Source organism: Vulpes lagopus, chromosome 8 (genome assembly GCF_018345385.1).
Source record: "Vulpes lagopus strain Blue_001 chromosome 8, ASM1834538v1, whole genome shotgun sequence".
NCBI lineage: Eukaryota > Metazoa > Chordata > Mammalia > Carnivora > Canidae > Vulpes > Vulpes lagopus.
Genome location: NC_054831.1, coordinates 109,367,280 through 109,437,830, shown reverse-complemented (window position 1 = coordinate 109,437,830; position 70,551 = coordinate 109,367,280). Strand labels below are relative to the sequence as shown.

The 70,551-nt window shown below is 51.8% G+C and overlaps 1 protein-coding gene across 1 annotated transcript; it reads left to right on the top strand.

Annotated features, from left to right (window-relative positions):
• Positions 1 to 22,954: 22,954 nt before the first annotated feature.
• On the top strand, positions 22,955 to 69,898 carry SLC6A2 (solute carrier family 6 member 2). The gene is made up of 14 exons (XM_041764902.1): positions 22,955 to 23,228; positions 33,881 to 34,012; positions 35,921 to 36,158; positions 47,804 to 47,942; positions 55,603 to 55,737; positions 57,582 to 57,685; positions 58,898 to 59,022; positions 59,803 to 59,915; positions 61,134 to 61,262; positions 61,765 to 61,864; positions 63,209 to 63,309; positions 63,734 to 63,901; positions 65,277 to 65,348; positions 65,938 to 69,898. Exons 1-14 carry the CDS (start codon positions 22,955 to 22,957, stop codon positions 65,959 to 65,961), a joined length of 1,854 nt encoding a protein of 617 aa, XP_041620836.1. The 3' UTR covers positions 65,962 to 69,898.
• The last annotated feature ends 653 nt before the right edge of the window (positions 69,899 to 70,551 follow it).

Sequence of the window (70,551 nt, the reverse complement as noted above, 5' to 3'; positions counted from 1 at the left end):
CAGCAAAGGCTAGAAGTGAGGAAGATTCTGGTATTTGTTGCCAGGTGGGGACACCTTTGATGCTCAGCATCACGGCCACTCCTCTGATTTCAGCCTCAGCAGCAATGGAGCACATTCTTGGGGGCCCAGACTTACCTTTTGCAGGCAGCACATTACCTCAAGAGGGCACAGGGCACCTTTCTGCTTTCTGCCCATGATCTTCTGGGATGCCTGGCAGGGAGCCCTCCTGACCTGATCTGTGGGCAGGGGGAGTTGATGCTGTTGGCCCCCAACCAAGGCGGGTGGTGGATGGTGGGAGCTGTTTGGTACATGTCCTGCCTTCCATCCCTCAGAGGACAATGTTGGGGGCCCCTCTGTGCAAAGAGCTTCTGGAAGGAACTAGCAGAATTGAACCCCTCTGCTCACAGCAAAACCCTGATAAACCCCCCCCCCCTTATATTGGCCTTTCTTGTTTCCCTGGGTCACTCATCCTCTTCCCTCACTCCTGCTTCCTCAGGTCACCTCCCAGATATAACCTACTGTGTCCAAATCTGCGTCACAGGCTAGGAAAGCAAACTACGATAGCAGTTAAGACTTCATCTTCTGGAACTATGAAAAACCCATGTTTCTTGTGAGGTGAGAGCCCTAGCCTTTCTGGGAAACCCCAAGATGGGCATACCCCTCCCTTTGGCCCCCACCCAGCCTCTTCACTCCCCAGGGCTATTGCCCTGCCTCTACGCTCTCCGCCCAAGAGTGGACACCACCATCCCCTGGTTCCTCAAAGCACAGTTCACACCAAGGCGCTGTGCTCTACAAAACATGTTGAGATCTTGAGGCTTTGAGGAGGGAATTCGATAGCAGAAAACAAATATTTGAAACTGGTGTCCAGAGCCTCACCATACAGGAGGCTCTTCCGCACTTACTGACCACCTTTCTCGGCACAGGCGCTGTGGTGGGCTGGCTTCGCTTCCTCAGAGGGGAGCCCTGCAGCACCCCCTATTTCTCCCCAGGAGCCCAGAGGGAGGAGGAGCACTCCTCCTCCCAGTGGAGACCCAGGGTTTTGGATGGGAGCAGTGGGCTCCTTCAGGGGTGCATCCCCTCTTTACCCCTCACAGCCTGGGTCTGACGATCCCATGAGTCCCAATTCCCCCAAACATGGCTCTTCCCCCTTAGATAAGATCAGGGAATGCCACACCCTGCTGAGTTCAGTTCTTTCTAGAGCCTCTCCTCCAGCACAAGGGAGAGACCAGAAGTTGATGTGTGTGTTGGGCAAGGGGCTGCTGGACAGGAAACCCTCTGATCTTGTAATCTGTTGTGAAAAAATACCTAAAACCCAAAGATACAGCACCTTCACTTCTTCCACATTTAGGGGAAAAACAGTCAATCTACCAGGGCAAGATCTTGTCGAGAGACACCAATTCTGTGAACACCTCTCAAAGGTGAGCCTCTGTGTCTACGATTCTTCACTGGTTCATCCTAAGAACAGTTGGTGGGGGCTCAGTTTCCATCTGTAAGATGAAGAACCAAAGTGCTCCCTCCTAGAGCAAAGGGTGGGTCTGGCCCAAGGACTAATGCTACCCTCCTCACCTCAGCTCACAGAAACTGTTGCTTGCCCCCAAAATGGTAGAGGCCACACTTCCATACACACCTTCCTCTTCTGGCAGCACAAAGAAACCGCCGGGAGATTTGAGTATGTCATCTGTCCCCAGTCTATGTCTCACTTACAAAAGTGGAGAAGCTGCCTGTTGCCAACTGCTCCCAAGTTTTGGCCTGGATGCCCCAGGGTTCACTCTGGGACCCCCAGTTCAGAGGCCCCAGATCCTGGGCTGGATCTCACGACCCATGCTAGGCCACCCCAGACAGGGTTTTTAGGAATCAGAGTATGCTGAGTTAGGTCAGCCCAGTCTTCCTTCATGACCTCGGAATACCAGGCCCGCACTTGAGATGGGCCATATTCCTCCCAGAGGGGCATCACGCTGGAGGCTTGTTCTGGTTCTGTAGCCTGACCTACTTTTTCTCATTTGTTTCTCCAGTTTCTACTTGCATGATATTAAAAGACACCATGGATGTGAATACACACTAAAACTCTCAAGTCCTTTAAGGGGTAACAATAACTGATTCGGATAGATAGTATTTTCTTATCTTTCACTAGTGTGGGTCTGAGATCACAAGGAGCTGATAAGTTCTGTTGAGTGCTCAGTCTGTGCTTTTTCTTGCTTCCATGTGGGAGAAGTGCAAGAGTGAATGAACCCACCTCTTGGTCAAAGGGGGCTCAGAGAATAAATGGTCTGCATGGCCCCTGCACTCAGAGAAAATCTGGAATCGCATTCAAAGCCGATCACGCAGGTGGATATGTGTTTAGCAGACAGAGGGGTGGGAAGGGGCCTTATGGAGAGGGCATGATATGTGCAGAGACCAGGAGGGCCAAAGGCACTTGACCTGGTCAGGAAACAACATGCACATAGTAGGAGTCCAAATGGAGAACCAAGGATCGCTAGGGAGGTGGGTGTGCACGGACAGTCCCGGGTACTCTTGCAGAGGACAGTGGCAAGTCTTTCTCAGAAAGCACTACCACCATGGTGCCATGCTGGGGCCAGAGAGGTGGAAATGCCAGGGAAGGGGCTGCAGACTCTCCAATAGCACAGAGGTGGGCAGAAATGTAGGGTCAACGAGAAGTAGGGAGTCTGGAGTCAACTGGAAAGCTCATGCCTTCCTTAAAACTCAGAGTGGCCAGACAGAGCTCCCTGTAACAGGTGACTCCTTCTATCACTGACCCTGACATCTGGCCCATCAATGGCACAGCTGCTTTAGTGATCCTTGGGCACCTTCATAAGCTGTCACAAATGGTTATAGCCTGTCCCCAGTTGGAGACGACAGGCAGGTCTCTCGGGGCCGGTGGAGTGGTATGAATGTTTGTGTTTCACTGGGATGTGATCAATACAAACTGGATCAACGAGACCTGAGAAAGTCAATGACTGGGTTGGTGGGGGGGGGGGGGGGGGGGGGGGGGAGGGTTGGAGAAATGTGTCCCCATGGCCTCTTAGGTCATTAGGCTTGATGTCCCTGGCAGCTGCTGAATTCCAAAGACAACTCCAGAAGTTGTGATTTGGAATCAAGTTTCTTAATACTTAAAGGCAGCAGGGCTGGATGCTTGGCCCAGAGAAGAGAGAACTCAAGGTTGGAGTGGGGGTTGTTGGGGTAGGGGAGAAAGACTTGCATCCCCGTCCTCCAATATCTGCAGCATTGTTGTATAGAAGGAACGAGCCACCTTTCTTCGTGTGGCTCCAAGGGCTAGACCCAGGGCCAGCAGCTTGACCAAAGGACTCCCTAACAACTCCCACCTTCTCTGAAGGTGGAACTGGTTGCCTTTGCAAGAAGGAAGCACTCTGTCCTAGGAGGCATACAAGCATATGTTAAATGGCCACTGCTCAGGGATGATATAGTGGAGAGGAAATGCTACTTTTGGATGAACTCTGGCACCGCCTCCATCCTAGAAATCTTGTGATTTATCTTGTGATGTTCAACTGACCTGCTTTATTTGGAGATCTTGGTGTTGTTTTAGAAAATTTGCAGCAACTTCAGAATACTCTTTCTACTCTCAAAATGGGACTTGGGGCCATCAGCTCATGAAATACAATGAGTAGAAGGAGACCTGCAGAACCACAGCCCTTCAAAGAAGAAGGTAGCAGGGAGTCGTTGACAACATTTGTGGCCCCCGAAGGGCCAAAGTGCAAGCTGGGCTTCTGAGAAGCAGGAAAGAGAAAGGGCAGATAGGGCACAGAGTCTGGAACTAATGTCAAATGGCTGAGTCACCAAGCTAATTTCAATGTCAGAAGGTTAACAACAACAACAACAACAAAAATTAAAAATAAAAAGAAAAGCAGACAATGGATAAAGAATGAAAGCTTTGCAAAGACCCCAACAGGAGAAGTGGGGAAAATGTAACGACACATTGATATGTGGGTCCTCTGTGGCAGCAAGCCCATCCTGCCCCTGGCCTGCCCTGCCCTTTGAGTCTTGCCTGGTCACTGGCAGCTCCCCCACCCCAGGACACAATTAGATGGGCAGACAGCTGACCATTTGCTCAAAATTGTCTACTTTGCTCCTGGTTATGATATCCTTAAGTTTACCACTCGTCTGTCCTTTCAGTAAGGACACAGATGTCAGACAGGAGTGAACACTGACAATCATTTTACCCATTATACAGATGGAAAAGCTGAGACCTGAAGAGTAGACCCTGTGCCAAGTGCACAGGAGGATTGAATCCATTCATTTTCCTTCCTGAATTCACAGAGAAAGAAGTTCTGCTAAAGGTCGAGCTTGGGGGCACCTGGGGGCTCAGTGGTTGAGCGTCTGTCTGCCTTCCGCTTAGGATGTGATCTCAGGGTCCTGGGATCGAGTCCCGCATTGGGCTCCTCACAGGGAGCCTGCTTCTCCCTCTGCCTGTGTCTCTGCCTCTCTGTCTCTGTCTCTCATGAATAAATAAACAAAATCTTTAAAAAATAAAAAAAAAATAAAGGTCGAGCTTGTGTTTCTGCTTTAAGGGACAATCTCTCTGGGACTCCCTACAAGAGTCTCTCCAATGCAGTAACAGGCTTTTGAGGAACAGAGGTCCCTCCTTTCCCACAAACTGACACTTTTTCGTTGACAGGGTTTGAGGTTTAGAGATACGCTAGGAGCAGCCAAAGTCTGCGCTCTGCCCTGTTCACAGAACCATCCAAAGAGCGAACCACCCTTGGGTGCCCGAGGGGCCTGCCGCCTTCGAAGCTGATCCAGTTTGTCCCTCTTTGAAGGGCAGAGAAGGGACCCCAAGATGGTTTCCCAGCAGGGCAAGGTGGACAGTTTTCCGGGCCAGGGCAGTCATGTCTCTAAAGAACTAGCGAGAGCACATCCACTTACTCTCCAAGTGACTCTGCGTTTTCTCAGAATCAGAAAATGTCCCCAGACCGTGCTTTCCCGCCGGTCCTCCTCCTCCTGCCTGGGAGGGCCTCAGCCGTTCTTCCTCACAGACCCTCATCCCTCCTGGTGACTCCAGAACCTCCGGACACTCTGCACACACCGGCCAGACAGACTCTTTAAATACATCCTCCCTCGTGTCCTCCTCCACGCAGCCTTCCCGATGGCTTCCTCAGGACGCGCCATCCTCCCCACAGTGGCCAACAGGTGCCTTAAAATCAGGCCATTTCCTGCCTGCTCCCCCCTTCTCCCGCCGTCTCCTTCCCTCCTGCCCTTCCTGCTGTTCGGCCCTTTCCACCTGCATGAGCTTTCTCTGCCTCAGTTTCTTCTCTCTGCTCTCTGGAGGGCTGAGGCCATCTCATCCTCCAGTCTCTCAAGTTGGGAGGCCCCAGAGAGGCTTCCGTGAGTGCTGCCCAGCCCAGAGCGCCCCCTCCCAGGCTTTCTGAGTTACCCCACAACCTGGTGTGGCTCCTCAAGCATTTCTCAATATCTCTTGCTGTCTTATTCAGGTGCTTGTTTATTTGTTTCAGACTTTACCCTCTCCTTGAGTTTAAGCAGGGGCCTCACTGTCTTGTTTACCACTATGGTCCTGTGTAAAGCACCGTCCTTGACACACAGCAGTTCCTCAGGAAGGGAGGAGGGAGGAAGGGGGGAAGGGAGGTGGGGAGAAGAAAAATAGAAAGGATGGCAGGAAGGAGGAACTCCCCTGTATCTACGTACTCTAATCTGGAGGGTGACACAGAGGAAACCATCTACAATACAAAAAAGCAACCTACGGGATGGGAGAAGGTATTTACAAATGACCTCTCTGGTAAGGGGTAGTATCTAACATATGTAAGGAATGGATACAACTCAACACCAAAAACGTAAATAATCCAATATAAAAAGGGCAGAAGACATGAACAGACATTTTCCCAAAGAAGACATCCAGATGGCCAACAGACACATAAAAAGATGCTCAACATCACTTATCATCAGGGAAATGCAAATCAAAACCACAATGAGATATCACTTCACACCTGTCAGAATGGCTAAAGCCGACAACACAAGTAATACCAGGTATTGGCAAGGATGCGGGGAAAGGGGAACCCTGGTGCACTGCTGGTAGGAATGCAAACTGGTGCAGCTGTTATGGAAGAAAATATGAAGGTTCCTCTGTAAATTAAAAAATAGAATTACCATATGATCCAGCAATCCCACTACTGAGTACTTACACAATGATTATGAAACACTAATTTGGAAGATACAGGCACCCGTATGTTTATAGCAGCATTATGTACAATAGCCAAGATATGAAGGCAGCCCAAGTGGCCAGCAACTGACGAATGGATAAAGAAAGGTGGTACGTATATACAGTGGAATATAACTTAGCCATCAAAAAGAATGAAATCTTGCCATTTGCAACATGAATAGAGCTGGAGAGTGTTCTGCTAAGTGAAATTAGTCCAGAGAAAGACAAACACCAGATGATTTCACTCATAAGTGGAATTCAAGAAACAAACAAAGAAAAAGGACACCAGAAAAAAACCCAAAGAAACCCAGACTCTTAACAACAGAGAACAAACTGATGGTTACCAGGGGGGAGTTGAGGGGGGGCAGGTGAAACAGGTGATGGGGATTGAGTCCATTTATCATGATGAACACTGAGTAACGTATGGAAGTGTTAAATCACTATATTCTATACCTGCAACTAATATAACACTGTATATTAATTGGAATTAAAAAAAAAAAAGAGTTAACAGTGGGCTTGAAGGCATTCCATGCAGCAATATTTAGGGGGAAGTTGAGAGTCCCCAAGCCTCATGCTCCAAGCAGCCCACGAGGTTGCCTAGGGGTAGGACAGGCAGGAGCCGGGGGAGGCCAGCGTAGCTGACCAGAGACAGATGGAAGAGGCAAGAAGTCCCTGCCCTCACAGGTTAGCAGGGAGACTCCTGATGACAGCATCTGCCATTTTATGAACACAGGACTAATGTCGTCCCCCGCTAATGACCTAGAATCAAGGGAAGTGTGGTGCAGTGCAAACGCTTAGGCCAGAGAGGGGAGCCGCTTCTCTTCTGCAGCCGCTGAGCTCCCTGGAGATAAGCCTCGGGTCTCCGGCAGGTGGACAAATGCCGCGCCCACTGGAGAGCTGGCCCCGGGCGGCCGCTGCACACGCAGCTGTGCCGTGCTCAGTGACAGCCTGGGAGGGTAGCGGGAGCTTGTGCGGGCTGTTGGGTGGACCTGACCTCTGGTGGTCCGGGGGCAGGACTCTTGTGGGTGGACACAAGCTTCCCCAAAGCAGCCGGCCAGCCACCCACAGAGAAATGTCCTCTAACCAAGAGTGATGACACTGGCCAGCCTGCCTCAAGGGATGGGGGCGGCACAAGCACCCACCCCGGGGGGCTGGGAGGGCTCCTGTGTTAGGTAGGGGATGGTGAGGACGGTGCTCAGGGGTCCCTGCCAAACCTCAGATTCTAGGACGCTCAGACTGGGTCCATTTGCTGCTAATGCCCCAGCAGACTCTCAAAATCATCAGGAGGGTGTTCAGCTTGTCAGGAAAAAGTCAATTCCCTGGGGCTTTTACTTATAACTTTGTTTGCAGATAGCGAGCCTTTTCCGTCCAGCTCCTCATCCCGATCCTTTCTGCCGGTAACAATCACATTATTTAATTTAGACGAGTGAAGTTACCTTAGATCAATTATACTTATTTTTCCTGTGTAATTTCTAAAGCTTAATCTCTCCATTCAGGCCCAGCCTGGGGGACAGGTTGTCTAGCAGAGTCCTAAACAATTTCAGCCCTTAATTCAATTGTACTTTTACCGCAGCCCCAGCAGCGAGCATAATTCTTTTATCCCTAAAATGTCTCATTAGCAATAATCTAATAGCACATATTAAAATATAGGTCACCGAGGTGGGCTGCCAAGTGGAAGACTTGTCATAACTTTGAAGGCTGGACAGCTGACTTGTCCCCACAACACCATACCACCCCCATCCCAGGCTTCATGTTCAAACAATTCATTGAAAACAGTTTACTTTCTGCAGTTCAAAGTTAAGCACTAACCTTGGCTCGGAAATAGAGTCGCTATCTGTTGCTGCGGGGCTGGGTGGAGGGAGATGTTTCTTGCCAACCTGACATTGTGGAAAAGATCCCTGGCCTCCAGCATTTGGGGTGCAGGCCTTTGTCCCAGCTGAACTTGCAGAGTGACCCCGGCTCTCACCCCTCTGGCCTCAGTTTTCACACCTGTAAAAGGGGAAGATAGTGGAGTCAGATTCGACGTTTTCTAAATTCTGTCACCCAAGGTCCAGCTTGTCCTAGGATGCCCTTGGTGTTTTCTCCTTGAAATCAACTCACTTTTCTTAATTAAATACATTTATTTTTAAAAGGAAGCTCAAGTATCAACATGGAAACATCTCAAGAACATTTGCCAAGCAGAATGATGCCATTTGTATAAACTTGAAACATGCACAAAATGATACTTTCTATTGTTTAACGGGCAAAAGGAGCCTATGCTATTAGAGGTCAAGGGAGTGGTTACCTTTGGGGGAGGATGGAGGATATAAACTACGGAGAGGGGGACAAGGGGGACTTCTGGGGTGCTGGTCTGAGTGTCGACTTTATGGATGTAAGAAGTGCACTTGTGATTAGTGCACTTTCCTGTGTGTATTAAGCTTCACAGGCACATACACAAAGACTTGAGCCTTGACCATCACTAATGGCCTACTGTTGATGGAAGCGTTACCAATAACACACAACAGTTGGTTAACACATATTTGGTATGCTATATGAATTATGTACTGTATGCTTTCAATAAAGTAAGCTAGAGAAAAGAAAGTGTTATTAAGAAAATCCTAAGGGGCGCCTAGGTGGCTCAGTTGGTTAAGCATCTGCCTGCAGCTCAGGTCATGATCCCAGGGTCCTGGGATTGAGCCCTGCATTGGGCTTCCTGCTCTGTGGGGAGCCTGCTTCTCCCTCTCCCCGCTGCTCATGCTCTCTCTCAAATAAACAAATAAAATCTTTTTTGAAAGAAAGAAAGAAAGAAAGAAAGAAAGAAAGAAAGAAAGAAAGAGAAAGAAAGAAAACAAACCCTAAGGAAGAAAAATATATTCACAAAACTGTATTGTAAAAAATCAGCATGTAAGTGAACCTGAAATAAAAACCTGCATTGTTTGAGTGTCAGCTGTCAATATGTAATAATTTTAGGGATACACATTTATAATTTTAGGGATATATATTTATATATTTCCTTATGTATAGGAGATACATATATATTTTTGTATATATATGTATATACATTTCTCCCATATATATTTTTGTATCTGTCTGTCTGTCTACCTAGTGAAAGCATAGATTCACACTTGAGAACAATCAATGCTATGTAAGGACAGTGGTTGGCCAGGCAGGAGGGAGGAGAGAGTTATACCTGGGAAGGAGTACACACGGACTTCAATCACATCGCTAATGTTTTTGTTTCTGAAGCTAGCCAGCTGTTTGTTCTACAATGTCTGTCTTCCTACAAAAGCCTGAGATATTTCATTTTTTCAAAAATCTTAAAGTTAAAAGTCATAAATAATGAGAGAAACTTTCTATCACCATCATATGTGGAAAACCAAAATCATTGTCATAACTAGATGGTAAATGTAAAAATAAACTGAGAAGAAAGGCCATCCTTCGATTGCACTGGACACTGTTTGGGCTGGAAGATGGTCCCCAAGCCCAGCTTCCCTCTGGTGAGATGGGGATCAGCCGTGAGACCAGGTTGGAACTTGCTTTTCAGCAGTCAAGGATAAAGGGACAGGGAAATGTGGCCAGCCTCTCCCCCAATCTGATTCTAGGTCCCCCTAGAGCAGGACTGATGTGGCCCTCGACCATGGACCCTCTCAGTGACTGGCTGGGCCACTCTGCTTCAGGAGAGTGTGGTGAGGCCCCTCTAAGCTCTGGCTGCCCCAGCCTCAGGGTGATCTGGGGCGTCAGAGGAGGTCCTGTTAGGAGTGGGGTAGAGGACAGGGAGAAAAAAAAAAAGGAGGGAGTATTACTAACAAAATGAATAGCAATGATTGGTGAAATTTGGAAAACCTTGGGGAGAAGCATCGTGCCCTTGCACGGCCCCTTCCCCAGCCCCAGGACTGCCCGGAAAACTGTCAGGCAGACAGTCCCCACACTGGGATTTGTTGCCACAACCCAGGTAGCACTCAGTCAGGCCTCTGGGGGCAGCCTTGGCCTCCCAACGCAGCCCCTGAGAGCCTCCCGTGCCCCCGGGCCCGGGCTCTGAAGCCCTGCAGCAGGTGTCCTGGGCTCCGAGGCCCTGCTCTTGGGCCACACGCAATAGAAGTACGGTCTCCCCTTCTCTCTGACGGCCTGTCCTCTGAGGCCAGCAGGTCGGCCCCGCATGAGTCACTCCCCACGCACGCATAGCGGGTGCTGGGGCAGGGCTGGGGCAGCACCAGGGCGATCGGAGCTCAGCCCACACCTCTCCGTGGGCAGCACGCGACTGTCCCTTGGAACAAGCAGGAGTGACCCGATGCTGACCTCTCTTGGGCTCCATCAGCACCCAGATCCGGCCCGTCTGAACGTTCCTGGCCTGGCTCCGCATCTCAGCTTCCCCATCCCACGTCTCCTGCCCTCAGGTGTGCCCAGTCTGATAAACGCCCCACAGAGAGGCTGTGGGCTGTTTGGCTGTGGGAAGAGGAGCCCTGGACCATGTGTCAGGAGTCAGGGTCCAGGTTCTTGTTCTGTCACTAACCTGTGTGACTTGGGAGGCAGGGGCGGGGTGCAGGAGGCATCGAGGGGAGGGTTCTTGGAGCTGCAGGAGGAGGGGAAGTGAGCAGGACGCAGCACTAAGTGGAGGAGGCTTGGACAGATGGGAAGGACGGCGATGGGGGGCGGAGAAGGAAAACAGGAGAGAGGGTGGTGTTGGGGCAGGTCCCAGAGGCAGTGGGTGCGGTGGGTGTCGGGGAGCGGGGTGGGAGGAAAGACTGGAGAAGACAGTGGCTGCCAGCAGACCAGGCTGTGGTTCAGGCTGCATCAGCCACAGCCTCCAGGTCCCCAGCCACAGAGGGGACAGGACCCTGCTGAGATGGGGAGCTAGTGTGGCGGTGGGGGGACAGTCAGGAGGTGGGGAGGATGAGGAAGGTAGGGACCAGAGATGGAGATGCTGAGCCACTAGAAAGAACAGTGAGTAAGAGTGTGTGCCCTGGAGCCAGCCCAGATCTGGGTTCAAACTCCCCTTTTCTGTCCCATCCTATCCATGCAACCATGAACAAGACATTTAACAATTGCCGGCATCAAGTCTTTAAACTGTAGAATGGGTGGGGGGGCGGGCGTGGTAGGGGAACCTGGGTGGCTCAGTGGTTGAGCATCTGCCTTTGGCTCAGGTCCTGATCCTGGGTCCTGGGATCAGGTCCCACATCGGGGCCCCCACAACAAGCCTAATTCTCCCTCTGCCTGCATCTCTGCCTCTCTCTGTGTGCCTCTCATGAATAAATAAATAAAATCTTAAAATAATAATAATAATGGTGAGTGTTATATGAAATAATACTTGGTACTTACAACCAATAAACGCTCAATGAAGGAAGGACTGCCAAAAATGTTGCAAGGACCCATGGGTATTTAGTACGTGCCAGACACTGCAGAGGCACTTCATCATCATGAGGCTTTCACGCCTTGCAACTACTCTGTGAGATAAATACTACGATAAGCCCCACTGTATATAGAAGAGAAAACGGGCACACGTCAGCCCAAGGTGATACAGCCAGTAGGCGACAGAGCCAGGATCTGAAGCCCCCACTCAGTTAGTGTGGAAGTTAGTGTCACTGTGCTGGCTTATCATATCAGGGAAGCCAGGGCTCAGCAGTCTTCTAAAAACTAGAAGGTGGGGCACCTGGGTGGCTCAGTCGGTCAGGCTCAGGTCATGATCTCAGCGTCCTGGGATCAAGCCCCACATCGGGCTGAACAGGGAGTCTGCTTGTTCTTCTGTCCCTCTCCCACTTGTGCTCTCTCTCTCTTTCTCAAATAAGTAAATAAAAATGTTGGGGGGGGGGGAAGAAACTAGAAGGAGACCGTGATGGTGTTTGCCATGAAGAGGGGAGAGAGAAAAATCACTACCCTGAGCCTCACTCCCTAGTTTCCCTGCCCTTGCCCCTAGACCACCTGCCCTTGCCATAAGACCACCTGCCCCTGCCCTAAGACCACCTTCTCTTGCCCCAAGACCACCCACTCTTGTCCTAAGACCACCTGCCCTTGCCCTAAGACCACCTACCCTGGCGTTAAGACCACCAACCCTGGCGTTAAGACCACCTGCCCTGGCATTAAGACCACCTTCTCTTGCCCCAAGACCACCTGCTCTTGCCTTAAGACTTACCTACCCCTGCCATAAGACCACCTGCCCTTGCCCTAAGACCACTCAGCTTTCACCTTGGGGGTAGAAGGTATAGAAGGAGGAGGAAGCTATGCCTTGGGCAGGGGGTGCTCTTTGTGAGGTCTACAGAGTGTGGACTACTGCTTGCCTCGCCATCACTGACCACCTTCACATTCCCACCTCTGTCCCCTCGCCCATCCCACCCACCTGCTCTGGGGACTTTATGGCCTCTCCTGGTACTTCCAGGTCTGTCGCCCTGAAGATGAGCATGAAGCAGCTTTTCTCCCATCCATGCCCTAGAGGGCACCCGTTCACGCCTCCCGGGAACGGACAGCTCAGCTAGGAAGTGGCTGTGTGCTTTTTGCTAAGTGCAGCCAGAGCAAAAGGAAGAAGTACCAGTGTGAGAGAAAGAAGGCACTCTGGTCAGCAAAGCAGGTGTAAATTGCTCTGGCCACGCTCAACCTGGCACTGCGGTCATGAAACGCGACACTGACACTGGAATTCTTTTATTTTTTTAAAAGATTTTATTTATTTATTCATGAGAGACGCAGAGAGAGGCAGAGACACAACACAGGCAGAGGGAGAAGCAGGCTCTCTACAGGGAGCCTGATGAGGAACTCGAACCCAGGACCCCAGGATCACACCCTGAGCTGAAGGCAGACGCTCAACCACTGAGCCACTCAGGTTCCCTGAATTCTTTTTTTTTTTTTTTAACAGGAATTAAACATGTTATAAACATGCAGATTCCAGGTCCCCACTGCAGATCCACTGAATCCAAATTTCTGGGATAGGAGCAGTTTGCTAGACTAGTGTGATCTGCAATCTGGAAAAGTGGCAAAGAAGACAAAACCTCTAGGAAGCAGCAGTGACCTCTGGGGACATGGCTGCAGCTGGCATCACAGAGTCCTGATAAATGAGTATCTTCCACTAGTGTAATCAAAGTCCTCATCATCAGTTAGTTTATCAAACAGGCATGTTACCCTGCATGGAGCCTGCTTCTCCCTCTGCCTGTGTCTCTGCCTCTCTCTTTCTGTGTCTCTCATGAATGAATGAATGAATGAATGAATGAATGAATGAACAAATATAAATAAAAATAAAAAATTTCCCATTCCCCACTCATAATTATTATACCAACTTATATCTGCTATGCCACCCCAGTCCCAAAATGCGAAGTCCAATAACCCTACCTTAAAAATCTGCATATCATAAAAAAAAAAAAAAAAGGGATCCCTGGGTGGCGCAGCGGTTTGGCGCCTGCCTTCGGCCCAGGGCGCGATCCTGGAGACCTGGGATCGAATCCCACATCGGGCTCCCGGTGCATGGAGCCTGCTTCTTCCTCCGCCTGTGTCTCTGCCTCTCTCTCTCTGTGACTATCATAAAAAAAAAAAAAAAAATCTGCAGAACAGGGGATCCCTGGGCGGCTCAGTGGTTTAGCGCCTGCCTTTGGCCCAGGGCGTGATCCTGGAGTCCCAGGATCGAGTCCCATGTTGGGCTCCCGGCATGGAGCCTGCTTCTCCCTCCTCCTGTGTCTCTGCCTCTCTCTCTCTCTCTCTCTTTCTATGTCTATCATAAATAAATAAATAAATCTTTAAAAAAAAATCTGGAGAACATATCTACCTCTCACAGACAGAGAAATGCAACTTTTTGAAATACAGCAAGAAGTACCATGTTATGTGGGGCCAGGCACAGTTCTAAGTGCTTTGTGTGTGTTTATTCTTTTAATCTTCTTGACAGTTCTGTGCATGGGCACTGTTGCCATCACCATCTTATCCATTTTACAGATAAAGAGACTGAGACACACAGAGAAGCAGGGGAACTTGGCCAAGACTTCATAGACAGGAAGTGGTGGAATCAGCATTATAGCTCACGCAGTGTGGCTCCTAAATCCTTGCTTTTAGCCAGTTCCCTGTTCTACATCTCCACACTGCAGAAAAAGCTGAACCTGGTCCATTTCCTAGGAATGGCTATCAGAGGGTCAGAGGATGAGAGGGAGGGAGGTGGGAGGTAGCTGTAACAATGGATCCATATGCATTACTGGAAAAGACGGCATGGGGACCGGCAAGCAGTAATGTTAAGAGATTGTGGGATGGGTTTCATGTGGGAATCTGCAAATCCCCCAAAAATCTGTTTAAAATGCTGTGTATACGGTCGCCTGGGTGGCTCAGCAGTTGAGCGTCTGATTTGGCTCAGGATGTGATCCCGGGATCTGGGATGGAGTCCTGCATCAGGCTTCTCACAGGGAGCCTGCTTCTCCCTCTGCTTGTCTCTGCCTCTCTCATGAATATATAAATAAAATATTTTAAAAAATAAAAAATAAAATGCTGTGTACATTAAAGATGGGATACAGGGAGATATGTGCTGTGTTCCTGGACGGAAAGGGACAGAAAGACTGAATACAGTAGAAATGTCAGATGTCCCCAAACTGATCTATCTATACATTCGGTGTAATCACAGTTGAAATTCCAATGGGATTTTTCCAAGGAACCCAGTAAGCTGATTCTGAAGTTTGTAAGGAAGAGCAATGCCAAGATGCTCCTTTTTTTTTTTTTTTAAGATTTTATTTATTTATTTATTTATTTGAGAGAGAAAGAGAGAGAACAGGTAGGGGAGAAGGAGAAGCAGACTCTCTCACTGAGCAGGGAGCCTGATGCAGGGCTCGATCCCAGGACCCTGGCACCATGACCCGAGCCAAAGGCAGACACCTCACCCACTAAGCCACCCAAGCATCCTGTCAAGACATTCCTGAAGAAAAAGAGCTGGAGAAACTTGCCCCACCAGATAGAAAAACACATTATAAAGGAACGCTGTTTGTTTTCCCAGCTTTATTGAGGTATAATAGACAAATAAAATTGTATACATTTAAAGTATACAATGTGTTTATTTGATATACATATACATCATGATGTGGCTACCATAATTAGATTAATTAACATTTCCATCACCTCACATAGTCACCTTTTTGTGTATGTATAGGGAGAGCAAGTTAGATCTACTCTCTTAGCAAATTTCAAATACATAATATGCTGTTGCTACTATAGTCACCATGCTGCACTTGAGATCCCCAGAACTTATTCATCCTATAACTGAAAGTCAGTACCTAGAAAGTAATGTTAGTTAAGCCATTGAAAGGCAGTATGAAGGGAAAAATTGTCAAATTTTAAATTGTAATTAAGGAAAATATCAGGTAGGGAAGGATTTCTTCAACGAAACACAAATACATAAACCAAAAGAAAAGTTAAAGTAAGGGGATATTAAATCACATTAAAATTAATAACCTTTATTCATCAACATCACCATATAGAGAAAAAAGACATAATACAACCAAGAAAAGATGTTTGCAATGTACCTAACAAATATTCATGCTCAGAATATTAAGAACTTCTGTGCATCAAGAAGAAAAGACAAACAAATCAATAGAAAATTATACAAACAAAAAATTGCACAAGCGACGTGCTACCATTTTAATAGGAGAAAAAGAAACACAACTGGCCAATACGCATGTAAAAAGATGTTCCACATCATTAGACATGCACGTTAAAGTCACATTTAAAAGAGTCGCAAAAATTTAAATAACACCAAGGGTTGGGGAAGACGTGAAGAAAATGGAAGTGAAGAAATAACTCTGCTAGGGAGTTTTCATTGGTACAAGCATCTTAGAAAGTAGTTTGACATTCCTTGAAAAAGCTGAACAAACTAGCAATTTGCAAAGGATAGAAACTCTAGAAACTCTTCTATACGTGCATAGGAGTTGTCTGTACAAAAGTTTATAGGCAGAGTTGTTCAAATGTAAAATAACTGGAAATAATCCAAATGTCATTCAATAATGGAATGAATACATGAATTCCTTATCACACATACAATAGAAGGAACATAGGCAGCAATGAAAATGAGCCTGGGTGGTTTGAGCGTCTGCCTTTGGCTCAGGTTGTGATTCCCCGGGCCCCGGGACGGAGTTCTGCATCTGCCTATGTCTCTGCTTCTCTCTGTGTCTCTCATGAATAAATAAATTAATTAAATCTTAAAAAAAAAAAAGAAAGAAAATGAGTGAACTCCACCATCATGGGTGTGTCTCAAAAATATTACAAAGAAGTTATAAAAATATCTGTAGTGTGATTCCTTTTATGTCAAGTTCAAAGAAGGACAAAATTTAATCATGTATTGTTAGGGAAATATTTGCAGGTGGTAAAGGAAGACAAAGAAATGATTAGCTGCTGAACACAGTGTGGTGGGCAGCAGTGGTGGGGAGCAGTGAAGGGGTATGCTGGGGGACGGGTACTCAGGGCTGGGAGGGTCCTGGGACTAGAAATGCTCTGTTTCTTTTTTTTTAAGTATGTATGTATTTATTTATTTATGGAGAGGCAGAGACATAGGCAGAGGGAGAAGCAGGCTCCCTGCAGAGAGCCTGATGCGGGACTGGATCCCGGGATCCTGGGATCACACCCTGAGCCAAAGGCTGACCCTGAACCACTGAGCCACCCAGGCGTCCCGAAATGCTCTATTTCTTATCCCATGGAGAAGGGTTCTTATATGTTCATGTCATTAATATTATTTACACTGTAAAACTGTTCATACTTGTTTTATATACTTCTGAAGTGTGATACAGTTCAACTAAATTAGAAGTGCTGTCATGTATGTGCATATTTCTGGGAGATTCCACGTTTCATCAGATTATCTAAGGAGAGCCTAGTCTTCTAACAGAGGGCAGCTGGGCATGAAGGTTTCTGGGGCTTCCTCCTGCTCTGATATTCCCCGGAAGGGCAGAGTCCGTGTGCAAACCTGACAATGGCTCATCCTGGTCAGCCAATCACAAGTCCCCTCTGGCCTGGAGATAGACGCAGACTAAGTGTGACCATAACTCACCTGTCACCGTAACTCATGTGACCACCGTAAGGCCAAAGGATGAGTAAGGGGGCTCCTGCAGAGGAGAAAGGGCCATTCTTTCCTCCCCAGAGGCTGAATCCCTTTGCCTTGGACCTCTCCTTCGCTGTCTCCCTCCCCAGCTCCTCTCCTGACCTGCCCTCTGTCTTTTCCCTGCAATCCCCATGTTGTCATTGGACTTGCCCATGATCCCAACACCTGAAACCAGCAGAGTAAGAGTCAGGACCTGGGTGCTGACTCCCCAGCCCAGCGAGCAGTCTTTCTGCTACACCACCTGATGATCCTGTTCTCTTCTGGCCCAGCCCCTCTGTCCTTGTCTGATTCCCATGCATCCCCACCCCCGGGAGCCATGGGGTTTGGCTTGGGTTTGCACTGGCAAGTCCACAAAAGGATGCGTTTACTCATTTGTCCATATCACCCATGGAAGTACCTTGGTTTTATTCTGAATGAGACAGGAACATGAGCGATAGAGAGGGACAGGATCTGAAGTGGTTTCCAGAAGGTCTGGCAGCTGTGTAGAGCTTAACCTTCAGAGGCAAGGGGAGAATAGGGGAGTCCACTCAGAGGCTGTGGAGTAATCCGGGCTCCGATGGGGGCAGACCAGTCCCCGTGGAGGCTGAGCAGAGGTGAGGCAGCTTGGACCCACAGAGCTTGTAGTCTCATTGGATGTGGAAGTATGAAAAAGAGGAGTCAAGGCCAACTCCAAGGTTTTTTGGGTTGCGAAGCTAGAAGAAAGAAGATGCCATCACCTGGAATGAGGGAGAAGCTTGTTTGTGGGGATCAGGAAGGGGAGCATAAGAATTCTCTCATGGACACAGTAGTTCCAGATGCCTTTTATCACCCGTGTAGAGACGTGCAAGCTGTAGTTAGAACCAGGCAGAGGATGTAAACACATATGTCAATGACAGATGGATGTGCTTTAATGCCAGTGCCTGGATGTGGCCCATTGGTGTAGGAGCTCAGCAGAGAAGAGTCTAAGGCCTGAGCCCCTCTGGGTAATTTGGAAGCTCAAGGACCAAGGTGGCTCCTGTGGGACAGGTTCTGGAGGAGACAGATTTCAGCCTATGGGAGTCTTTTATTGATATTATTTGTAAATGCAGTCAGTATAAGTTGTATCAGGGACTGAAGGCCCCAAGGCAGTTCAGCTGCAAGGATGTAGGTCTAACGCTGTGGTTCAAAAAAAGAAAAAAAAAGAGAGAGAGAGAGAGAGAGGAAAGAAGGAAGGAAGGGAAGGAGGGAGGGAGGGAAGAAGGGAGAAAAGGAAGGAGGGAAGGAAGGCAATCTACAGGCAAACCTCTCCTCTTCTCTGGCCTTAGTCCCTCCATCACTGCAGTGAAGGTACGTATCCTCAAGACACCCCCAGGACCCAGCCCCTTGGATTCCAAATGTCCTCCAGCCTATCCTTTGTGTGTCAGGGTCTTGGCGTCTGCCGGGAGATGTCCCCAGAGCTGGACTGACAGCACTAGCCATCACCTTGTGCCCATGGCCTGTGTCACCAAGTGCCATGGTAAGTGGAAGTGACGCCTCCCCAGAGATCAGGTTAGCTCTGATAATGCTCCAGCCGTCTGCCCACCCGCTTGCCCTCAGGCCACCTGGAAGGGCAGTATGCAGGGTACAGAGAGAAGCCACATGGCCCCATGGCTCTTGGAGTGATGGGCAGGGAGTCTGGGCCAGAAATGGAGAGAAACGCCTTCCCCTTCAGCCCAGCCTCAGCCTGGCGTTCCCACTGCTGTTCCCCAGAAGTCTCGGAAACACCAGGCAAACTCTCAGGGCTTGCTGATTGGCCCTCTGAGGGCATGCATGAGTGGGGGGATGCCTCCCTCCATCCCTGTAGCAGGCACTCCTGTGCCCCTCCCACCCTGTTCCTGCCAATGCACCCCACCAGCAGCTCCCTACTGCCAGTACCTGGGACTCTGCTAGAAGAAGCCTTTTCCTGGCGACTAGAGCATGCTCAGCCCACACACCAGGCAGGCTGGAAATGCTGGCAAGTTAACACCCTGGGCACAGACTAAATGGATAAATATTCCAACTTCCTTGCCCAGGAGTGGGACAACAGAGGCATGCTCTGCGCGGTCTCCCAGAGGTCCCCGGCAGAACTGAACACCAGCTGCCCACAGCTGCAACTGCTCCTTCATGTCGGCTCTGTGGGTTCCCTTTCTTGTCTGCCCTCCCGGCTCTCTACAAGCGCTTTCAGGAACTGTCTCCTAAATAAAGTGCTCAAATTCAAATCTTTGTTTCAGATTCTGCTTCTGGAGGAATCCAATGTAAACAACCCCAACCAAAGATACCAAACCCAACCAGTGGTGGAGATCTCTTCTAGTTCTGTTTTGTACACACTTCTAGAGCATGAGCTATGTGGCAGGATATATTGGGCACCGTCCTTGTCCCTAGTAGGGAAATCACACTGATAACTGTACTAGACAAATATATAAAGCAGGATAAAGAAAGTGGTGGGGAGGCGGTAATCAGGGAGGGCCTTACAGTGGAGGTGACATCTGAGGTTTTGAAGGATGAATAGGAGTTCTCCAGGTAGACAAGAGGAAGATGGGAATAGCATAGTTAACAATCCAGAGGTGTAAAAAGGCGCAAGGTATAAGAGATTTGATCAAACAGACAGAGAATCTTGTCTGTACTGTTAAAGGTATTTAGATATTATCTTGAAAAGATAGGAGGATTTTAAGAAATTGTGGGTTATCTTTTTTCTGATTGCATAAGCATCAAATGCTCATTGTAGACAAGTTGGAAGATAAATAGAAGTATAAAGAAGAAAATAAAATTACCTTAAATCCAGGGTTAATTAAATCTCACTGGTGTGTTGTCTCTTGGGGGAGGAGAGGAGGAGGCAGAAGAGTGAGGTGATCAGACTCAAGTTTTAGAAAGAGCTCTGGCGGCTGGTGAACATCACGCGGCTGGAAAGATACTGGACGTGAAGTGGCCGGCTGGGAGGATCCTCCACGGGGATGCTGGGTGGGGGGAGGGAGAGGCTGGGCTTCCTAGGGTGCTCAGAGGTGGGAGTCTCTGGACCAGCTGGGTGGGGCATGGGGTAAAAGAGAGGAGGGAAACATGATCACTAGAGAAACTCCGAGGGTCTCTACCCATCAATGGGTGGAGGTGACAGGGACTGGGAGCCAGGAGACCTGGGTTCTCATTGCAACTTTGTCATTTCCACTCTGTGGGACCTCAGGCAGGTCCCTTGAATCCTCAGAGCCACACTTCCCTGACCTGAAAATGGAAAGACTATTTCATTCCTACTTTCCTCACGGGCTTGTCAAGCTAGTCCATGGGTCAAAGGGGACTGCCAACCTTGATGGATGAGAACCTGTGGCTTCAGGCTCTCCTGAAACTTTGGCTCAATCCTTTCCCTGACCTTCTGCCTCTACTCATCAGCCCCCAGGAGGCCAGGGCAGACTCACCATCCACTAATTTTCCCTCCCTCTCTACATCCTTCACAGAGGATATGTCTACTCTTCCCTCTGGCAAAAAGGCTCTTGACACCCCCATGCACCACCATGAATGCATTCAGTTTCCATACTAATTGGTGCCCTAGTATGTTCCAGGTGTTAGGAATACAGTGGTGTACAGGACAGTCAAGATCCCTGCCCTCCTGGCGCTCATATGCTACCCAAGGGGAAACATATCATAAACAGATAAATTTGTATACTGATGTAATGAAGGGGGTAAAATAGGATGATGTGATACAGAGAGTGGGGTGTATTTTAGACTTGAGTGGTCCGGAAGGGACCACTGAACTAAGATCTAAACAATTCAGGCAGAGGAAGTGCAAGTGTAAAGGTCCTGGGGTGGATTTGGGCTTGGACTGTTTAAAGAACCGGAAGGTCAGTATGCCTGGGTTTGTCAAAACTCCTGCCCACCTCCCTTAAGTGTTGTCACCTCTGTGATGCCTTCTTGGATTATCCCCCCCCCCAGTCACACACACACACACACACACACACACACACACACACACACATCCTTTACTTGCTGATTCAGCTCCAGCCAGTGTCCATACCCCTGCAGTTACAACCAATCCTCGCCACACTGGGTTGTGAAGGACTCTCCGCACACTAGACTGGCAGCTCTTTGAGGCAGGCACTATCTCGAGGGCTCCGCTAGCCAGCACTGTTCGGGCATGTAGCGGGTGATCATTTGACAAATGAAGAAACTGGCCAGTAGGGAAGTGAATACCAGGTAAAAGAGCTCACTCCTTTACTTGTTTAAATGCTGCCTTCTCCAGCTCCCTGAAGAGCTGCCTCGTCCCTCCCGCTACCCCACTCCTCATGCCCTTACCATGCTCCACTTTCCCCTTTGCACACATCACCTTCCCACATACCGCAGGCCGTGTTTATTTATCATGCTACCTGTCCCACCCACCTCGTCACACACACACAGAATGTAAACCCCACCCATCAGAGATTTGGGGTTAAGTTGTGCAGGAATGTACCCCAAGAGTCTAGGCCAGTGCCTGGCACATAGCAGGCATATGTAGGCACAGATGCGGACGAGGTAAGCGAAGGTGTGGATCACGGATCCGTTTCTCGGCCTCGCGGAACAGGAGGCACCCCTGCAGATGCCTGCTAGCCTGCCTCTAACGGAGGAGGTCAGGGCTGGGGGGCGACCCCTCCGCCCGCGCCGGCCGCCCGCCCGCGCGCGGTCTGCGCACCCGTAGGCTCTGGACAGAACATTCGCACTTGGTGGCTGGAGAAACTCCAGCGGGGCAGTCCAAGCGGCCCGAGGCGGATGGCAGAGCGGGTGCTGGCTCGGGTCATCTGCTCTCCCTGCTCTCCCCGGTCCCTCGCCGACGCCGCTCTGACCCCGGTTCCGCGGTGGGAAGTCGGAGCCGGGTGCCCCCCGGGAGCTGCGCCTGGCGCGCCGCTGCGGGCTGGAAAGGGAGCGGGCGCCGGGTCCCCGCGTCGCCCCGAGCCCGCGCGCGCCCCCGCCCCTGCCCAGCCGCGGCCGCGCTGTCAGTCCCCATTAGCGCTAACAGGCTCCAGACGGAGCGGGCCCGGCGCGGGCTTAATGCAATCGGCGCGTTACCTGGGGCGCAGGCTACATTACCAGCCCGGCCCCCGCCCGGCGCGGCCAGAAGCAGCCAGCCCGCGCCCCGCCGGCCGCCCCGCGCCTCCCGCGTCCTCGGGCCGCGCCCGAGCGCCACGCGGCGGAGCCCAGCCCCGGCCCGCGCCCCGCGCCCCGCGCCCCGCGCCCCGCCGCGGCCAGGCGGGCACCGGGATCGCGGCGAGGCCCGACACGTGAGTGCGCCCTGCGCGCCGCGGCCCAGGTGCGCCGGGGAGGCCCCGGCCGAGGGCGCGGAGCCAGAGCCGCCGCGAGTTTGAAGTGCAGAGGGGTGAGTGTCCGGGAGGCTCCCGGGGCCGCGGACGCGGCACAGATCGGAGCTGGGGGCGGGGGACAGGGAGCGGCGGCCGGCACCGTCTTGGTCACCGCCCTGGGCAGCGTCTCAGCCTCCGCGCGTCCCGGCCCCGCCATCTGGGGGCGAGAGGGAGCGGGCGCAGGAGCGACGCGCGGCGGGTCCCAGGCCAGACCCACGGGGCGCGGCGCGGCCGTCTCCGCCTCCCGGTTCAGTCTCCGCGCCGCGCGCCGCTACGACTGTTCCCAAATTCTTCCGACAGACGCGCTCGGGTTTGGCGATCCCCGCGCCCGCCCGTGCGCCCGGCCGCTGTGTGCGCGCGCTCCGGGGTGTCGGGAGGCGCGGGCAGGGCGGGATGGCCCAGTGACCGCGGCTCTTCCCTCCACCCGAGCAGGACCTCGGCGTGCTCCCAGGACCGCTGCCGTTCCCCTCGCCAACCGCACCCATGCTTCTGGCGCGGATGAAGCCGCAGGTGCAGCCCGAGAACAGCGGGGCGGCCCCGGGGCCGGAGCCGCCCGGGCAAGGGCGCAAAGCCGTGGAGCTGTTGGTGGTGAAAGAGCGCAACGGCGTCCAGTGTCTCCTGGCGTCCGGAGCCGGCGACGCGCAGCCCCGGGAGACCTGGGGCAAGAAGATCGACTTCCTGCTGTCGGTGATCGGCTTCGCGGTGGACCTGGCCAACGTGTGGCGCTTCCCCTACCTCTGCTACAAGAACGGCGGCGGTGAGCCCCCCCCCCCATGCGCCGGGGTTTGACTGGGGAGGCCACCTGCCCGCGGCGGCGGGACAGGGGCTGGGATGGAGGAGCGGGGACGCGCCGCGGGAGAAGCGAGGCACGTGAGCGAGTCTGGAGCGCAGGAAGGGTCTGGACAGGGCTCAGGGCAGAAAAGGATTGGAGTTCCCGATGGAAAGGGGGAAATGGAGGCTGGTCCCGGGGCAGTGATAGGCGCACGGGTAGAAGGACAGAATCTGAGACCCTGAAATGGGCGAGAAACCCTCATCTTTTGATGGTTTGCAGGAAGAGGTGGAGATCTGGAGAGCTCTGGAAGGGGCACCAGAAGTGCTCGGGATGTGACAGTCAGACACAAAAGTGACCCTAACTCCAGCACCCTGAGCCTTGGGGCAGGGACCTCTGGGCCAAAATGGGAGAGAGGATGTGGGTTCCCTGACGGACTTGGGAGGCCCTGCACTCTTGGGGACAAAGACTCTGGAACAGACACACACCAAGAGTGGCTAGTGCCAGAGGGAACTCCACTCTCGGCTTGGTGGAGGCACCAGAGTGCCCAGCCTAGGTAGGATGTCGTCATTAGGTACCAGAAGCTGGTCCGATCCTTGAAGCAGGAGGCCTGGGGGTTTGGGATGAAGGCTTTACCTCCTGGGGTCGTGGCCACGAGATGCCAGGTAGAGTGGGAGAGGGGCCTGGAGGAAACTCCAGGGGAAGTAGCCAGGCTCTTTCCCCTTTCCTGAGCAGGGTGACAGATGACCTACCTGCCTGGGGTGTGAGTCTAGAGACCAACCACAGCCCAGTGAAAGGGTCAGAGCCCTGGAAAAAGTGGCTTGAGGGCGGGATACAAGGTGCTAAGCCCCTAGCTCCTTCTTGAGTTCCTTGGCTCCTGGGCGCCCAAACCACTCCAGTCCGGGGCCCTTGCGGGAATGAGTTCAGGGGTGCCCTGCAGAGCCTGGAAAAATGATGCGGAGGAAGAAGCTGGCAGAGGGGGCCCCAGCTCTGGAAACTTATCTCTATTCACTGGATCATCCTGCCTGGCAGTGGCTCTAGCTTGTGACTCCAGGTGGTCAGAGGCAGGCATGGTAAGGATTTGGAAACAAATAAAGGGAATAGCTTGTGACCAGTGCCATAGGCTCTGGGACCCAGGTGTTTGCTTCAGAATTTGCCCTGGACACTTGCTTTGGTTGAGAAACGGGAAGCATGATCCCAAGGTGACACTCTTCCGTGTGTGGTTGGCCCCAGGGAGGGAGGAAAGGCAGATTCCATGTATTTTTAGCAAATGGGTAAATGATGAATGAAAGACACACTGAGGCCCTAAGTTGCGCCACCCAGCATGTCCCCAGTTACTATCTGAGACGGTGTGTCCCTAGACGGCAGGAGGCCGTATCATTAATCAGCAGTAGTTATCGGGTTCCTCCCAGGGTGAGGCACAGTGCTAGGCTCTGCAGGGGCCACGTAGATATATTCATCACCAGGTCTGCCTGCAAGGAGCTTTAGTCACCCAAAGTGTCCCACCACCACACACCATTTTCACGGTTTTAAGTATTCGTTGAAACTAAAAGCATCCCAGATAGCCAATTGGACACATCAGCTAGCTGGATGTTTTGCAGCTAACACTGGGTGCTCCCTCGGCCATTGCCACCAACTGTGAGCACCTGCTGCATGCGTGCAAGGTGATACTCCAGATGCTGGGGACACAGACACAGCCGATTTGTCACAGGCTCCAGTTTGTAGGCAGACTTGGCGGGAAGCTTCTCTCCTTGGAACCTGGCACATCGCCCCACCCAAGTTGTTCGGTCACTTATCTCTTTGTGTATCGGTCACCCAAATAGACCGGGGCACATCGAGAGCATAGACTGTGGCTTGCTCCTCCCTCTATTTCGAACGCCCCAAATAAGGTATAGGTCCTAGGAATGTGGTAGCAGGTACCCAACAGACTTCCACTGAAGTAAATGAATGAAATGATCCAAGCCCTCAAAGCCTTATGCCCACCCAGAGACAGCGGGCACCCCGGCAGTAACTGACCAAGAGAGGGTGCTGCTGCTGGGCGGGGGGTAGTCTAGAGGTTCGAGGCCTTGGCTGTGCAGTCCCTGGTTCCAGCTCCTGCCAGTGGGACTTGGGGCGGCCTCATATGCCCCAGTGTCCTCATCCATCAAGTGGAAAGAATGATTTTCATCTCTGAGTGTGAGGATGGGATGTTATACGAGGCTCGTGGAGAGCTGGGCATGGAGCAGGGCTCCTAGTAAAGGTAGCGGCTACTCTTTCTGAGCAACATTTTGATGATGTGGGAAATGGATGTGAGAGGTGACCAGTGCTCTAAAGGCCTGAGGAGGGGCTGTGTGGGCAAGATGGGGAGGGGGACTGTGCTTGGAGCTCAGCCCCTTGGGGTGGGAGGGGCATGGACAAGCCTGGAGAAGGTAGGAGGCATTCTTGTCGTTGGAGAATGCACAGGGGATCATCTCAGAGACGAGGGGTGTGGGCTGGCCGGAGGGCAAGCCAAGTGGAGATAAGGGTAGAGAGGCAAGTCGGGGCCCAGCCCAGGAGACCTTGAATGCCAGGCTAAGGGGTGGGGAAGTTGTACCAGTGAATTTCCATTTCTGGCTCCCCTGTCCATGGTTGACACAACCTCCCCCTCCATCTCCTACTGGCAGGTGGCTCCTTCTGTAAACTACTCCTCGGCCCCCTGGGGGAGCTCAGCTGGCCGCTTCAGAGCTTTATCTCTGCTGAGCCCTCTGGGCTGCTCCTTCGGAGATCAATTCTTAACCTTGATTCTAAAGTCAGTCCCTGACATGGGCCAGCAGGTTGCACAGGTGGGTATCCTATAATCGTGGAAGCAGCCAGAAGACCCCAGTTTGAATCCCAGCTCCATTTCTCTGGGCATGGCCCAGCCTCTCTGTAAGCCCAAGCTTCCCACTACAGCTGAAGATGAGCTTAGAAGACCCCCAAGAGCTGTCCTTCTCTGATGGCCTGGCTCAGCACCGCACCCAGGCCGGGCCTCACCCGCCCTGTTACTTACTAGCCTGTGTACTCCTCTGGTTCCAGTTTGAACATAGTAACCTCCCAGCCTGGCTGTGCACACTGGCTCAGACTGGAGGATGTTTGGAGATGATAGAGGTGCCAATAGTCTAGGCCCCCGGCTAATACTTTCTGAATAAATTCCTGAGAACAATCAGCCTGTCTGAACATCTTCCCATAGGCCAGCTGCTGGGACGACGCACAAGTGCAGGAGGCTGCTGACAGGGAAGGCCAGTCTTGGAAATTCCAGGGCTTTGTTCAGAACCTTTTCCAACAGAGAGACACTGCCAGGCCGTGGGGCTATTTTCAGAGTGCTAGAATCTCCCTTGCACCTGTGATCTTGGGCCTGGCCTGTGCTGGTCCCCAGGGAGGCATGGGCAGCTCTGCTGGATCCCTATGTCTGCCTCCCTGAGAGGGAAGGGGTCTTGGCAACGGCTACTTCTGAGATGAGTCCTGTGCTGTCAGGCACGTGGTCCCTGGGTTCAGAGAGACCCGGGTTGAATCTAAACCTGACACTTCCTGGAAATGTAGCCTTGGACTCACCCCCTCTGGGCCTCAGTTTTCTTGTGCAGAGAAGTAGAAAGAGTATACCTTCTGGCAGGGTGATGACATAGATGACATAAACGAAGGCCTCAAAATAGTGTCTGGTGTGTAGAAAGGGCTCAGTAAACGGACCTGTTCCTATTGTTGTTAACGTTTGATGATTTTTAACTACAGGCTAGAACCAGGAGTACAGTGGGGTCCTGAGTCTGGAGGTAACAGAACTGATTCTAGGAGGAAATTAAGGAAGGAGGGTAAGACTGGACAGCAGGCACACCTGGGGCCCGGAGAATCAAGAATCAAGAGAGCTGAGCTTTGCTCTGTGTTCTGACGGTCTAAGCTTGTCCCACTGTGCTTTGCTCGCCTGGAAAATGGGAACTAACATTCCTGCACAGGGTCCTATGAGATGGGGCTCTGGTTCCGAATAGGGCTCTTCTCCTTTCCCTAGTAAGCTGAGGGTCTTGGTACCCACAGCCCACGGGGGTGGGAGCCCTCTTGGCCAAAATATCTGGGCCTCTGGAGGCTGGATGTGAAATGGTGGCTGGTAGAGAGGTCAGAGGCTTGTGAACTCAGTGCCCTCACACCCAGCTGGGCCATGGGAGGCCGTCTACAACCCTGAGTGTGCCAAGCCTGGCTCCTATTGTTCAGCTCAGTTGCAGGGGAGCCAGCCAGCTGGCGTGGCCCTCCACTGATGAGTTTGCAGGAATGAGGTGCTCGTCAGGGGCTAGAGCTGAGACTTTAATCTGGGGTCATCAGCGTGATGTGGCTCATTGCTCTAAGCTGGCCAGGAAGATCTAAAGAAGCTGGTTTCCAGCAAGATGGGTTGCCATGGGGATAAATGTTCCACCCTTTCCTGTGGTCCCAGACCCAACTGCCTAAGTCAGGATTAGGTCACAGTGCAAGTGAAGGAAGGCCCTGGGGCTTTCCTTAGCTGCATCCTTCATGTGAGTCACTGCTGGGAGCCACTGATTTCATGAGAAAGCACTTGCAACATGCCCACCATATGCCAGGAACACAGAGATGAGCAAAAGGCAATCCCCCTCCCTCAGGGAGCTCATGGTCCATGGTAGATATCCTAAAAATCAATGTCATCTTCAATTCTGTTATTGGAAGTGTTATATCCCGAATGAGGGAGACAAGGTTCTTTTGGTTTTTGGTGGGTAGTACTTCCCTCTACAGTGTATTTCTGAGCATCCGGAACACCCTCTTAGTTCATTCTAATGAGGCCGGGACCGAGATGGGAAACCAGAACCTTCGAGGAGCTATAGGGAGAGCCCCAGCTTCATTCATAAAAATCAGGTCAGATGCTATGAAGTTGACAGCAGAGGGAGAGTGGTCAGATGAAGAGGAGTAGCCTCAACGCTAGTTTCCCTGAATTTCACCCCCATTGCCCTCCTTAAAGGAGCCAGGGGGGTTGATCAGGAAGGGGGCATGTTTCCTCACTGGGCATGTTCTCCGGTCTCAGAGCCAAAGTCAGCTCCCAGGTCAGCTGGAAGCTCCTAACCTGAATGTGTAGATCACTTTGTGTGAAACTTCCTCCTGGAGCAGCGGGAGCTTCTGCAAAGGTGTGTGTCCATGCTCCTGGCTAATCTCAGGGAGAGGCAGGAGTCAAGGGCTGCAAGACTCCACTTGGGCTGAGGTTAGAGGGATCCTCAGGCCAGGGAACAGGAGCCCATGGGGGTCCTTGAGGCCCCCAAGGAGAAGAGAAGTCTTGGGAAGGAGAAAACACAAGTTGTCACTACATGGTTCCAATACCCTACCCTAGAGAGAGTCTGGGTTGACAAACTTGAATGATCTGGGCTTGGTTTATTACAAGAACTGGAGTGTTTGCCTGAAGAAATGGCCGCGTGAAGCCAGCTGTTTAGCTGGCAAAGGCTCAGAAGGGGATGCTATGCCTGACCCCCGGGGTGCAAAGCATTGCTTTGGACAAGACTGATCAGTTTTGTTCTACAGGGCTCTAAGGCCAGAAGGAAGGCAGAAAGTGGAGGCTGCCGGGGAAGGGATTGAGGGAAGGGGAGAAGGGGAAAAAGCAGTGTTGGTTAGATGGAGAGGTCGGCTGCCAAGTTCAGCAGGGCCTCAGCTGACCATGGGGACCTCTGAAACTGGGATGGCCCCACACACTTGTCCCAGGTTGAGGTGAGGAGGCCGAGACTATGTCCCGTAGTCAACAGATCAGTGGATACCAGCTGCCTGGGGAAGGGGCTGTGGCCTTGGGTGAGGTGGCTCTCTTCACCAGAGGCACTTGCCAAGGGCCTGTGACAGCTGAGGACAGAGCAGTGCCAGCTGCGGGGAAGCAGGTCTGTCATTCCTGAGGGGCTCTGGACAGCACTGTGGGAGCCCTTTCCAGTCATGGGCTGCCCAGAAGCCCCTCAGTTATCACAGCACACCAGGATGCAGAGGCTGTCACCCGTACTTCCCCACACTGACCAATTCTCCAGGCCCCAGACAGGTGTCCTACAGTTCAGTCCTGACACCTGTGACCTGGATTTGGCAGGCCCCACAGGTTAAGGGCTCAGTTTCCGAAGATTGCCCCCCACCTCAGATGCTCGTCACAGGTCTCCAGCTGTCACCTGTGTTTCTAACCAACTGGCTATAAACCAGGGGTTTCTATGATCCCCTCGTCAGGTTCGGAAATTGGCTATAGCAGCTCCAAGAACTCAGGGAAATGCTTACTTACATTTTCCAGTCTGTCATGAAGGGGACGATGAAGGATCTGATGGGCAGCCAGATGAGGAGGTCATGGGGCGAGGTCTGGAGGAGTCCCATGTCGGGGGGTCTCTGCCCTTGTGGTCTGTGCCATCCTCTTGGAACGTGGATGTGTTCACCAACCTAGAAGTGTTCCAAATTCTGTAGTTCAGAGATCTTTCTGGAAGCTTCGTCACGTGGGTGTACTCGATATTAGCTTCATCTCTAGCCCCTCTTTCTTTCCCGGAGGTGGGAGGCTGGGCCTGAAAGTTCCAAGCTTCTAATCAAGGCCTGACCTTTCTGGTAACCAGCCCCCACCCAGGAGCTCGCTAAGAATTGCCTCATTAGAACAAAAGACACTCCTAGCACCTAGAAAATCCCAGGAGCTCTGTGTAGGACACTCCTATCACTCTCACTTGGAAAATTATAAGGATTTTTAAGAGCTCCGGGGCAGGAACCCAGAGCAGAGACCAGATATCTATATATCATATTAATGTCACTGGGTGGGTCTGCTCTGGGTTGTGCTTTAGAGGGCCTGTTTCTGCCCTCCTGCCCTTCTCACCAAGGCCAGGGCCAAGAGGGCCTGGCCACCCAGAACACTGCCTCCCCCACACCACTCCAGGCACCGGGGCCCTGGAATTCCCTGTGCGAACACCACAACCCCCTTCTGGGTCTGCATGGGCCGCTCACCTCATTTCTTCTGCCATATGGATTGTGCTGCAGGTATGCAGGCCCTGGATCCAGGGGAGGCCAGGGGCCCGTTGTCTGCAGGGGTGTGGAGACATGCGGGTGCGAGACTCCACGCGTGTGTGCAAAAGGCCTTGCATGCCGCTGGGCAGCCCTGTGGTGGAGAGGAAGTACACAGGGCAAGTGGGGCTCCCCCTATGCTACCACATTGTGGTGCAAAGCTATAGGAGAGGAGGGTTCCAGAATTGAAGCTTGTAACAGAACCGTCATGAAGGTTTAGTTGTCGAGGTAAGAAGATAGGGCACATGTGATTTAAAAGGTATGGCTCAGTTATTGAAAAAGGTGGCCACATATGGCATACTCTTGCCCCGTACTCTTGCCCCGGCCCCACGCTTGCACCTGCTGGGAGCAGCGCTGTCTCCAAAGGAAGCTTACCCTCTCTGGCACCCTTACATCTGCTCTGCCTTTGGAATGTTCGGAGAAGGGGCACAAATCTGGCTACCCTTGGCACTGGCCAAGATTTTCATGGAAATCTGGTGCAAGCTGTAGGCAGTGACCATCCATAGCTGAGCTACAAGCACCAAGGAAACAGCTCTGTGGGTTTTCCCTTGTTGGTATATCAGGGTGTGGCCACAAGGCACAGTTTGAGGAATCTGAGCCTCAGCAGACTGGGAAGCGGGTTCCACTAAGCCTCAGGGGACCCTCTTTGCCTTCTTGCAGCCTGCTCCTGATCATACTCTCTCCACCTCACCCCAAATACCCAGCAGGCCCAGGTTCCCACTGCCACTAGCCAAGTCCCCTCTAGGCATTCACTCCCCTTTCCTGAGCTCCACATCTGCCCCAGTGCATCCCACTCAGAACTTAGTGAGCACTGGGCTTCCCTTCCTGAGGACTTGGCTTTTGCACAGAAGACTCCAGAACCCCTCGGTGACCAGTAGGGTCACTCCGTAGTAATGGGATTGTCAGACAGAGTGCACCAGGCTAGAGGTGATGGGACGGATGCTTTCCTTACAAAATTCATCCAAAGGCCATTTATCAGAGCCCCTTTCACAGCTGGTAGTTCTTTTCCTCGTGTGTTTGTGAGTGTCAGGGTGCAGAAGGACCATGAGTGTGCACAAGTGTGCATCTGTGTACATGCATATGTGCTGAAGGCTCAGCAGGTATGCCCTGGAGGCATTTCTCCAGGTCTGCACACCAGCACCTGCACAACCAGAGCATTCTAGAATCAAGACGGGATCCTAGGCTGTGGCCCCTGAGGTTCTCAGCTCTCAGACCCGTGCAAGGTTGTCATGCATGAAGATACAGCTGGGCCATGGGAATGTGGTGACTACAGGCCTTGCAGGGCATTAGCTTCCAGAAAGTTTGCAATCAGGCCTCAGTTTCTAGGACCTGCTGCTGGCCTGTTTCTAAGAGAGGCCTCCTCAGCTGACCTCGGTTGGCTGCCCTCGACATCCCTTACCGGCCCTTCAGCTCTACCCCAGCTTCCTCCAGATCGTTCTGCAAGGGGACTTGGGCCAACCGTCTGCCTCAACCCTTCTTTGGCTCCATCTCCTGGGGGCCATAGCAAGTGCCACAGAGAGGGACTCAAAGAGATCCAGGTGTGACTCCCAGCTGCATACTTCCCAGTCTGGACAAGCTACTTGACCAAATCAGTGGTAATCATCTCTCAGGGACAGTTTTAGATGCATAGTTAGCATGTGGCTTGGCACATAACAGGTGCTTACTGATGTCACCATCACCGGCGACCTCCATCAGCATCACTAGCCTCAGCGCCGTCACCCCCGGGATGCTGTCCTACCGTGGACAGACGTGGGTTCAGGTGCCAGATCAGCCCTCTCTGTGTGTGAGAGGGACAGGGCTGGAGTTTGAAAGCAGGAGATGAGGAGGGGAAGAGCGAGGTGGGTGCGTGGGCATTGCCAAGTAGTCCAGCGTGGAGCAGCGGATGGAGTATCGGACCAGTGTAGGACCAACAGACTAGATGGCTAAGCTGGCTCCAGATCCCCAGTTTCCAAATATCCTCCCCTCTAAGACCCCGTTCAACTCATGTCCTTCATTGAGGCTAGAATATTCTGGAATTTGCAAAATATGTTGGGAATGGCTCTGGAGCTCTGGAGGCAGGCAGACCTAGGCCCGAACCCCAGTCCATTACTGGCTAGCAAGTGCTACCTCAGATGTTTCTGGATAAGGTAGCTGAGATCGTAGATGTCCAGTGCCCAGTGCCTACTTGATACATAGTAGGTACTCACTTTCTGGGACTTTCCTGTGCCCACCATCTGTTGCTACAGAAGGGGGAGGGTTTCTGAGCACCGAGGCCAACACTTCATGCTTTGTCCTTAAGAGCCCTCGGCTTCCTGAGGAGAAGCCCTGGGAGGGAAGACTGGAACTGACAGTCTGAGTAGCCGGGTGCCATGTGACTCTGCTGTAATTCTCTATAAAATCGAGATGGTCATCATCTCTGCATCTTAGAGCTGGTGTGAAGATGGAATGAGACCTTGCCTGGAAAGTGCCTGGAACAAAGCACAGGATGCTGCACTCCTCATGCTACCATCATGAAATATTTCCCAGTTTTCTGCACTTTGCTGGTGTGGGCGGGCCAGAGAGTGTTTGGTTTCCAAGGTTACGGCATCTCAGCCAAAGGCCAGAGGCCAGAGGAGTGTGGATCTGGCCTGGCCACCTCCAGCTGCGTCAGGAAAAGGAGCTGGCATTTTGCTTGGGTCACACTTGTAGCCGGGGCTGACATGGCACGTATCCCGGTGAGTCACCTTGCGGCTTCAGAGCCCGGTAAGCTCACCCGGGCTGCCGGGCAGAAGGAGACTCATCTCTGAGACTCACCCATGTCTCATCCCACCAGGAACTCTCTCGGGGATGAGTCGCTGCCCGTTGCCAGGGGCCTCCTCTAGGGCCCCTTGACTTCCCTGGTCAGAGACTTGTTCCCGGGTTTACTTACCTTCGGCTGCCTGTAGCAGGGCAGGGAGCCTGACATGTTGGAAGACCTGAATGCGAATCTTGCTTCTGTCACTTAACAGCAGCACAAGAGTTCAACTCTCTTCTCTGCCCTCATTTTCCTCCAGGTGGCGAGGGCATGTGGGGGGGGGGGGGCACATAGTGACCCAGTCTGGTTATGTCTCTTAGTGAAACTAAGAATCCAGAGATCGTGTTTGGGAAAGCCCCGCGTGACATTAAAATGAGACAAATACAAGCAAAGTTAGAAATTCAATCGTACATAACTTTGGGCTCTGTCTCTCCTGCTCTCATCTCGATTTTCTGACCTATACAGGGAGGGTTTGGGGTGACTGGCATTCCCCAGAGTGACGGTTCATGAAAGAAAAGGTTCTGCAGTTACATGAATTTGGTGACGACTGTACCTGTAAGCGTCCTCGTGGTGCTTCACAGTGTGTGCTCAGGTATCAAAGGCCAGAAGAATCCTGCAAGGAATAAGCCCATCCAGCTTTGATGAACCAGATTTTACTGAACCTCATTTTATAGAACCTCATTATAGCATGGGTGGTGGTTATATTTGGTACCACAGCAAAGATTACTACTGTGACAATTATTTGTAATCATTGTGCTGCATAATTCTATTTGTTTACCACAGAGCACCCCATGGGAAGTGGATGGGGAGCAGGTGAAGAGAACCCAGAGACACTCTACGGGGGGTGTGGGGCTGGGCACAAGGCTGGGCAGGGCCCCAGGGAGTCACACTCTACCTCTGTGCCTTCCAGGTGCCTTTCTGATTCCGTACACCCTGTTCCTTATCATTGCTGGGATGCCCCTGTTCTACATGGAGCTGGCTCTGGGCCAATACAACCGAGAAGGGGCAGCCACGGTGTGGAAGATCTGTCCATTCTTCAAAGGTAAAGAATGGGTCCTGGGTGGGGGTGGGGTGGGGGGGTTGGTTGTCAAAGGTTGTCCAAAAGATTTCCTTGGAGAAACTGTTCCAAAGGTGGGATCTCAGGTAGACCAGCTCTCTTGTGGGATTCACAGCTATTGGCATGGTCAAGAGCATCCACCGTTCAGAGTGACATGGAGAGCATTTGGTGTGTCAGGAGCGGCTTAGCCTAGAAAGTCTAGAAATCTGGGTACCAGTCCAGCCTCTACCACTGAATGACCAGAGGGTGTCTGTTTTCCGTATAGGAAATACTTACAGAAATGTCAGAAGTACCCAGCACACATACAACTACTCTCCCCTCACACTCCCATGGCAGACGTGGTAAACTGATCATGGGCCTTTCTGGGCTCATCTAGAAACCTGTCCCACAATCCTTAATATAACAGCCATGACTGATTGATCACATCTGGGATAGGTGATGAGGCCTGCTTGCATTTGACTAGGAGCACAACTGTAGAAAGTAGCCATAGCAGCTGCCATTTCTTGGCCCCTGTACATCTGTAAGGGCATTGGAGGCCGATTTAGTGCCCCCCAAGCATTGGTTAGCAAACCGGGCCCAGATGGTACAGAGGGCCAGTATGATTCCTCTGCACCTCTTCTCAGCTGGCACGTGTCTCCCAACTCTACCTTCTATGTACTCAGTCCCGTAGTAGACATGGGCTGGCACAAGAGGCTTATTAGAAGTGCATTGGTTAGGATTTTTTAGTTTAATTTCCAGAAAGCCCACTCAAAGTGGCTTTAATGTAAAAGAGAATCGATTGGCTTATGATACAGTAAAGTCCAAGAGTTTCTGGTCAGCTTCTGGTGCAGCTTGATCCAGGTCCTTGAATAATATCTGGACTCTCCACCTCTCTCCATCTGAAGTCAGCGTTAACATCATCTCAAGCATATCCTACTCAGGCGCTAGCAGAACTGGCCATTAGCAATGACAAAATGAACTCCTACCAACTTTAACAGTGACAAAATAAATCAATGATACCTTCTGTCCTCATTAAAGTTCCCAGAGAAGAGTCATTGGTTTTTACTTGAGTCATATGCCCATCTATCAACTGATCCTTGTGGCTGTGGGGAAGCAGAACTCTGACTGGCCAGGCCTGAGACATGTGCTTACAGCTAAATCAAGGAGATAAGGGATTAACCTCACAAGCTAAGAATGCTTAAGGCTACTCCCTTAAAGCAATGCTACACAGGGAAAAAAAAAAAAAAGTCTACTATGGGTAAAAGCCTAGAACGAGCTAGCCCAAGAGGAGCTTCCAGTATATTTAGGAAGATGAGATTGGCACATGCGCGAAGCAGATGGTTGAAAGTAGGGCCCAGAGAGCACACAGGGCTGAAGTACTAATCAGGGAGTTTGTTTGGGGTTCCCCGGAGGCAGTTCTGAGACAAGGGTTTGTGTAGGGAATTATTTTGGGAGGTGATTCTAGGAAGCACTGTTAGGGGACAGAGAAGGGGAGTCAGCCAGTAAAAGGTATGTCACCGAGCCAGTTCCACCAGGGCCCAGGGCCTCATCCCACTGGGAGAGAGTATTAATGTGCCTCACTGTTATTCTGCCCAAGGGGTCAGGGACCTGGGATACTTACACCCTAGTGTCTCCATACACTCTAGTGCTTACACTCTGGTTGCTCCCTGGGAGCATTAAGGTCCTGGCACTTCTGGCCTGCCTGATAGGTGGGCCGAGGGGCTCCAGTGGCAAGAGAGAGCACTCAGGCAAAGGGATGGTGGGTTCCCAGGGCACAGAGGTGGGCTCTGACAATCTGACACAGGGTGCCTAGGGGTCTGGTCGTGCAGTGGTTGGAACTGGCTCCCTGGGATACATGGCTCTGGGACTAGGCCTGGGGAAGCCCCTGCCTGACCCCTCTCTGCCCCCACACAGGAGTTGGCTATGCTGTGATCCTCATCGCCATCTATGTTGGCTTCTACTACAACGTCATCATCGCCTGGTCGCTCTACTACCTCTTCTCCTCCTTCACCCTCAAACTGCCCTGGACTGACTGTGGCCATTCCTGGAACAGCCCCAACTGCACAGATCCCAAACTCCTCAATAGCTCCGTGCTGGGCAACCACACCAAGTACTCCAAGTACAAGTTCACGCCAGCAGCAGAGTTCTATGAGTAAGTCATCAGCCCCTCGTCCTATTCACACGGGCACACCAAAACCTGTACTGGGTAGGACGTGGGCCAAAGGCTAACGAAAACCACAAGAGAGGAGGGGACACCCCAGCCAGCATTTGTAGGGTGCACTGAGCAGCCACTGCAGGCCTGACCCTGGGCTAGGAGCTGAAGATACGGCCATGGACAGGGCAGTGGAGGACCTCGTGTCTGGCACAGAAGTACCACGGTGGAGAGAAATACAGGTAGGGGAGGTAAGCAGGTAGGGGAGGAAGATCGCTTTAGAGAGCCGGTGGGCCCTTCAGGAAATGAAACACATTTTAGGAAGTGCAAGTGCTCCTAAGGAACTGAGACCAGATAGGTATGTGGTAGAAGGGGATGATGGGGGAGAAAGGAACATTGGCTTGGGTGGTCAGGGAGGGCTTCTCTGAGGAGGTGCATGAGAACTGATGAAGCCAGCCAGGGGAGCATGTAGGGAGCTGTAGCTTGAACCCAAGTGGGAACTGATCCTGACGCTGTCACCTGGCCCACCCCATGCTGCCTTCTTTCTCTGGGGCTTCCAGCGGGGCAAGCAGCTGGAGCTTGTGAATGAAATTCAGGAAGCAGGAGACAGGCCAGCTCTGTGCAGCTCGGGGGAAGTATTTGGACCACGTGTGCATGAGAGTCACTGACTGGTGGTAGAAGACAGGACATCTTTTTTGAAAAGACACTTTTTCATGATTTCAATATTGAAATCATTTCAGACACAGAAAAGTCATAAAAATAACACCTAGAGCTCTTCTTGTATACCCTCCATCCACCTGGCACCTTATGTAACCATAGCACAATGATTGAAATCAGAGAATTGATGTTCATATACCGTTAAAGACCTTTTGTTGAATTCATCAATTTCCCACTCATGTTCTTTTCTGGCCCAGGATCCAGCCCAGAGTGTCATTTGCCCTTCGTCTCCAACCTCTGAGAATCCTTTGCACTTTGCTTGGGTGTCATGACCTTGACCCTTCTGAAGAGCACTGGTCAATTATTCTGTAGAATAGCCCTCAGTGTGGATGGGTTGGCTGTTTTCACCTAGATAAAATGAAGTTAGGCATTTTTGACAAGAATACTGTCCTCGGGCACCAGATCGGGGGTATGTGACATCAGTCTCTCATTACCAAGGGTGTGAACTGTGATCACTTGGCAAAGACGGTAGCTGCCAGCTTCCTTCTGTGTGGAGAGAGCATTATTCCTTTTGTCCAAGTGTCTTCCAGGGAATCACCTGATGTTATGTAAATATCTTGTTTCTCATCATACTTTTACCCACAATTCCTGAGTATCCATCAATGACTCATGCGAGGAAAGATTATTGTTATAGCATATATCTAATTGTGATTTCCTGTTTCCATCATTCCCTCCAGATTAATTGATTGGAATTCTCCTGTAAGGAAGAGTTGTCCCTTTCTCCCAATTTATTTATTCATCTGATCACTCATTAACTTATTTTTTGAGATATAATTGGCATATAACATTGTTAGTTTCAGGTGTACAGAGACTTGATACAATGATATATTGCAAAATGGTGACTACAAGAAGTTTAGTTAACATCCATCACCACACATAATGACACATTTTTTTCCCTTGTGATAACTTTTAAGATCTAGTCTCTTGGCAACTTTCAAATCTACGGTATAGTATTGGTAACTGGAGTCACTGTGCTGTACCTGGCATCCCCAGGACTTATTTATTTTATAGTTGGATCTATAGTTTGTATCTTTTGACCCCTTTACCCTGTTTGCCAACCCCCAACCCCTGCCTCTGGCAACCAGCAATTTATTTTCTGTCTATGAATTTGGGTTTTTTTTAAATTAACATTCCCATTAAATGGGATTATATAGTATTTATCTTTCTCTGTCTGACTTATTTCACTTAGCATAATACCCTCAGGATCTGTGCATGTTGTCACACATGGCAGGATTTTCTTCTTTTTTATGGCTGAATATTGTGTGTATTTATGCCATGGTACGTGTGTGTGTATGTGTGTGTATGTCACACTTTCTCCCCCCACAAACACACACACACATACACACACACACACCATCATTTTTCATACATTAATGCATCCACAGATGTCTTGTTTCCGTGTCTTGGCTATTATAAATAAGGCTGCAGTGAACATGGGGGTGCAGATATCTTTTCAAGTTAATGTTTTCACTTCCTTCAGATAAACACCCAGCAGTGGAATTGCTGGATCATAGGGTAGTTCTATTTTTAACTTTTTAAAAAAGATTTTATTTATTTATTTGACAGAGAGAGCGCGTGAGCGAGCATGAGTGGGGGGAGAGAGAGAGGGAGAAGCAGACCCATCACTGAGCAGGGAGCCCGACGTGAGCTCTATCCTAGGACCCCAGGATCATGACTTGAGCATCCCCACCCACAGTGCAGGAGGGGTCCCTTTTTCCATCCTCACCAGCTCTTGTCTTATTTTTTGATGGTGGTCATCCTAACAGGTATGAGGTTATGATACCTCATACTGGTTGTGATCTACATTTCCTCATTCATTCATTTATGGCTGAACAGGCTTGTGCATGGTTATTTAATTCTGTGGTTTTAATCCAGAACCATCTACATTGATCTTGTGGTTCCCCTGGATCCTGTCATCCTCTAGTCCATCCTTTTATGTCTTCAGGTGGGTGATGGTCAGCTTGTCTTCAGCCACCTAATGAAGAATGTTTGCTCGTTGGGCTCTCGAGAATGTAGCACATACTGTCTCTATACCTTGGGTGGAGGGTGAGCCCCCCCCCCCCACCTTTAGCAATCTCGGCACAAGTGTTAGCAGATAGTCAGGAAGTCCTGTTACAAGCTGTGGGATGGGACAGGGAAATCCCATGGGGACCTCACTTTCACAGTGTCCATGGTCTGTAGGAGGGTCTGGCAAAACTGTTCTTTGAAAGACCAGATGACAAATATTTCAGGGCTTTGAGGGCCTTATGTCTCTTGCATATTCTGCTTTATTTCATTTTATCCTTTCAAAAGATAGAAGCCATTCTTAGCTCACAGGCCACAGCCTGGACTTGGCATGAGGGCCATAGTTTGCTGCCTCCTGTTCTAGAGCAAGGCTGTGCTGCGGTGATAGAAAACTTCTCCACCTGTGCGGTTCAGTGAAGGAGCCACATGTGGCCAGTGGAGCTGTTGAAACGTGGCCAGTGTGAGTGAAGAGTTAAATTTTTAAATTTTATTTCTTTTTAGTCAGTTTACCTTTAAAGAGCTGCATGTGGCCTCTGGTTACCACATTGGACAGTTGAGGTCCAGAGGATGAGAAAAGACAGATTCATAAAAGACGAAATGCTAGGACCATCAATCCTATGGATTCTCTGCTCCAAGGACCTGGGAGTGAGTCCTGATTATCTGGAGATTGGGGTCACTTAAGGACAGTTTCCACCCCTGCCATCTCAGGGCAGTGGGGTCAAGGAGATATGGTTTGGCTAAAAGTGGCCTCTGGAAAATTTGCTGCTTCCTGAGGCTTGGGGCACTTAGGGCCCAGGATCACCCTCAATGAGCCCTCACAGCAAATTTGCTAAGGGTCCCGGCCGTTCCTGTCTACCTCCCTCCATACGTGCTCCTTGAGACCTCCAGCAGCCATGTGCAAAACCATATAGGTTTCAGGATTTGAGGGGAGAGGGGCCATAGTTGTCAAAAATTCGAAGCACATCTGCAGCCCCCCGAGGGTGGTGCACTGCTGTTCCTTGCAGTGGACATCTCTTTGCCCAGCAGCGTCATTCCTGTCCCCCTCACTATCCCGTGAACAGCTTATCACTTAACCATGCGTGTCCAGCTTTCTGCTGACTTCCTGGTATGTATTACTTCAATTGAAGCCTCACCACCAGCCCCACAAGGGTTCTGTCACTCTTCCCCCAGTACCCACACAAAGGGGCTGTGAATTTTAGCTTCATTTGCAGATGAGACCGTGGATTTCTGGCCCACGGCACCATGGCCAGTGCTGTGCAGAGCCCAGATTTGGGCCCAGGCAGCCCAAGGTTGCAGGACTCTCTTGCACCTGCTTCCTCTTTGCCCCTCCAAACACCCCCTCTCCCCACCCCAGCCCCTGCCTCACCAGGCAGTGAAATCCAGAGCCTGCCGTCCTGACCTCTGGCTTGTATTGCCTTTCCGCCTTTCTAAATGGCTATTATTTACAAACATTGTCATCATCACAATTCACATTTGTCCAGCTTAGATTATATCCCAGGCATTGTGCACAGTGCCTTTGCATTCTGACCACTGTGGTCTAGAATTATTCTTGTTCTATGAATGAGGAAACAGGCACAAGCAGGAAATGATTGGTCCAGGGTCACACAGTTTAGAAGTGGCACCCAGGCAGTCTGGGTGGAAAGGCCAAGCTTCCAGCTCAGTGGAGAGATTCAGAACCACCCAGAGAGCTTTATAACACACGGATGCCTGGACCCTACCATCCAGAGGCCCTGATTCCTCTGTGTGCAGCCAGGGCACGGGGACTCCACAGCTCCCGTGGAGACCCTAGTCTCTTAGCCACTGTGCTTTCCTGTCTTGGAGCAAGATTCTCCCTGGTTCAGGCTGACATCCCAACGGTGTCCTGTAGTGGGAAATTCAGGCCCTCCTTCCCCCTTCTTCTGAGGAGCATGGCCTCAGAAAATCCCCATGCCTTGGGGAGCTCGCAGGGCAGGAGTGAGCTTTTAAGCCTCCCTGGTTTATGAGTGTGGTTGGGACCAGGAGACAGCAAAGGAGCAGGGGCAGAGGCTGCTTCTGATACATGTCGTAGGCTCCACACTCGCCCCTTCACCATCTCGTGCTAAAGGAGAAGACATGACTCTTCTTTTTGCTCTTGGCAACTCTTGTCCTTGTAAATTAAAATGGAAAATGAGAGTGCCTGTCGTCTCTGGTCTAGTCATTATTTGGTTCCTCCGCTGGCGCCTAACTGGCCAGCAGGTCTGCCCCAGTGGGGATGCCCAGCAGGAGATAGTGGCCAGTTGGGTGTGGAGACCCAACCCCACAGTCCCCCAGGCTCAGCCGTGAGCAGAATGTGGTGGAGGAAGATGACTTTCTCCTTGCAGGCCAGGGCTTGGGGCACGTGGTGGGGAACAGCCGCCCCCCCCAGGGGGGGATTACTCCTATCTCACAGATAAGAAGGTGGCAGGTCAGGTTTTTAGGGAAGTGGCGGAGCAGGGATCCCAGCCCGGGTGGTCTGGGCCAAGGCTCCCACCCCCACACCCCAGGCTTTCCTGTCTTCCTCCCCCACCCATTTGGGATGGGACGAGTGTGTGGGAGTCTCTGCAGGTGGATAGAAGCCCTTCTTTCTCACCTTGAGCTGGCTTTTGTGTGCTTCTGTGTCAGTAAGTCAGGAGCTGCCACTGGATTTTTTTTTTAATGGCACATGGCCCTTTTATCTAAACGTTTCTGCTTTAAAAGAGTCACCCCAGCTCAGTCTGGGGAGCCAGCAAGTAGGACTCTCAGTGCCAACCCGGAGGAGTCTAGGTCCTTTTTCCTCCTTCCCCAGAGCCTGCTGGCCAATTTTGTTGCCATCTTGTACTCATTTAGGCTGATGGATTGGAAACCTCATCCAAGGGAACAAAACCAGTCTCCCCAGGCCCCAGGCCTGAAGCCAAGGAGCCGGCAGCTGAAAAGAAAGCGTGATGCTCTGTAACTTTATCTGTAAAAGGGCCCCATTGGTGAACATGTTTGGGAGATGGAAAACCTCTCCCCCTGTCTGTCCCTGGTGGGGCAGAGAGGTCCCCCTCCAGCCCAGCACTAACCCTCTGAGTTCAAATGTGAAGCAACAAATAGCCCGCTTGGCCCACAGACTTCGGAAAGCCTGGACCATATACTTTACGATGATTCATTTTCGTTAAACGGCTGGAAAAGTATAACAAATCCAAGTTACTGGTACTAGCCCTGAAGCTTGGGCCTACTGGGGAGAGGCTGGGTTCACATTTCTTTTCCCAGGAATCAGCTCAGGAGTCTGACCTTTTCACTGGCAAGAAGTATCTAGACCAGCCCTGAAAGCCTGAATGTGGACATCACATGAACGTGGGGGCCTTTCAACTGTCCGGCTGGACACTGGTGTCATTTTAGCATGTTTCAGGCCAAGTACAGTTGGTCCAGTGCCTTTCTTCATCATTTTAATAGTCAAGTTGGCCAAATGGTTAGCAACACCACTCAACACTCAGCCCATGATACAATGAAGAGGCCAGAATTAAGAGGCAGATGGGTTCAGCACCTGATTCTGGTTCTTTATCTTTTTGAATATGCCTACCCTCTCTTCTTCTTTGTTTTCTCTTCCCTTCAGCTGTTTCTCCCCTTCCCCCTCCATCTCCCGTCTTCCCCCAACCATCTTCTGGCCTCCCTCCATCTCTTTGTCTCTCTCTCAAGGCATAAGAGAGGAGCCTAAGTGAGGGCATCATTTTGAGTTGAGACTAAGCCAGGCAGACAAATTGGGCCAGGAAGTGCATTCTAGATGGAAAGGAACAGAAAGTTCCAAGGCCTAGTGCAATAGGTGCTTCATATGATGGAGAAACGACAGTGGTTGGCCATGGCCAGGAGCCCAAGGCAGGATGTGGTGAGACAGGGACAGCTAAGAAGGGCCTCAGGTTCTGGAAGGCTTATGTTTTTGTCCTTTAGATTGTGATTTCATAACCTCCACCCCTTTAGTGCCGCAGGTTGGGAAATTCTCTGCTGGGGGCAGGGCAGTCCTGTGCACTGGGGATGTTTAGTAACATCTCTGGCCTCTGCCCACGAGATACAAGCAGTATCTCCCTCACTCCAGATGTCACAGCCCAGACATTGTCAAACATCCCTGGGGAGACAGGGGGCAAAACTGCCCCCAGCAAGAAACACTGAGGTGATGAGGAGACTTTTGAGGACCCAGGGGTGGGAGAGTGACATATTAGAAGGGCACGACAGACAGATGGATGGTTTTACAGCAGCGCAGCCTGGAGTGCAGCGGCCACAGAGGGATGGGGGAGTGGGGAGAGGGGGAGACTTCTCTACCAGCCCCTGGGGAGGAGAGTGTGGGTCTGGCCTGGGACAGGCTGAAAGGGTGGGGGCATTGGTAGGTAGAGATCAGGAAGCAGGGTTAGGAGGGGCCAGGCACGGAAACTGTATGGGGAAGCTGATGCAGGGTGAGTAGTTAAAGCCACATCTGGCCTGGTGGCTGCAGGGCTGGGAGCCATCCGGGGAGGGGTACGTGGGCCTTTGTGGGCTGCACAGCTCTGCCCATTCACTCACACTTGCTCACCTGCTGACACACGTGTCCGTCCACACCCCCTCCTGTCCGTCTCCCTCCCTTCCCCCCCCACACCTGTGCACTTCCTCTCAGCTCACCTGCTCTCAGGCACCCAGCAGAGATGGCACCCACCACCCCTCCGGGGAGCCTGCCAGCTGACTCCCTGGGGCTAACTCCCTCGGACATTTTGGGGGCACTCCTTAGTTCCTCTGCTGCTCCTTGCAGGCTAGGACGAGATTGTGATAGTTACGATGACCATTTGTGGAGCATTTCTTGAGTTCTAGGCATGGTCTGGCGTTCTGTGATTTCATCCTCATTAGAAGCATCATATTGAGAAGGGAGAGGGCCCAAGATGGGGAATATTTGCACCAGCTTCTGTGCACCACCCACCACCCCCCAAACCCTGCAGGAGATCCTTGTGGCCGGAGCCAGCACCTGCTTGTCCACAGCCTGGCCCCCAACACTGCCTGGCTCACTGCAGATGCACAGAACAAGTTTGCACAATCAGTGAAAGGATGCAGGCCGCCCGTCGCTGGTGGCAGGGCCAGGGCGGGAGCCCGGGTCTGTCCGACCCCAGTTTGGGCCCATGGTCTTCTATTTGCCTTCATGTTCTTGCAAATAATAGACATGACATCTGAATGGGTGAATACCTGAATGCGTGAGTTCGTGCGCAAGGTCAGTGGTGGCCTCCGCAAGTGCAATCACCTGCCCAAGGATAAGATAACCAGGTTTCCAGACTCAGGGTACAGTTTTGCCCACAAGTGCAGCATCTCCCACTGTCGTATGCACTGCTCCCAGCGAGCGCAGCCATCTGCCTCTGATTCTGTGGGCTCCTCTGACACCCAGGCATACAAAATTTTCCAAGCCCACATTTTATGAGCCTCTCTGAGCCTTTTTTTTCTTTCCCTTTAGGCACAGAAAGCCAATATTATTTTGCCAGGAAAGCAAAGACAATTTCTGGAAGACTCAAGCTTGCTCTAAAGAAAACCTGTAATTTAGGCAGAACCTCTTGTTCGAAGGGTCTCAGCCTTGGCTGCCCAGTAGAATCGCCTGGGGAATTGAAAAGACGCTGGCGCTCTGCACGGGTTCTGAGTTCATTGGTTGAGAGTGGGGCCCAGACATCCGTAATTGTTAAAAAGATCTCCGCGTAATTCAAATGTGCAGGTTCAGAAGCTGATAGGGCTCCAAGTTACATTCTCCATACCTCGTATTTATTTCTCTTTTGGGGGGAGTGGGTAAGGGAGGAAGAGGAGGGAAAGGAGGAGGGTTGGTGGGGGGAGAGACTGATACAGATAGGCAGGGAGACGATTGACTACCCCCCAGTTTATCCACTGTAGGTGTGCAAACTTTTGCCATTAGTGATGTCCATTTTTTTAGTTAAAGCCCTCCTCTAGGAAAGGACAATATATATTAAAGTACTTTAGCCTTTAACAGTAGTGTACATTTATCAATCAGCTGCTCTCTGAACAGACCTCTGGCTGAGAGCAAAGTGCTATAGGATGAGACACAGGGAAGTTAAGTTTCTTCGTTGGGGGGAGTGAATGGTCACCCTGGACAATGTGAGGAACATGGACGGAAGGCTGAGGACCTCTCCAGGTTGGGGAAGAAGCTGCTGAGAGAAGTGAGGGCATGAGAAGCTGAACCTCTGTGCTCCCTGGTTCCTCATGAGCGGGCCCTGGGGTCTCATGTTTTAGAAAATGGATTATTGGATTTAGCAAGAAAGGGTGTGAGCAGGTGTTTCTGATCCAACACTCTGCTCTGAGCTAACAGGCCTGGGTGTCAGGCCTGGGCTTATAACTGGGGACCCAGAAATGGCTCATTCACCTCCTCACCCTGAGAGAGCCTCACATGCAGCCAGCCCTCACGTGGTAGGAGCAGGGATGGGTTGGGAAATGAGACAAGAGCCACAGGAACTGGAAGGGTTGAAAGATCCATGCCAAGAGTAATCATGGAGGCCTCCCAGAGGAGGTGACATTGGAGCAGGGCCTTGAATGGTGTTGGTAGTTTTCTGGCATCTGAGGGTAGGGTGCAGTGGAGGATGGGCAGGGACCAGTTCTGGGTGGCCTTGAAGTTTTCTCAGTTCCCAACACTTGTCACACTGTATTGTGACTATCCTTTTAATGCTGTGTCTGGTGCTAGAATATAAGCCCCCCATGCAAGGCACTGTGTACAAGAGTCCCCAGTGTGTAGCTGAGGCCCTGGATGAGCCTGCTCCCAGTGGGCCCTCCCTGATGGATGAATGACCTGGGTGCAGGGGGGCACCTTACCAAGCTGTCCTCTCTTCTGCGGAAATAGTTCAGCTTTCTTTGTCTTGCAAGGATGCTGAATTGTGAGAGGGTCCTCCTGCCCCTGGGATCTGATCTACTATCTTAGCAGTTGGTCTTAATCGACCTTTGGTTAAATTCTAAGGTCTTTGATTAGATTAGTAGCAGCTGGTCATTTTGTGTGCAATTCTATTTACTCCTTCTTCACTGTAGATTGTAGGAGAGACCCCAGTAGTCTTAAACCTCATTTTTATTCTATTTGTTTGTCTTCCTTACTTTAAAATACCCCACTTTTTAAAAAAAGATTTTATTTATTTATTCATGAGAGACACACAGAGAGAGAGGCAGAGACACAGGCAGAGGCAGAAACAGGCTCCCTGCAGGGAGCCCGATGTAGGACTCCATCTCAGGACCCCAGGATCATGACCTGAGCCAAAGGCAGATGCTCAGCAGCTGAGCCGCCCAGGTGCCCCTAAAATACCCCACTTTTTATTGAAGGATACCATATTATAAAGAAGTGCATATCCCCAAGGGAAACTTCAGGAATGTCACAAACTGAATGCAGCCATGTTACCAGCACCCAGATCAAGAAACATAACCAGTATCCCAGAAGTCCCTATGGTATCCCCTCCTATTCAGCAACCCCGTCCCCACCTAGGATGTACCTGCACTTCCTGACTTCTAACTCCTTAGATTAGTTTTGCCTTTTGTAGTTTAAATGAGTGGAATTAGACAGAATTAGACTTTGGGTTTGGTTTTAACTTCTTTCTCAAAGTATTTTGTGTGAGATGTCTATTCATAGAGAACTAGTTGCTTTATGATATTCCATTTTATGAATATATCATAATTTATCCATTCTACTGTTAATGGATATTGGAGTAACTTTCAGTTTGAGGCTATTGTTATTAATGCTACTTTGAACATTCTAGAACATGTGTCTTGATGAACATATGTACACATTTCTATGGAGTAAATACCCAGGAATGGAATTGCTAGGACACAGGGTATGCATACCTTTAGCTTTAGTGGATATTACCAAATAGAAGAAACATTTATTCTCATCTTAGTCCCTAGACAGGGATCTATAAACTCAGCAACATGAAAATTTGGGATTAGATAATTCCTTTTTGTTGTTGTTAAAGATTTTATTTATTTGGAGCACGTGGGTGGCTCAGTCAGTTAGGCATCTGCCTTCGGCCCAGGTCATGATGCCAGGTTCCTGGGATGGAGCCCTGCATTGGGCTCCCTGCTCAGCAAGGAGTCTGCTTCTCCCTCTCCCTCGATGCTCCTCCCTGCTCTCTCTCTCACTCTCAGCTTGAGATTGAGAGAGAGAGCATGGGAGAGAGCACAAGCAGGGGGAGGAGCAGGAGCCAGGGGAGGGGAAGAAGCAGACTCATCACTGAGCAGAGAGTCAGAACGGGGGGCTGACCCTGGGACCATGACCTGAGCCAAAGGCAGACACAAAGGCAGAGACAGAGAGGCAGGCTCCCATAGGGAGCCTGATGTGGCCTCTGATCCCAGGACCCCAGGATCATGACCTGAGCTGGAGGCAGATGCTCAACCACTGAGCCACCCAGGTTCCCCAGGCCTGAATAATTCTTTATTGCTAGAGGCAGTCCTGTGCACTGCAGGATGTTAAGGCCATCCTGTGCATTGTAGGATGTCCCCAGTCACAATCTTCTAGATGCCAGTAGCACAGCCTCCTCCCTAATTCATGACCATCAAAGGTGTCTCCACACCTTGCTAAATGTCCCAGTGTCCCCCTGGGGGCGGGGACGTCAAAACTGCCCCATCACTCTTGTTGAGAACCCCTGCGCTGCCGTGAGTGCTCTCAGGGCCAGGACTTTTCCTGTTATTTACCACCATCTCCCCAGGACCAGGCATGCAGGTAGCACTGAAGAGATTTTTGTTACATTGAAAATTTTTGTTAAAAAACAGATGTGAGCGGGAAGACTTGCCGCCAGGCCAGGCCAGTCCCCAGCACAGGCTATGACTATGCGGAACAGGCCCAAACAATGCAGGGCACTGGCTGGGGCAGCCCAAAGCTGGTTTCCAGCAGTTCGCGCCTTCGGGGACTGGCCTGTGGGCCAAGGCCTTGGTCATCCTGTCTGACGACATTGTCTCCCTGGTCCCCTCTCCTCTCCTCCCGGCAGGCGTGGCGTCCTGCACCTTCACGAGAGCAGCGGGATCCATGACATCGGCCTGCCCCAGTGGCAGCTCCTGCTCTGTCTGATGGTCGTCGTGGTCATCCTGTTTTTTAGCCTCTGGAAAGGAGTGAAGACATCAGGAAAGGTAATCTTTGTTTCTATTTAAGTTGGGAAGTTGGCCTAAAAAAAAAGATTTTTTTTTTCTAGCTGTAACTAGGTAGTTGGCAAAAAGCAAATGTGGAAGTGGAAGTAGAGAGCTGGGGTTTGCACACTCCCCAGCTCTGCCACTGGCTAAGTGGGAGACCTTCCCTAAGCCCAAGTCTCCCAGCAGTAGGGTGGAGGTGTGCATCAGGGCTCCATGCTTTTCCACCAAAGCTCCCAGGGATTGGGACACCCCAAGGGTCTCCGGCAAAACCCTAAAGCAACCTATTCTTGTGTATTGGATAAATCATGAATTCTGGCCTAGAAATTGATGCAAATTTGTATCATTCTCTGGAATATAACCATCTCCTTCACTATAAAACCAGTGTACTTCATCTAGCAGAGTGGTGAGTGCCTGCAAAGAAAGGTCTAGGTTTCCTGGGTAGAGGGCTATGGGGAGGGGGCCGGGGACATAAGAGGGCCACCAGAGTCTGCATTCTGACCTGTGTGACGCTTCCCCACCCCTGTATGGAGCCCCTCATCTCATGGCCCATGTTGATTCTGAGCCTGGGGAACATCATGAGAACAACCGCATTTGGACCATGTGGAGCTTGACTGGTCGTAAAGAAGCTATCATTGAGAAATGCTCTTTGTATTGTGATCAGCTACTGCTGCATAACAAAACACCCCAAGATGTAGTCATTTAAAATAACCATTTTGTTCTCGTGGTGGTGTGGGTTGACTGGGACCAGATAGGTGGGTCCTCTGCTCCTCATGCTGTTGCCAGGCTCCATATCTGGGGGCATGGCTGAGCTGGAATGTCCAAGATGGCCACACTCATGGATGGTGGTGAGTACTGGCTGGGAGCCCAGCTGGAGCTGTCAAGCGGAGCGTCTTGGGTAGTTTCCACAAAACCTCTCCAAGTGGCTTGGGCTTCTCACAGCATGGCGGCTGAGTTCCAAGAGCAAGTTCCAAGCAGACAAGCCCCAGTGTGCAAGTAGCTCTTCCAGTCTCTGCTTGCATCATGCTTGCTGTTGGCCCAGTGGCCAAGATAAATCTTATGGCGAAGCCCAGAATCAGTGTGGGAGGAGACTCACACAGCTGTGGGTTCACTGGGGGTCATGAGGCCAACAGTCTACCATAATCAAGTAAGTGTGAATTTGTAAGGAGCTTCATTAGACAAGTGATTTGGCAAGTGGCATGCGTCAGGGGAATGTCTGGTATTCCTAGAGTCCTTGGGTATGCCAGTGAGAGCAAAGACAGTGACAGGGAACCAGCAGCCAGTGGGGATGAAATCAGTCAAGAAAGGCTTGAAGTGGAACTTCCTAACAGCATGGTGGAGACACAGAGTGTACCCCAAGGAGGAGCCCAAATAAAATGCAGACCAGGGCTGCAAGAAATTCTGCGATAGGGCAAAACCAGGCTAGGACCCCTATCATTCTAGCACCTGGTATAGAGTAGGTCTTAGTAAGTATTTATTGAAGCGTTCATGAGGAAAGGAGGGAAGGTAGGAAGAAAGGGAAAAGGGTGGGTGGATAAATAAGTTGGGGAGCCTCACTGAGTGTTCCTTCAAATTCAGTACAACTTATTAAGCATTTATGGACACCTGCGACATGCCAGGCTTGGTACTAGTATTAGTGACTAAAGAATAAAGACCAATTCCTTCTCCAATTGCGTATCTTCTTATATGTATTACAGACAGGCATAGGTCAACCCGTGTTGCTAGTTTCTTGAGTCTTCATCCAGAGACATGTGTGACCTTCTCTAAATAAACAGTAATGGTCACAAACTGTACAATACACTATTCTAGGTCTTGATTTTTTTTAATTTTTTGACTTTAAGATCCTTTCATATCAGGGAGTCAGGTTACATTTTAACTGAAATACAAACTGTATTTTGCACCAGCCCTTGAATCAATTTAGCGGATCGCCACAACTTTCTAAGAAGGAAATGGACTGGAATGCATTGCGCATGGTAAAGGAGCAGCTGGCTTTTGGAATTTGGATTTTAGCTATAGCCATCCGCACGTGTGTGTGTGTGTGTGTGTGTGTGTGTGTGTGTGTGTGTGTATTTTGTGTCGATCTACAAGTTGTTTGTTAACGTGAGTTGTCATGGTGAAAAAAGTGAGAGATCCTGCATCAGAATTAGCTCTTTAAACTAAAGACCATGGAGAAGGTGGCATTTGGCCTAGGTCTCTAAGGACAGGAACAGATAGGGATGCGGAGAGGGAGGGGGTTTTCAGCGGAAGGTTTTCAGCATCAGTAAAGCCACTGAGGTGCCGGAGCCCCAGGCCAGCCTCGTCCAGCCCCTCAGCTCCTCTCCTGGGTCTCAGGAGCACGGCTCTCGGCCTCTGCAGGCAGCAGAATTGCAGACATCTGAGCTTTACTGTGTGAGCGCGAGGCCACCGCAGCTCCTGATGTTGCATTCCAAGATTAAGTGCCCTAGAGCCATTGCCAGGGCGGGTACAACCGGCCCCAGCTAGTGTAGCACTTGGTCCGATGGAGCAGGAGTGGCTGATGGGAGATTGATGGGAAGAAGGAGCAGAGCTGAGCATGCTCAGTTCCTCTGTGCAAAGGCACCTTCAAGGAGTCATGCCCCCCCCTTCGGCCCCTAGGGGAACCCCACCCCCCACCAGGTGGAAACTTGTCAAACTGAAGCCACAGCCCACATTTTCCATAAATCCCCCCAAACCAAAGCCACAGCCCACATTTTACGTAAATCCTCCCCCAGTATTCTGCTGGCGGCTGAGCAGGAAAGGGCCCCTGGCTGTCCATGGGGGAGGGAGCTTTCCAGAATAGGGAGCTTCACTCAGGACATTCCTGTGCCCGGTCTTTGTTTTTATAAACTGGCTCAGGAGAAAATCAAGAACACTGCTGATTTCTGGCCAGACTACATCTGGAACAGGACGGAGCTTTTCTTAGCAGGCTTCCACAGCCGCAGAGCAGCCTGAAATGAATTGCGAATGTTCACACTTCCCGGCTTGGCGAATGAGGGCTCTGTGCCCGGGAGGAGATGTGACTCCATTCCACGATGGCAGCAGGGATGGTGGGGGCGGGCACAGTCTGAATCAAGGTAAGGGGTGACCCCACATCACGCACTCTGACCTTGCCCATTGACCATCTCAGGGTAAAGGGCAGAGGTTGGAGTGGGGAGTTAGCCTCCAGGGAGTCAGTTAGGGAGCATGCGTGCTGCTGCTTGCAATTCTAGAGTCCTGCCTGCCTCTCCCATCTCCTGAATCTTTGGCTGAACTGGCTTTTAGATCATCAGCCTAGTCACCGAGCCCCTAAATGTCAGACAGAGGGCACACAGAGGCCATCTACGCCAACCAGCTCATACACATGGGGAGGCTGAGGCCTGGAGGGGGACAGGGTGTCACCAAAGTCTCTGGCATGGCTAGGACTTGACCTTGACTCCCAAATACACAGGGAAGTGAGTGATTAAGAACATGGCTTTGTGACCAGAGCACCTGGGTTGGAGTCTAGGCACCACTGTTTCCTGCTGGGTGACCTTGGAATTAATGCTGCTCCCTACGGAGGGCAGTTAGTCATTGTGCCAACCTCCAGGGTCATTGGGACGATGAACAGGAGGTCCTTGGTCCAGGACTGGCAGATGGAAATTGCTCAATACATGATCCTTGTCCTGCCTTTGTGGCCTTCCTCAGCACCCCTTCCAATGCTCTGTCCCCACCCCAGAGGTTTGCAGACTCTGCTGAGGAGGCTCAGTGCAGCTCTGGGGGGAGTGGCAGGCCCAGGCTCCTACCTGCTCTGTTTGAATTTTCAGAAGCCTTGGGCTCTCCTATGCCTGGAGATAAACCAAGACAACAGAACTGGCTAGAGATGGCCACCACGTTCTGCCACTGCGCTGCCAGGCTGCCGGCTGTTTGGGGGACATTAAAGAAAGAGCACCTCTCAGATTCTGGCAAGAGTGGTAGGGTTGGGGGAAAAAACCGGACCAATTAAAAAAATGAGTTTTAGAATTTTTAAATAGAAAGGTCATTTTGTTGTTTGTGAGTTTCAACACCTAGTTCTACCCAAGTCTTCCCACTAATGGTTCAATACAAGCTGGTCCTGCCTTGCCTTAGCGACTTAATTGAGCCCATTATTGGAACCATCGGTGGGTCCAGTTAGTGACTTAATTGGACCCATTGCTCAAATGCAAATGATATTTTTATAGTGAAGAACATCATTTGCATGGGAGTGATGAATATGCTAAAATATTTACAGATCAGCATTTTCTTAACATAACATCAGTACATACCCTCACCCCATAAATCTTGTATATCTTCATTATTTGTGCAAATGTCCTTAAAACCCAGTTCAGAAGATGACACATTCTGAATCATTAGAGGCTAAATCAGTGCAGTTTTGTACTGATAAAGCACAGACATTTATCATCCCTGTGTTAGAGTAGACCTTCGTGGTGACCCTGTGCAGTGCTTCTCAACCTTTAATGCAAGTAAGAATCACATGGAGGGAGGGCTTGTCAAAACTCAAGAATGCTGGGTCTCTCCTTGACAGTCTGATTCCACAGCGTGGGAATTTGCAATTTTGACAAGCTCCTTAGTGGTGCTCATGTCTCTGGTCCATGGGCCTCACCTTGCTCTAGGCAATCTTTTGCCTAATGCCTGGATCTCTGGCAATATTTGCACTTTCAATGATGGGGGCCTCACCATCTCTGCATCTCTCCTAGAAGCTCATTCTCTCTTTAGAGAGCTCTGTTCACTGGAAAGTTCTTCCTTTTATAGAGCGAAGATTTTCTTCATTGTGATTATCAGCTGTTGGTTTGAGTGTGGTACCCTAGAGCCAAACAAATCCTAGCCCTGATCCGTAGAAACACAAGGTGGATGAGAAGTTGGATTGAGGTGATAGAAAGCAGTGGCCTCCCTTGGGGACTGAGGACGTTTGACTAAACAACGGGCTGCTCTTCACTCTTTTCACGTCCTGCTCAAAGATGGACTAAGTCTGGCTTTTTGTGGCCAGAGATGCACTGCAAGTTAAAATTTTGAGAGCAGAGAAGCCTGGGGTGGAGATGACAAGAGCCCAAGTGTCCCTTCCCTTTGTCCAGTTTGCATACTGGGCACATGTCAGTAGGAGCTAGTGGTTGTCCAAGGATCCAGGGAGCCTTCCTTTTTGCACAAGACTTTAGGCAGCTGAACTCACTTCCACTAGCAATTCTGAGAACTTTCCATAAGACTCAGATGATTTTGCTTTCAATACATGTGCAAGGACAGGACAAGCTCCTCTTTCTTTTTTTTTTTTTTTAAGATTTTATTTATTCATGAGAGATACACAGAGAGAGAGGCAGAGACATAGGCAAAGGGAGAAGCAGGCTCCTCTCAGGGAGCCCGATGTGGGACTTGGTCCTGGGACCGGGATCATGTCCTGAGCCAAAGGCAGATGCTCAACCTCTGAGCCACCCAAGAGTCCCCAGGTTCCCCTTTCCCTGGTGCAGTCAGGGTCAGCTCCATCATGCCCTGATGTTCATTGTGTCCTCATATGTTCCAAATTAAATCCACGTTAGAATCTCAGACAGGACCAGTGAGTGCTGCTTGCAGTCCCCCTGGGAGATTCCTTGGAGTCAGAGATGAGGATGTTTTTTGATGGTGGAGTATGGTCTCACCTGGCCTGCTGGGCCAACCATTGGGCCTGTAGCTGTTGACATGAGTTTTAGGGGAACACAGCAGTTAGGGCTCAAAACAAAGATATGTGAAGGCTCCTCCTGTGCCTGTCACTAAGGACTCGTTTGTCCCAGTTTGGGAGAATAAATCCAGGATTGATGTGAGGCCAACCAGTTGCAATGGCTCCACTTTCCAAGTCATGTTTTCCTTCTTATTTGTTTTTGGCAATTTGTCCTCCTGTTCTTGCACTTCTGAAAGAAAACAGAAAGCTAAAGCCTGTATCCACAAAGACTACCCCTCAAAATAGAATGAAGGAATGATGGAGGAACAACTGGATACCATGAAACAGAGGAGTCTGATGCCTCTTCTGATTCCCTGAGAAGACATGACCAACTATTGAGACGTTTAATTACTCCCTGACTCATTTGCTCATTCATTCACTTGCTCATTCTTTCATTTGTTCCTGGACTAACTGACCCTCAGAATTAACACTGACTCACTCATCTGTCTACCCATCCATGTGCTCAACAGTGTACTTACCTACCATCCATCTACCATTTAACTATCCAACCATCCAATCGTCCATCCATCCAATCATTTATCTATACAACTGTCCAATCACCCATCCAATCATTCCTCCATTTAACTGTCCACTTATCTGTCCATCCACCCATCCATCCATCCACTCATTCATCTATACAACTGTCCAAGCATCTGTCCATCCAGTCACTTATCTATACAGCTGTTGAATCATTCATTCATCCATCCACGCATCCAATCATTCATCTATGCAACTGTCCAGTCATCCATCCCTCTATCCAACAAACGCTTCTTAAGCACTCATGTATGCCATGTGCTGGAAATACAAGTTTGAAAAATTTAGGGATTTTGCGTCCAAAGAGCCCCTGGTTTAATGGGAAAGACAGACAAAGAGGATAAATCCCAGTCCTTCAATGTAAGCATGGAAAACAGAACTTGGTTTTTCATATTTCATTTTTTGTGTTGAGCCCACATCTTTCTATACCAGCAAAGAACTCTACCCCTAGTCATGTTTCAGGCTTCCATATTCCCCCCAGAGATATGTAAAGATTCTAAGGGCTGCATAGTGCCAGGACTTTGGGAAGAAGGACCCTCTGGCCCTTAAATCATGTGTTTTCTTTTGTTTTAGCGGAGTCTTCTTGGGTCTGGCTAACACAGCCCTGAGCAAATTCTTTTGCTGGGGGCACTGTCTTCTTTCTGCAAGGCTCTCCATGGCTGCATCTGCCTATTGCAGTGATTTTTAACCTTGACTGCACATTTACATCACCCGGGCGATGTGGTGGACTGGAGCTTTCAAAACATACTGAAGTGTAGGCCCCACTCCAGGCCAATTAAATCAGAAATACCAAGAATAAGATCTGAACTTTGACATTTTAAACTACAACTTTCTTCAGAGTATTCTAATGTGTAGTCAGGGGTGAGAAGGGACAGCGAGGAAGCCCATACAACCTTCCCCTCTCCCTACTTTTCGTGTCTATTTTTCCAGCTTGGGCAAAGGGGTGAGAGAAATGTCCCTTTTTAGTCTAGGGATAATCTCTTTCTATATGGGGTTCTGGATGAGACAGTTTGTCTTTGTCCAAAATCTGACCCAAGATAAAGAACAGCCAGAGATTCTGCTTTCTGCCCAGCCACACCCCTTCTTGGACAATGAACCCCTTCTTGGCCAATGAGTTGGGAGGATGTGTTTGAATGGAGGTAGAGGAGATGGAGAGAGGCGGGAGGGACAGACTGGAGGGAATGCGGCAGGGGGGAGCGTAACGGTGGGTGCTTGCCTGGGGCCACTTGAAGGGGTCAGTAGAGGCAACTCCTAGAGGAGGAGGTGCTGGGTGCTGTGAGGACCTAGTCTTCGTCCTGGCTGCAGGGCAGCCTCCACGTGCGGCTCCCCCGCCTGGTTCCGAGCTGGAGGGCATGGCCTCGCATGGAGATGGGGCTTGTGGCCCATGCACCGTGTGGCCCGTGCACCTTTCCAGGTGGGGGATGGACCCACAGCAAGTCTGTCCACCGCCAGGTTGTGTGGATCACAGCCACGCTGCCCTACCTTGTGCTGTTTGTGCTCCTGGTCCACGGCATCACGCTGCCCGGCGCCTCCAACGGTATCAACGCCTACCTGCACATCGACTTCTACCGCCTAAAAGAGGCCACGGTCAGTGCCCAGGGATCACCCATGCTCAGGCTGGGGCTGGGGCTGGGGCGGGTTCTCGGGACAATGGTAGGAAATCTGGTCCCAGCTCTGATGCAAATTTGCGGCGCTGCCTGGGACGGAGGACAGGGCTACAGCTTCTCCATCTGACCAATGCCCGTTTGATTTGCACCTGATGGTCTCCCAGCTCTGATGGCCCAGGACGCTGTGGCTCCATGGAGTCCTTGGCAGACCCCTCTTTCCAAGGGGAGCAATACCCTGTCCTATTCCTGACACCTGCCATGGCCTCCTAGTCCCCACTGAGTCACCCCAGCCTAATTCTACACTCTAGTCCTCGCCCTACCCTCTGCTGCCATCTCACGATGTTGGCAGAAGCAGCCACCGCCACAGAGGGCTCTGGGCCCTGCTGATTCCCTCCAGGCTGCCACAGCCTCCTCCACTCACTGTCCTGCTCAGAGACACGGACTAAATGAAGATGGGATGATGTGGAGTGCAGGGGGATGAGGTTGGGATCAGAGACAGTCTCAGAGGTACCCAGGGCCTGGAGCATCTTCCAGCCATGGCCGAGATCATCTCTGCCTCCTCCCTGAAGCCTGTGTCAGTGACAGCACCTCAGCACTTCCCTTCACTATTCCCAAAGGCTTCTTTTTCTTTTTTCAAAGATTTTGTTTATTTGAGAGAGAGAGAGAGCACAAGCAGGGAGGGGGCAGAGGGAGAGAGAAGCAGACTCACCGCTGAGCAGGGAGCCAGATGTGGGGCTCGATTCCAGGACCCCAGGATCATGACCTGAGCCAAGGGCAGATGCTTAACTGACTGAGTTCCCCAGGTGCCCCCCAAAGGCTTCTTCACACTCTCTGAACCCACAGTAATCCTGGCAGGCGGGAGCAACATAGGAGGGGCACGTCTCAGTACACACCTCCCATAGCTACAATGTCCCAACACACCAGTGTTACAGTCCAATGACCAAGAGGAAAACCTATTTCCTTAGTAACCGTCAGAAAGATAACGGAGCCTAAGACTCGAACCAGTCTTGTAAATCCTGAAACAAGTCAGAGTTCTGTTTGTTTGGCACCTGTTCAAACATCCTGTCTTTCTGATGAGTAGAAACTGAGCCTGCAGGCCATCTCAGGGAGCAGACCTATCCTCCTCCATCGGATTGCTTCTCTCGGTCCAGCCTCTGCTCGCAGAGTAGGGGAAGCCTAGTATAACATGGTGACAGAAAACTTGCAAGTCCAAGTTGTGTGGGGCTCTCTGTCCCAGTGGGCTGGGTGTAATTACCCCCACTGTGCAGACAGGTGAGATTGGCCAGGGCTAGAAACTGGCGGGGGTAGGGGTGGGAAGGGTACCCAGTTCTCTGGGCTTCCAGCCATGTGCTTTCATCACCCAGTAGTTGGAATAAGTAACCCCAGCATCCCACCTTCCCCGAGGAGTCAGCGCTGGCTGTGAGCTGGTTGAAGCTGCTGGGAATCCTTGTCCCTTTCCTGAGGGTGCTGTCTGTGTAACCCCCTGAGATGGTCAGACCCTTTGCCCTCACTCCATCCATGTTCTAGCCTAGAACTGTGAGTTTAGTCATTTTCTTTGAAAATCTGGGCATCAAATGACCCAGTGAGTTCCTCCAGGCTGAGCTTGTTCATGGCCACCAGAGCCAGGAGCTGCTGGAGAGGTCGTGGTCTTCTCTCCACCGTAGCTTCATGCAGGCTTCTGGGGAGGAGTTGCGTGGCTGCCCATCGCTGGTTCAGACCTCACTTCCTTGGGTCTCAGACACGCCCCAGGGCTCCCCAGCCTTCCTGGAGAAGCCTTCCCCACTCTCTAGGAAGCAGGGGGTGATGGCTCTTGGCCCATTTCAGGTATGGATCGATGCAGCAACCCAGATATTTTTTTCCTTGGGGGCTGGATTTGGAGTCCTGATTGCATTTGCCAGTTACAACAAATTTGACAACAACTGCTACAGGTAAGATCCTGGCCAGGGCTCTGGAAAGCCTTAGATCCTGGGGACTGACCCCTGCAGGGATGGGAGGGAGGATTCTGGTCTACGGACAAATGAACTCTTCTAGGGACCTTCCATGAACTCCAGAGGGGGTGTTCTGTGCACTCTGGCGTGGCCTGTGGGGGTCCTAAGGAGGGTCTCCCAGCCAGGACACCTCTTAGACACTCAAGGTGAGAGGCTGGGAAGGTTGAGGCTACTAATGCTGGGAGGTCATGGGGACAGGGAGTTGACACAGAGGAGCACTGTGTGGCTCTCAAGAGCAGACAGCATTGTCTGTCTGTCCATCCGATGCCCAGACAGGCAAGGGCTGATCACGCGAGAGGTGAGGGCCTGGCAGGAGCAGAAGTAAAACCGCAGGGCAGACTGGGAAGTCCACCCGGGCAGCAGAGTCAGAAGACCACATCCCGGCCCGGGTCTAGCTCAGCCTCTGACTCTGCCTCCCGAGGGCTCCACGCTGCGAGGGCTCCGCACAGGAGCATGTGTTGGATCCGCTCCCGTCACTCTGTTGAGGGCTTGAGAGGGAATCACACCACCCTCTGGCATGGGAAAGAGTGAGTGGGATGAGCATGTGCCGGGGGGGCAGGCTGGAGGCCGGCCCGGGAAGTGGGGTGATCAGCCTCTGCAGGAGATCGGCAAGAGCAGGGAGGGGAGGTGGAGGGGAACCTTGGAGGACAGTTGGGATTGTGATGGGTGGCCACAGAGCGGACGGCGTGCACGGCAGGGACAAGCCCGAGAGGAGCCAGCGAGGTGGGATGTCTGTGGGCCAGTGAGTTACTGGTCTGGGTTGTTCCAAGACTGCGTGCTGGGGAGTCATGCACGGGAAGGAAGCCCGGAAGGAAGGTTGGGTCTTCTCGACAAAGCTCTTGAAGGCCTGGGTGAGAAGCTGAGAAGCAGCAGGGAGCTGCGGACAGTTTTGCTGAAGGAGGAGGCTGGTCATGTGGTTCCCCAACAAGAGTTTGATACCGGCCTCTGGTCTCAGAGTGGCCCCCTGGGAGCTGTCAGTCTGTTCCCTGCACCTGCAGGTCCTGAGCCAGTGGGGCGCTGGGGTCCCCGTGGCGGCAGGGAAACTGACGAAATGGTGGCATTGGAAGCAGCGGTCCCATAGACAGTGCAGGGCTGGGGGAGCCGGGTGGGGGTGTCGGGTGACTTAAGCAAATGGTGCCTTCTCTCCCCCAGGGACGCCCTGCTCACCAGCACCATCAACTGTGTCACCAGCTTCATCTCCGGGTTTGCGATCTTCTCCATCCTCGGCTACATGGCCCATGAGCACAAGGTCAACATCGAGGATGTGGCCACTGAAGGTGGGTGGGCAGAGCCACCCGCTGGCGGGGGAGGGGCCGAGAGAGCTGGGCAGGGGCTTTCCCGAGGCCGTGGGAGCACGAGGGCTGGACCTGGAGGCTTCCACGCTGTCCGCTTTCTCTGAGGCCGTCGGTGGCCGTTCCAGGCCGGCCTGGCTCCTGCATGTGCCACAGAACCTTCCCCCGTCAGGCTAGCGGGACGGACTGTGGAGCCCCTGTGCTGAGCACCTGGCATGCCTGCATGCGTTCTCACGGTGCTGTGAGGCACGTGTGAGTCAACTCACTTTAAAGGTGAGAAAGCTGAGACTCAGGCCCCGTGAGTTGTCCCAGGTCACCCAGCTAGTGAGCCATGGTGCTAGCATGCAGGCCCTGAGCCATCCGACTCTGGACTCTGCCCTTCCCTCCTGTTGCTCCTATTCTTATGGCCACGGAGAAGCTGAGGCCTGGGAGGAACTCAAATGGACTCTGAGGACCACAGGCTTTTGAGAGTTAGAGGCTCCCCGAGGGTGTACGGGGTACAGGGCTTGCAGCCCAAGCCTACAGCTGTCTGAGTGAAGCCCGGCTCTCAGGCCTGGCTGCTGGAGGTAACCCTCCTTGGGACCCAAGAAACTAGGAGCTGGAGCAGCCGGTGGCACCTGTCATCCACAAACCCTTGGTCTGCCCCAGGTGACTGACCAAATATCGTGGAGTCGGCTGGGCTGATTGGGCCTCGGCTACTCTTCCACCACCCGCATCTCAGACCCGAGGAGCCCGTCACTGACAGGTCCTCGGTGCTTCTTACAGGAGCTGGTCTGGTTTTCATCTTGTACCCAGAAGCCATTTCTACCCTGTCAGGATCCACGTTCTGGGCGGTCGTGTTCTTCATCATGCTCCTGGCTCTGGGGATTGACAGCTCAGTGAGTGACCCTGCTCAGGAGACCACGCCACACACACTGAGGGAGGCAAGGCAGGGTGGGGGTGAGGTGGGCACACACTGGGCCTGACCCTCTTCACCCCACCCCACTGACTACTCGGCCTGAAGTTCCCACCTGATTCCTAGTTTCCAAGAAACCCTAATTAAATACAAGAAAGTGAGTCCTCACTCACAAAAGCAAGACTTAGATCAAGGCTGAGAACCCATAAAATCTCCAATGGCATCAAGAAATCCATACCAGAAGCTTCCATCAGATGAGCTAGCCCAGTGCCCTCCTCTCACACCTAGGGAAACTGAGTGCAGAGAGGGTGTGGGTGGAACTTTTCTCGCACCAAGCACTGTTTCCATTAGAGTTCATCACCAGCCACCAACGAAAACACTTGGCGTCTCACTGGCTTCTTAGAACCTTTTATTTTACCCACATGCAAGAGTAGATTTCCTGGCCTCTCTGTGTCTGTGCCCATCTTTGGTAAGTTTGCAGGAAGTCTTGGGGTAGCGCTGGCGAATGAGGGTCCTCTTACGCCTCTTCCTTTCGTCGGCCCATCTGCCAGGAGCAGTGTGTTGAGTAGGATTGTGAGGCCTCTTCCAGGCTCATAGGAAGGAACACTGAATGTGGGTAACATGGTCTGCGGAGGGTAGAGGAGACACGTAGAGGTGGCATGCGTGCTTCCTGTCTGCCATCCCAGGCGTGCGGTGTCACTTAAGTAAGCACATGACTGTTCCTCACCGGTGACCCTTTCAGACTGGCCTTTGAGATGCCCTTGCTTGACAGTTGGAAAGGCAGCCAGAAATCCTTGTCAGACACCGCTGCCTAAAGTTCCAGGAAGCCTTTTACTTATGTGCAAATAGATTACTGGGGTGAGTGGTTTGGCATTTTACCCTCCCCCGCCCCACACACCCTCCTGGGCTCATCAGTCCCCCTCTCAGGTCAGGCAGGGCCTGGGGCAGGAGACAGGGACCTGCTGATCAGAGGGAGACAAGGGTTGCCTCTCCAGCCTCCTTCACATAGTTTCTGAGTTCCAAGTTGGGTTGAGAGCAAGGCAGAGTGGGGTGAAGAGGGGGAGGAGGGCGAGGCTGCCACCAGGGTGCCTGAGTCCCCCTGCCCCCCAAGGCTTCAGGAGGTCGGAAGGAGCCTGGGACCTGAGACTCAGGTGTGGGCAGCCCCTCATACCTGCTCCTCACTCTGCCTGGCTCCGTCCAGATGGGAGGCATGGAGGCTGTCATCACCGGCCTGGCGGACGATTTCCAGGTCCTGAAGAGACACAGGAAGCTCTTCACATTTGGTGTCACCTTTGGAACCTTCCTCCTGGCCCTGTTCTGCATAACCAAGGTGAGGGGGGCTGGGCTCTGGGTCACCTGGAGCTCCTGGGGCTGCAGTTAAATCCAATGCAGTCAGGAATTCCCAGCCTTGGGGCTAGGGAGGGGGTCAGGGTGAGTTCAGGGGAGACCACGACGTGATGGTGGGACCTGGCAACCTCAGCCTTGCAGCCTGACCACTCCCCCAACCCCCGGCTACACCCAGGCGTCCTCAGTCTCCCAGCTCTGAGCCTGAAGAATTCCAGGCAACTCTTCCCAACTGCTGATCTGTTTGAGGGGCAGCAGAAGCCCCTGTGAAAGCCAGCTCACTTGTTACTGGTGGAAATACCCAGCCTCAGACCTTTGCTACAATGCAAATATGTAACATCAAGACAATACCCCCACAACCCTGTCACCCGCCTTCTCGGACAGGGTTCTGAGCCAGTGGGACAGCGGACAGGTGAGTCGGGATGGATGTGACAGTCGGTGGCCATTTCTGGCCCGCACGGCCTCAGGCTTTGTGTCCCCATGCCCAGGGTGGGATGTACGTGCTGACCCTGCTGGACACCTTTGCGGCGGGGACCTCCATTCTGTTTGCTGTGCTCATGGAAGCCATCGGAGTCTCCTGGTTCTATGGTACGTGGGGGGCCCGGAGTGCGTGGAAGAGCCTCAGTCACCACCTGGAGATGCGAAGGGGCTGTGCATTTCCAGGGGAGCCACTGCTGATTCCAGAGCAGAGCAAGTGGCTTCTTGGATTCAGCTCTCCCACCCCCCAGCTCATCTTTGCATTTTAACAGGAAGCTGCAGAAACCCCCAGGGGCACCCAGTGCCAGCTTTTAGGGAGCAACACCCAGGAAGCTGCTGCTCCCCAAGCCGTGCAATCCCTTCTAGAATAGGGTTGCCACACTTAGCAAATAGAAGACAAGACACCCAGTTAAACCTTGAATTTCAGATAAACAAAGAGTAATTGTTTTAGGGTGAGTGCGTCCCAACTATGGGATGCACAACTAAAATTGTTTTCGTTGTCTCTCTGAAATTCAGCCGTAACCGGGTGTCTCGAATTTTCTCTGGCAGCCTTATTCTGGAGCTGAATGGGGAGCACGTGTCACAAATTGTCACATGCGTCCCAACGGTTCCTTTCTTTCCCCCACGGGTCACACCAAAGAGTTAATCAGTGTGAGGCTGGACTCTTCTGTCAGAGAAAGGGCAGGCCAAGAGCCGTGCACGCTGCGGTCACTGTTCTAAGCGACCCGGAGCCAGGCCGCCCGGCTTTGTTACCTGGGCATGTCCTCCTGCTCCCGGGACACTGCTCTCCCTCTGGAAAAATAAATCGGAGTGGCACATAAAAGGCGATACGGTGTATTTTTTAAAATCTTTAATTGAAGTATAGCTGACCCAGAGGGTCGCGTTAGTTTCAGGTGTGCGACGCAGTGATTGGACACCCCGTATGTCCCTTGGCGCTCGCCACGACGGTGGTGTTACCGTCTGTCACTCAACGGCCTTCCCGCAGTGTCAGTCTTCTCTTCCCAGGCCCCACGACTGACTTATTTAGAAGCTGGAAGCATGTACCCCCTCATCTCCTTTATCTGTCGCTCGTACCCCCCACCCAGCTCCCCTCTGGCCACCACCAGTTCATTCCATGCAGTGAAGCCTCTGGTTTTTTGTTTGTCTCTTTTTTGCTTTGTTCCCTTGTTTTGTGGTTTAGATTCCACCAGTGAGTGAGGTCACGTGGCATCCCCTGTCTGTGACTGACCCACTCCACGTAGGGGCGTCCTCCACCTAGGGCCGGCTGTGTCCTCTGCGCCCCCCGGGTGGCCGGGCCCGGGTCTCCTAAGTGCCGGGGAGCCGGGGTCTTGCCCCACACCCCGCCCCCTCCAGGGGCCTGACCCTCGTGGAGGGCAGCACGGGCAGCCCCTGGGGCTCTTCGGGGCAGGGGGTGGGCCATGTGACCGGCCTGCCCCGTGTCCCCTGTGTGCCCAGGTGTGGACAGGTTCAGCAACGACATCCAGCAGATGATGGGCTTCAAGCCGGGCCTCTACTGGAGACTGTGCTGGAAGTTTGTCAGCCCCGCCTTCCTCCTGGTGTGTACCGGGTGGCCGTGGGGGCTGGGTCCAGGCTGGGGACAGAGGCATCTCTGCTTCTTAGGGAGGAGGTTCCGGGACGCAGAGCCCCCAACCCCGGTCATGCCTGTGGGTGCTCCCAGCCGGGAGGCTTCCACGTGGCCGGGTCTCAGGGGGCCGGGTCCCCAGGGGGCTGTGCGTGCCACCCCTCGGCCGGCTCCACGGTCGCCTTCTCATTGCTCTTGTGTCCTTGTTGTCATCATTTGCTTCTTGCTCTCTTCCTCCTTCTCCACCTCCTTTTCTCTTTTCCCGCCTTCCTTCTTTGCTGCGCTTTCTGTGCTCCCTGCGCCCGCCCGCGGCCCTCGCCTCCCGGGCTCCCGCTGCTTCCCGCCGGCCTCTCCCCATCCTGGTCTCTCCTCCCTCCGTCCTTCCTCTGTCCCCGCAGTTTGTGGTGGTGGTGAGTGTCATCAACTTCAAGCCGCTCAACTACGACGACTACGTCTTCCCGCTCTGGGCCAACTGGGTCGGGTGGGGCATCGCGCTCTCCTCCATGGTGCTGGTCCCCGCCTACGGCATCTACAAGTTCTTCAGCATTCGGGGCTCCCTTCGGGAGGTGAGCTCAGGGCGGGGAGTGGGAGGGCGGCCATCACCAGTCCTCCGGTGACGTGAGAGAGGGTGGACACCCCGACGCGGACCCCAGAGCCACCCCCGCCCTGTGTTCTCACGCGTAGCAGTACGGACCTTGGGAAGAAGAAGGGAGCGCTTGGCAAGGTGCCCGCCGAAGACGGGGTTCACCGCCTGCTCCCTGCTGTCAGGTTCTGTGTCACAGGAGCATATGGCCTCCTGCGTCCCTGCCACTGTATTTACGCGAGGAGGGGCCACTCACCCCTCGAGTCCCCTTCTGAGGTTTGTCGGGTCCCGCATGTCCCCATCTCCCAGTCTGAGCTGGCGGTGGCCTGGCCATCTCGGCTTCTTGCCCGCCTCCTTCCTGAACCTGACGCCTTCCAGCCTGGACCAGAGATTTCCAAAATACATCTTCTTCTTTTACTTGTGTGCACGTACACGGAGAAGGGTTTAGGAAACAGTGCCTTTGCTCTGAAACCATGTCTGTCCTATTTGGTTTTCTAAAAATGCCCTTTCTTTTATAAATATTGGTGCCAGTCTTCGCCTCGCATCCTTACTTTGCAAGGTGAAGCGTCCACTCCCCCACTGCCATGCCCTCACCTCCCAGCTCCTTGCTGAGAGGCTGCTGGGCACTAGATGGAGCCCCCAGAGCTCACATTCTAACCAGGGGACGGGCAGACAAATGAGGACGTCGGAAGCCAGCCGGCCAGGGACTGAGGGAAGAGGGTCCCGGCGGGCTGTGTCTGCCCCTCCCCCAGTGCCTTGTGACCTGTTCCTGCCCTTGAGCCTCTGGGCCACCAGGGGGACCTGTGTTCTGTGAGCTCATCCTGGAGGTGGGAACCAGCATCTGCCTTGAGCTTTTCCTTTTTCACACTCCCGGAGGGCTTCCCACCGGGCGGGATGTGTCATTGATCCAAAAGCATCCCCTGAGTCCCCGCTGTGGGAGGCCTGCCCGACCCCCTGTGCCCTCACTGCGCTCCCGGCTTGTCCTCTGCAGCATCAGTCCCGACCGTGGTTTCGGAATTGCCCGTGTGTTTCCGTGACCCAGGGCCAGCCCTTCCGAGGCACCGTGGGCTCCCCCAGAGCAGAGGCCGCATGCAGCTCCTTGGCTTCTGGGGCCCCAGAGACTAGGCCCCAGACCTAGCGTCTGACCGCAGTAGTTGGCCCGATAAACCTTGACTGGGTAGTTGACTCAAAGTGGACTCACCTGTGCCACAGACAGGGCCAGGATGTGTCTAGTACGGACCTCACACGCTGTTCATGTGGGACTTCAGGGCCAAAGAGCAGGTGGCCTTTATCCGGGGGTGGCTGCTGGGCTGCCCCTGGGCCTGGCTGAGACCTCCTCCCTGTCCATCTTCTCACAGAGGCTGGCCTATGGCATCACCCCGGAGAACGAGCATCACCTGGTGGCGCAGAGGGATGTCAGGCAGTTCCAGGTAGGTGGCGGCTGGAGCGTTCTGGGGAGGGGGCTGCGGCACGGGCCCTCCCTGCTGCCCGCCGTGTGCTGGCCGCACACCCACCCGCCACAAACCCCGGCAGCTGTGGGCTGAGCCTCGGGGGTGTGGTGCCGGGAAGGGGGGCTGTCTTCTGCTTCCACCAGCTTCTGCTTGCCCCCTGATCCTTGGTCCTGGGAACCAAATGCCCCATCTTTCCTAAGCTGTATTCTCTCTCCGAGTGGCCGTCGTACCAGGCTGGGGATCTCTTATCTTGAAGGAAGAGCGGCAGGTGCATCAGTAACACGTTGACCTAAGCCCTTCTCCCTTAAAGTCCTTGGGGCTGGGAAGTGGGGGAGGGTCCTGGTGAGCCCCCTGTTTCAGACTTGCCGTGTGACATTAGGAGGCTGCTTCGCCCTTTCTGGCCCTAAGTGACAGGTAACCAGCCTGCGTGTTCCCAGGGGACTTTGGAGCGAGGGGTGTGTCCCCCACCTGTCCCGTGCTCCTGGCTGCCCTTCCCGGCGGGCCCCTGGTCCTCTCGGTCCCCGGCCGCCCCGGCCCTGCCGTAAAGGCCTGTCGTCTTGGTCCGCAGCTGCAGCACTGGCTGGCCATCTGACCCGGCCCGAGGACAAGGCTGCTGTGCCCACGCCCAGGTCCAAGGCTTCGCTACCACCCCGGACACAGCCTTGGCCATCCTCTCCTGAAAGATGTTCTTTCCGTCCTTCTTCCTCTTTCCCAGTTGCAAATGGTTCAGTGACCTGGTTTTTATTCACCTTCTGTTCATCCGGCCTGGGGGCTTTGGGTTTCGATTGGAAAAGCCTCAAGGGAGAAGAGGAGGGGAGGGAACAGGATGAAGGACTTCTGCAAAACCTCTTTTGTTTTGAGAAGGTCTCGGCGCAGCCTGGGATCTGGCCCAAGCTGAGCCCCAGGCTCAGGGAGCATTGCCCACCACGTTTGCTTGCACTTTGGGTCACAGGAGAAATCCTGTCCGCCAGGTCAGAGAAGGGATGTTCCCTTTGTCCAGATGCCATAGAACCAAACACAGACAAAAAGCCCAGCTGGGTCTAAGGCAGGGGATCCTGTTTCCCTTGCCACCCAGTCAATGCTGTGGATCTGAACGTTGGTCAGGGAGCTTGGGTTGGTTTGTCCCCGTCAGGAGCCTGTGGACAGGTGCTTTGGGGGATCGTGAGCAGAAACCTTCATAGTTAGTTTTCACTCTGGCTAAGCTGAGTCTGACGTGTGTGTGTTCTGGAACATTCTTCCAGCTTCTGGTGGTCAGATGGTCCAGAGCCATGGATGTCATGAGGCAAAAATGTAGATGAGCTCCAGTGAGCAGGTTCTGCAGATACTTCTGAGCTCAGAGAGGCCACATGGGGGTCTTGCTCTGTCGGGCACACAGGGCCCAGAAACCCATATGTGGCTTCTGAGACCATCTGGGGGACTCGGGACAGGAAGTCAGCAGAGCCAGAAGTGTGTCTCTACCATGGAATTTTCTGCCATCCTCACAGGGCCAGGCGGATGCCCAAGGGCACCCTGACAGGCTCTTTGTTTATTTGTTGTCCACAGACACCTGCAAAGCCTCCCCTGGGGGATCCCACCCAGCAGGGTCCCCGGCTCTCACATGATGGGGGGTTGGCCCTGAAAACTCTCTTTGTGTCTCTTCGTAATCTGGACTTGGCATCTGAGGGCAGAGTGGAGCCAAGTACATAGCAACCGGGTCATTCAAGTCAGGGGGAGAATATTCTGAGTTGATGGAGCAGGTGGGTGGTTTTAGAGAATTTCCAGCTTGACTTCTGCTACACTTCGCGCCTGGCGCCCTCTGGTGGTGGTAGTGGTTCGTTTCAGCTCATTCAGAGAAGGGATTCGGAGTTTGGAGGCATCTGTGTGGGGTTTGAATCTCTTATGCCCTCGCTAGACATAGAGATTCAGAGGTTCTTGTTGTGACTGTGGAAGCTCCTGTTGAAGACTCTTGGACCATAAATAAATAAAGAGGCCATTCATCCTGGGAGTGTAGGCAGACACACATCTGGAAGGTGCTTTGCGTAAAGCTGGGGTGTCCCTGAGCCCATCAATCAATCGTCCAGTTTGCAGAAGAGGGTTATGTGGGGGCCAGCTGGGGCAGGGAGACAGTTTTCTCTCTGAAGGTCTTGAGATTTCCCTACTAAGTCTGTGTCCTTGGGTTTTCTTTTCTTCTCTTTTCTTTCTTTCTTTCTTTCTTTCTTTCTTTCTTTCTTTCTTTCTTTCTTTTTCTTTCTTTCTTTCTTCTTTTTTTTTTTGAGAAAAGAGGAAAAATCAGAAGACTTTTGATCTTTTCATGTAAAAAGGCCAGTTCAAAGTCTAAGGCAGTCCAGGTGGCAGGGGTCTTGGACCACTGTGGAAGGCGGGACCTGGGAGTGAGTGGAGCATCCCACAGAGTGGAGCATCCCACAGAGTGGAACAGTAAGGTGGGAGTTTGGGAGGCAAGGGTAGGGTGACCCATCACGGGTGTGGCCTGGTCCCCTAAGTGACTTTGAATCCTCCTGTGCAGGGCAACTGCTCTCTTGGTGTTACAGCTGGTTTTCCACAAAGTGTTTTCGTCCCTGTCTCCTCCCATCTTCTCAGTGAGGACAGCAGGGCCAGTCTCTGCCCCCATTTCCCAGATGGGAACACCAAGGCCCAGCATTTCGGGCACTCTTGGTCAAGCTTTCTCAGCTACCAAGGGGTCAGTCAGATCCCCTGCCTCTCAGCCCAGAGCCCTCTGAAATCCCCTGCACACTATGGTTTACACCACCCAGGGCTGTCGTTAAAATTAAAACCCCCAGTCAAGCGGCCAGGGAGGGTTTCTTAGCAAAAGAACAATGTGTGGGAGGAAGGGAAGAGGGGAGAGGATGTCATTTGTTCTCATCTAGCTGGTTGCCAGAGGAAACCATGTAGCTGCCCCCTTTTTGATGAACGCGATCGCTCTGGGGAACAGCGGGGTGTGCAAGCTGAGTCTAGCTGGCTGAAATGAGGGTGAACAGAAAAACCTGTAAATATATCAGAGTCGGGACACACTACAGAGAGAACCTGCAGTTTTCTCTTTGCCACCTGCCCGCGGCCTTTCTGCTGCCAGACATTTGTCCCAAGGGTGAATCGGAGATGTGGTGCTAGCTGACCCAACACCAAACCAAAGCAATGGTGCTGCCTTGTAGCGGGAGTTGGCTCCTGAGCCTGGGGTGAGGGAGGGTCTGGTCCCAAGCCCAGGACTCCCCCTGGGGGGGTAGGACCCAGGAAGCCCTTGGAAGTTCTCATGGAGGTGCTGGCAGACACTCTGGGCTCACCTTCCACCCACACTTAATGGAGGGGAGTATGTCCTTTATCCTAAGTAATGTTTGGCTTCTTTTTTGTGGCCTTTTTTTTGATAGCAGAGGTGACCCGACATGAGGGTGCTCCTGTGTACTGTATATGACCACTTTTGCATTATATCAGATTTTTAAAGGATTATTATTTTCCATGAAATGTACAATATCTGTTTAAGACCACCGCCGTTAGCATCTACTCAATGTCTAGTGCCTCCGTGTCCACCTGTTAGTGGGTCTTCCTTCTAGATGCAAATGAGACAAAGGAGAAAGGGGAGCTGCTAACTCTTGCCAAACGTCCTGCTAAATACAAGTCCCCGAAGCTGCCTTAATTCTCAGGCGGCGGCCCCGCCCACGGGGTCAGCGGCCTCTGGGGCCTCTGGGCGTAGGACCGTCTTTCGGCCCTGTGATGGGAGACCGGGGCATTCTTACCAAAGAAGTCATTTCTTAGCAGAGAAGCCCACTGAGCTCATTTCATGTGTTTATTTCCTTTGAAAGCCGTGGGATGGAGAAGAACAGAGAGAGGTGTGGTGCAGTAGACCCAGCACAGCGTTCAGAGCTGCTCGGGTCTGGATCTGCAGCTGCCCAGCTGGGCTCCTGGGGAGGGGAGAGCTTTGTCTCTCAGGGCTTCAGGGCTCTTTGTCTGCACAAGCAAGGGTTGGATCAGATAATCAAAGGTCCCAACCGGTTAAAAAAAAATTCTTGTCTCCATGACAATGTTCTTGTGCTAAATTTACAGTGAGGGAAGCACATCGTTTATTGTAGGACTTTCCAGAATGATCTGGTGACCAACAATCTGTTGAGTAGAGAAATGCCAGATTTCTGACCTCCAAAATTTGAATTTTTCTGGACATTTCAGTAGTTCTTCTTTCTCCAATATGCTTTCAACTGAAACCAGAAACACTTGGTATTAAAAAAAAAAATCCAACCCTTTTGTTTTGAGGATTTTGAGGGTGACATGTCATGCCCTTGTGAGTCCCAGGATCCATAGCTGTGCGGGTGTCAGCATAGTTACCGCTGCAATGTCAGAAGCCACCAAGACACTGGTGAATGTGAAGTTGCTTTTAGGGTACCCGCCCTCATCCCTCTGTTTCTCCACTTCTGTGTAAATAAGGATTGTTCCAGGGGTGCCCTCTCTGTGTCACAGACTGTTCCAATGTCATGCAGGTTTCCATGTCTGGTGTGGATTTATTTTAAAAGCTGTTCTCTTTGTGGAAAAGTAAGTGTACAGAATAATAAAAGATATTTCCTGTGCCATGTAACTGGTAGTGGGTTCTTTCTGTCATGGAGGTAAAATGCTATGAATTATGTAAGGCCAAGGGGTGTGTCTGTGATCGGCCTCCAGCTAGTAAAGAAGAGCTTCTGGTCATAGTGGTCCACCTCTCACCGAAATAACTCTTTGTATAACCCATGGAACAGGAGGCTGGAGGGGTTAAACCTATAATCCCAGCTCCCAGAGTCACATATATTTTTATTTTTATTTAACTATTTTTTGAAATGCAAGCTACTAAAATAGCTACATTGGTTTTATTTCCGAAGATGTGTTTTTATTTAAATAGAAAATGGATACCAAATAACACCAAGTTAGGTATCCAGCTTTGCTTTTGCATTTCTAGGACTGAATTTCAAGGGGATCAGAACCTTCAATTGAATTACATTCAGTGCACAATCTTTTATATCATGTGTGCATTTTTCTAGGGAGAGAAGGATACATTAATGTATAGGTCCTTGTTGCTAAGTACTATTGTTACTTTTAATAATTACTGTTATTAGTTTCAATTTTTGATTATTATTATTGACAAAAAACAATCCAATCTAGGTCTCCAAATATGTAAAGGCTGTCAGGGAATGGGTGGTGAATCCCTGGGCTGAATTGAAACCCTTAATAG

What these genes read in the sequence shown, in the direction of transcription:
- SLC6A2 (XM_041764902.1), top strand. Translation starts at nt 22,955, where the DNA reads ATGCTTCTGGCGCGGATGAAGCCGCAGGTGCAGCCCGAGAACAGCGGG. An exon ending in CCAGCAGCAGAGTTCTATGA is followed by an intron (nt 36,159 to 47,803) that starts GTAAGTCATCAG and finishes TCCTCCCGGCAG; the next exon opens with GCGTGGCGTCCTGCACCTTC. An exon ending in CGGAGTCTCCTGGTTCTATG is followed by an intron (nt 61,865 to 63,208) that starts GTACGTGGGGGG and finishes CTGTGTGCCCAG; the next exon opens with GTGTGGACAGGTTCAGCAAC.